At 39.8% G+C, this 60,948-nt stretch overlaps 3 protein-coding genes across 3 annotated transcripts; 1 reads left to right on the plus strand and 2 right to left on the minus strand.

Annotated features, from left to right (window-relative positions):
- Positions 1 to 1,931: 1,931 nt before the first annotated feature.
- On the minus strand, positions 1,932 to 20,189 carry LOC101169626 (SWI/SNF-related matrix-associated actin-dependent regulator of chromatin subfamily B member 1). Its single transcript, XM_004075030.4, has 9 exons — positions 19,989 to 20,189; positions 18,431 to 18,542; positions 17,137 to 17,245; positions 13,497 to 13,634; positions 12,850 to 12,977; positions 12,599 to 12,765; positions 11,871 to 12,061; positions 4,619 to 4,750; positions 1,932 to 3,000 (listed from the first exon to the last, which is right to left on the minus strand). The coding sequence occupies exons 1-9, from the start codon at positions 20,076 to 20,078 to the stop codon at positions 2,961 to 2,963; spliced, it is 1,107 nt and encodes a 368-aa protein (XP_004075078.1). The 5' UTR covers positions 20,079 to 20,189; the 3' UTR covers positions 1,932 to 2,960.
- A 3,178-nt stretch (positions 20,190 to 23,367) lies between these two features.
- On the minus strand, positions 23,368 to 28,836 carry derl2 (derlin 2). Its single transcript, XM_011482013.3, has 7 exons — positions 28,689 to 28,836; positions 25,763 to 25,828; positions 25,584 to 25,657; positions 25,157 to 25,250; positions 24,170 to 24,365; positions 24,003 to 24,093; positions 23,368 to 23,909 (listed from the first exon to the last, which is right to left on the minus strand). The coding sequence occupies exons 1-7, from the start codon at positions 28,779 to 28,781 to the stop codon at positions 23,804 to 23,806; spliced, it is 720 nt and encodes a 239-aa protein (XP_011480315.1). The 5' UTR covers positions 28,782 to 28,836; the 3' UTR covers positions 23,368 to 23,803.
- Positions 28,837 to 32,769: 3,933 nt separating this feature from the next.
- On the plus strand, positions 32,770 to 60,701 carry LOC101170286 (ras-specific guanine nucleotide-releasing factor RalGPS1). The gene is made up of 20 exons (XM_004075033.4): positions 32,770 to 33,058; positions 38,224 to 38,362; positions 39,684 to 39,788; positions 42,140 to 42,190; positions 42,453 to 42,536; positions 43,997 to 44,086; positions 44,913 to 45,005; positions 46,753 to 46,879; positions 47,439 to 47,576; positions 48,364 to 48,457; positions 51,783 to 51,850; positions 52,742 to 52,868; positions 55,138 to 55,289; positions 55,737 to 55,785; positions 57,392 to 57,472; positions 57,909 to 58,014; positions 58,106 to 58,198; positions 58,468 to 58,573; positions 58,660 to 58,751; positions 59,963 to 60,701. The coding sequence occupies exons 2-20, from the start codon at positions 38,306 to 38,308 to the stop codon at positions 59,990 to 59,992; spliced, it is 1,743 nt and encodes a 580-aa protein (XP_004075081.1). The 5' UTR covers positions 32,770 to 33,058; positions 38,224 to 38,305; the 3' UTR covers positions 59,993 to 60,701.
- The last annotated feature ends 247 nt before the right edge of the window (positions 60,702 to 60,948 follow it).

Genomic DNA, 60,948 nt, shown 5'->3' on the forward strand with positions numbered 1-60,948 from the left:
GGCGTCCGGTCTTTGTTTGAATGTGAATGAATGTGAATTAATGGCAATTAAAGAATGTGCTGCTACCACTTTGTATAATCTTCCAGTTAAATCTGAAGTGAAATATTAAGGTATTTTAATAAAAGACCAACATGCAAGAAGCTCCCTAAATTTTAACCCAATAATAGAAAAAACTCAAAGGAAATTGAATCAGTGGCTCTCCAGAGATTTATCTTTGAGAGGAAGGATTTTACTCAGCAAAGCAGAAGGTATTTCCCGCTTAACATACGCAGCTTTGGCTTTACATGTTGATGATAAAATTATCAAAGAAATTGACAAAATGCTTTTTAATTTCATCTGGAAAAACAGAACCCATTACTTAAGAAAAAATGTTCTCATGAACTCCTATGACAAAGGTGGCCTCAATTTTCTCGATTTTTATACCTTAAATAACACATTTAAAATTAATTGGCTGAAACAACTTTTTAGAAATCCCAGCTCCATTTGGAACACTATACCTGTTCATATTTTATCTAAAGTTGGTGGTGTTGATTTCTTTCTCATGTGTAATTATGATGTATGTAAAATCCCACTTAAGTTATCTGCATTTTATCGCCAAGCCTTCCTTTCATGGTCCCTTGTATACAAACACAACTTTTCACCTCACAAATATTCTATCTGGAATAACAGAGGCATTTTATATAAACGTAAATCACTCTTCATAGAACATTGGTTTCGAAATAAGATTATTTTTGTGTTTCAATTATTTAACAACCAGGGCTTACTTTTAACTTATGAGGAATTCCTATCTAAATTTAACTTCCCTGTTCCCCCTTTAGAATATGTTAGAGTGTTTGGAGCGATTCCCTCTGGTGTCTGCATGTTGTTTAAGTTCCAACACAGAGTTCATGTTGAGGAGCCTTTTCTACTCTCTCCCATTAATACTCCTGTGGGGAAACTATGTCTGACTGGTTATCCCAGGAAAAACAACAAAGCCATTAGAACATTATTTCAAACGAATGTTGTTTCACTACCTCGTAGTATGTCTTATTGGAACATGTTTGTATCAGATATTGCATGGAAGGAGGTTTGGCAAATACCCAATAAATTTTTAATCACTAATAAGGTTAAATAAGTTTCTTTTAAGATTATCCATAGAATTTATCCAGCTAAAATGTTTATTCAAAACAGATTTAAGTTAAACACTGAGACATTTTTTAGTTTTGGTTATAATTCCCCTGAAACGGTTATTCATCTTTTCTGGTATTGTCCCAAAGTGAAGGTGTTTTGGCAGAAGTTGTGTGATTTTATTAATGATAAAATTGATTCTTGTTTTGTCTTATTCTGGAAAGATGTCTTGTTGGGTCTAATATCAAAACATATGCAAAAGGACTTACTTTAGGTTTACTTTTAAATCTTTTACTCATTTTGGCTAAATTCCATGTCCATAAATGTAAATTTTCTGGTAGAAAACCCTGTTTCACTGTATTCCTTTCTGATTTAGGTCATTATATTAACAGTATTCGAAATTCAGAGAAGCAAAAAGCAATCAGAACATTGTCTGTATGTGATAGATTCAGTATTTTTTCATAGAGTTTAACCCCCTAGCTTATTTCTATTTCTATTCTTGTTCCTCTGTATAATACAGATGTGTATTTGATATATGCTGTTGTGTTTTTTTTATTGCATACCTAAAAGTACTTTCTTGTAAAATGGCATAATGTGCAATAAAGTTGTTAAAAAAAAAATTTGTCCTGGTGTGTTAAAGGGGGAATTTTTCTTGCATTTTTTAGTTTTAATGAATTTAGATGAGATTTTTTTTAAAAAGCAAATGTTTGTAATAGAGAGTTTTATTGCCAAAAACCTGTTTTTGGAGGCTTTTTTTTTGGATATGTGAGGAAAATATATCAAAAGATTTTGGATTATTTCTATTTTATTAACATAATCAAAACTTCAAAGTTTTTGTGTTTATTCAGTTTTTCCATATGCAATACTGACATCTGGTTTCAAAAACATCATGGCGGAACACGTGACAAATGTTTATAAAAACCAATGAGAAAGAAACGACGGCATCACTACTCTGCAAAGTCAGATTTGGTCCGGATCTTTCCGGAAATCAAACTTCATGCTAAAAATTTGTGAAAAATATAGAGTGGAATAACAGGAATAACAGATTTTCTTCACTAAGCAGTGATGATAGCATGAAATGTTCAACTTGAGGAAAATCACGGAGGAGCTTTAACTTGTGACCAGCACCGGAGTCACATCGACACATAAATCTGACCCAATTTGAGGCTTCTGACATTTCTGCTGTGTGACAGATCACAGAGATGAGCCGCAGCCGGTACAGAGACAACGACCACCCCTCTGACCCGCAGTCACACGCTACCCAGAAAGGCACTAAGCTCCAACGGGGATGACTAAAGTGCCATATAAAGACAAGAACACTTAAGCAGCGTAATACAGAGACCCCGTTATGGGAAAGACTGACGATCTTTAGATACTTTTACCTCTTTAATTTAAAAAAGGAGGAAAACTTTCAAAGTAAGCAATCGTTGCTGTTTTGTTGTACAGCAGATGAATGACTTTAGTGGGACGTGGTGACAGTAAGTCCAAGCGCTGGTAATCAGACTCAGCAACCATCACATTTGCTCTAAATGCTCATCATTAACAACTACAATGAAAACAGCGTTGTTACAACTATAATAATGTGTACCAAAGCAGCCCTGAAATGAATAGCCATAGTGTAATGTCTACTTTGTGTGTGACATCATTTCACGCTAGTAGACATAAGCTGCTGCAGTCGCTGCTGAGCTACAAACGTCCTTCTGTGCAGAGGAATGTCATGTGTTTCGTCGTCCATGTCCATGTTTTTGGACAGTAAATGTCCAACGGTAAGTGACGAATTTGCTAAAACATCATTGATGAGGCAGAGAAGTCTCCAGGGCGGCTTGGATCCTGAAGCATCTTCTGGTTTCCTGCTACCAGGAGGGGGCAGTGTTGGCCAGCCGTCTCATGCGTCTACAGAGAAACGAAAAGCAGATTAGAGGAAAGAACTGCAAAAATGGTCAGCTATTTGTAATACTTAGAAACAGTCATTGACTGAAATGGACGGTCATCAATTTATCCATGTCACAGTAAATAAGAATGATCCTGACTTTAATTGAAGCTATAAAGGTGACCAAACTATTTAAGAATTACACACTAGAATTCAATTTACTGAGAGGTTTAAGTCTGAAGTATTGGAACATGACTTTTATATGCTATTTATCATTTTATTTTGGCTTTTTTGATGAACCTGCTGCAATAATCTGTCATTCTCCCCCAAAATACACCCATGCCCTTCCCCAGGGACTGATTTTGCCTCCATAGATGAGTTTTATGTTACATGCCGTCAGTATCCAGTCTGAATAATCAGGTAGGATAGAAGAGTCAAGATTCTGAACTGCTTTGTGAGATACATCCACCCCGTTTCAGATCCTTTCAATGAAAATAGTGTTTTTAACATGTTCTTGTAGCATTTTTCTGATGATGGAGGACATTTATAGAGAAAATAAAGCTTAAAATGTCATTTATTATTATTATTATTATTCAAAACGTGAATGACGAGCAAAGGTGCAGTTTAAAAGAAGGGCTGTAACAAACTCCCTCTTCCAAAATCTCAGCAACGAGGAGGGGAAAGTGTGTGTGGGGGGGGTCCTGCCCACAACTCACCAGAGGTGAATTTCTAATGAACTTCTGCCACTCTACAGAAACTATGTTCTAGAAAACAACACAGGCTTTTTCATTTTGGCTAAAACTGGCATCATCATATTTAGAAGACCACTGGGAAAGCTTTAAAATAGAGCAACAGATAATCGGGGAGGGACTTTAGGAGGCAGACAGTACAGTGACCATTGGAGGGGTTTTCTTACCATAATACAGACTGACTAATTATGAAAAGAGATGATGATTGTTCCTATGTTTGTGGCATGGACAGAAAAAGGACTGCGTGTAAAGTCCAGCAGCCCCTTGCTGCTCTGTGCTGCTTTAAACGTCTAGGAAAAATGTGTTTGTCAACTTTGTTCTGTTTTCAAATGACCAAAGCTGGAATTTACTGCCAAAAATACTGAATCAATTACATTTCAAGTTCAGTTTGATTTCATTAGTTATTCAATAAGGTTTGATCAAAATGTACTTTTTTGGTCAAGATTCTATTCCAGACTGAATATTTTTGGTTATGACATTTATTTGAACATAATTAGTGACATAAACTTAAATAATGAGTTTTTACTTATGTAATAAAATTCATAGTAAACTGGAAAAAAAAAAGTTCAAAGTAAAATAATTCATAGCTTTTATGAATCTAAGTGAAGATTGAATTTAATATTAATTATTTTTTAAACATAACAGTAGAAATAATCAGACTAAAAATTCTATTTTGTGGTCTGATAGTTAACGGAAAGTACATTGTTAGCTAATTTTAAATCACTGGCTCTCATCTCTGCTTTGCACCTGATTAACAGATTTATACTTTAAATGAAATTATGATGTTTGGTAGATAAATGACTTTCTTAGGTTAAAATTGTTTGTCTGGAACACTACAGTTCTATATCTAGGTTTCATTTTGATGATGTCTCTGGGCGTGTGCTGTTTGGACCTGGTGTTCCTGTCTTGGTCTCGGATCTTCTTCTCCATTTCAGCATCTGTGAGGGTCTCCAGCAGGGGGCACCACTGGTCAGCATCTCCAGTGTTACGGATGGCTATTTCTACAGTAGGAAGAGGGTTCTCACTGGAATAAGGAGAAGAGGAAAGAAATCATAAACAAGTTTAGAGATGTGACAGATTTAAAAAAAATACACAAGGTCGTAAAATGAAGGCAAGACATTAAAAAATGACTAACAGCTGCAAAAACACTTTAGAATTATTTATTATTAAGTTCGGATAAAACTATCAGAACCATGAGTTCATTTTATCACCAGTTCTTTTATTGAAGCATCACTGCAAACACCAAATCAAAGCAAAATCTGCTTACTCTGCTGCGTGAACTATGTGTAGTTCAATACAAAGATGAGATTAATATAATTACATTATACTTAACTTAGAAGTTAAAGTTCAATTAATTCATCCAATCCATTTGCAAATCTTTCTTTAAACCAGCTTCTTATATTTATTGAGACAAAAAACTTCTGTCAGTTTATAATGAATTTTAGATTCAAGATTCAAGATGTTTTTATTGCCATATTCTGTGTAGCTACACAGAGTAGGAATTTGTTTCGGTGCAAATGTGCAACATAAAACAGAAGAACAGTAAACAACAACATTTTTACACAATGGACAGAACAAAAATATAAATAGAGTCAGTAGTGCAAGGAGTGACAAAACAGTGCAAACTGAGAATGTTCAAGGTGCAGGTAGTGGGCTGGTGACTGATTGGACATTGAAGTGAAATTTAGGGGGGGGGGGGGGGGGGGGGGGGTTACAGGGCGTTTAAGAGTCTGACTGCAGAGGGAAAGAAACTGTTCTTGTGTCTGGAGGTTCTGGTCCTGATGAACCTTAGCCTCCTGCCTGAAGGGAGTTGTTTCAGCAGGTAATGTCCAGGGTGAGAAGGGTCGGCAGCTATCCGGCCTGCACGTCCCCGGGTTCTGGAGACATATAGTTCCTGGACAGATGGGAGGCTAAAGCCGATCACCTTCTCTGCTGAGCGCACAATACGCTGTAGCCTGTTAATGTCCCTGGTTGTGGCACTAGTGTACCACACGGTGATGGAGGAGGTGAGGATGGACTCAATGATGGCCGTGTAGAACTGCACCATCATCTGGGCCGGCAGCCGGGCTTTCTTCAACTGCCGCAGGAAGTACATCCTCTGCTGGGCCTTTTTGAGGAGAGAGCAGATGGATGGCTCCCACTTGAGGTCCTGCGTGATGGTGGTGCCGAGGAAACGCACAGAGTCCACTAGGGTGATGGGAGAGTCTGACAGGGTGAGAGGGGGTGAGGGGGCTGTGACTCTCCTGAAGTCCACCATCATCTCCACTGTCTTCTGGGTGTTCAGCTCCAGGTTGTTGATGCTGCACCACGACCCCAGCCGGTCCACCTCCCTCCTGTAGGCAGACTCATCATCATTAGAGATGAGTCCGATGAGGGTGGTGTCATCTGCAAACTTGATCAGTTTGACAGAGTCATGGCTGGAGGTGCAGCAGTTGGTGTACAGGGAGAAGAGCAGAGGGGAAAGTACACAGCCCTGTGGAGTTCCTGTGCTGATGCATTGGGTGGTGGAGACATTCTTCCCCAGCCGCACACACTGCCTCCGGTCCATTAGGAAGTCAGTGATCCACCTGCCGGTTGAGTCAGGCACGTTGAGCTGGAGGAGCTTTTCCTGGAGCAGAGAGGGGAGGATGGTATTGAACGCAGAGCTGAAGTCCACGAACAGGATCCTAGCATAGGTTCCCGGGGAGTCCAGGTGCTGCAGGATGAAGTGTAGGGCCAGGTTGATGGCATCGTCTACAGACCTATTGGCTTTGTAGGCGAACTGCAGAGGGTCCAGGAGGGGGGAGGTGAAGGATTTGAGGTGGGGGAGGACCAGACGCTCGAATGACTTCATGACTACAGACGTGAGTGCCACAGGCCTGTAGTCATTGAGGCCAGTTATGCGGGGCTTCTTGGGGACAGGGACGATGGTGGACAGTTTGAAGCAGGCCGGGACGTGGCAGGACTCCAGGGAGGTGTTGAAAATGTCTGTGAAGACCGCTGCCAGTTCGCCTGCGCAGTGTTTCAGGGTGGCAGGGGAGATGCCGTCCGGGCCCGGGGCCTTCCATGGGTTTTGCTTCCGGAAAAGCTTATGCACCTCTTCTTCTGTCACTGAGAGGACAGTGGTGGGGGAGAGGTGGTCTGGGGGGGTCATACTGTCCTCAGTGATGGTGGTGGTGGAGGAATGTGGCACCAAAGTTGTTGAGGAAACCTGTTAAGTGAGGGGGGAGGAGGAGGTGTGTGGGACCTCAAACCTGGCATAAAAGGTGTTAAGCCTCTCAGCCAGTTGTAGGTCGTCAGCAGCATGTTGGGCTCTGGGCTTGTAGTTCGTGATTTGCCTAAGCCCTCTCCAAACAGAGGTGACGTCGTTGACAGAGAATTGGTCTTCCAGGCGTTAAAGAAAGGATTTGTGATTTTGTACATGAATGTCCCCTCTTTGTCATTTTACACAATATGGTAAACTGTTGATGATAGATATGTCTTTTTGGAATAGAAATTATAATTGGTCTGTAAGAAAAACAATCCCTGTCTTTGTCCTATGATGAGGGAAAATGTTTATAAAAGCTTTGAGTTAAACAGGATTGAGTCATGTATGAGGTCAGAGTTTTGTCAGTGATTCCCAGTCCAAAGACTGATGACCAATGCTGGAACTAGTTCCAGTTTACTCCAATGTTTCCATTTCCAGAATCTCCTCAGCATGTCTTGGGTCTACCAATGGGTCTCCCGCAGTTACATCTGTTCCACCTCTTACTGGCTGATAGCAAAGACCTCAGAGGTGGAGGACACATTCCACAGGGAGCAGATGCTGATGAAGCCGAAAGAACAAACCCCCTGTACGCCAACAACCAGTCTCAGCAACCCAAGTTGCCCACTACAGCAGAGCTATCAGGCACTCACGATGAGCCCCGCCCCAACAGATTGCTGCTTCAGAATAATTTCAATTGCGTAAAAGATTGAAGAACTATGGTTCATAAAGCATCAACACCAGATCTTCAAGGGTTAAAGTTACCAAATGCTGCAGTTTCTCAAACAAACACTGAAGGCTGGTTTCATACATGAGCAACTTTCCTTTGACTCCAATGTTAAAAACAAAACTTCTCACACAATCAGCTGCCGTAAAATGTTTAATATTTATAGCTTAATTTTTATATATTTTATCAATTGTGTTTTTGTACATGATTTTTTAAAATCAGCTGTTTTCATTTTAGTGGAGCTTAAAGCTAAAGTTAGTGGCGTGTTTGCTTTATTGGCATTGGCAGTAATTTAGAACTTGACAACCCCTCCCTCCTCGCGTTCCAAATAGGAAGTACCCGCTGGGGGGCTCTGGGGTATGGGGAGCCGGGCCTCCTGCCTTTGCATGAGCATTCAATGTGATCAAGGTACACTCTAAGGCAGTGGTCCCCAACCACCGGGCCGCGGCCCGGTACCAGTCCGCGGGACACTTGGCACCGGGCCGTGGGAAATTTTGGCACCGTGACGAACAGAAAGAAAATTTTTTTTCCATTTTGTTGTTTTTCTCGAAAAAAACGTTTTATTTTGAAAAGTGACCGGATTCTCTCTGTTACATCCGTCACACTTAGCACACGTCAAAGTCGCGACACACCAAACGTCATGTGGTACACCCCGCTAAAATTAAACCCAAACAACCAAAATGAGCAAAAAACAAACTTCTTTAGAAAGTTGCTTTGACAAGGGGAAACGGTCCAATGAAGGGACAGGAGAGGAACCTGCACCCGCTAAAAAAGGGAAATCTGCCTTTAACAGGCAGCGGTAAACGTGCCTTGCGTTGCACCTCAACCCCCCCAGGTCCGCGGTAAACGTGTCTTGCGTTGTACCGGTCCGCGGTGACAAAAAGGTTGGGGACCACTGCTCTAAGGAGCACATATCCATTCAGCCCACCTGCTTATATATGGCCATGGGTATTGTTTTTACACCTCTCTCCAAGAATGTTGGATATGTAAATCCTTTGAGATGAGTCTATCATTAATGTAGGAATATACTGTAAAATGTTGTGTGCAGACCTTTTGTTAGTCTGTGTATGTGAGAACTAACTCATGCAATTTACTAATGACACTCTGATGTTATGACCCTGTATCATCATTCCCCCCCCCCAATCTTCCCACCTCTTTGTTCCCAACCCATTTGTCCAGACGGATACATTTCATCTGATAAAGTTCACCTTCATGTACAAAAGGGGTTTAAAGCAACTCACTAGAGAAAGTATCACACAACCCCAGTTAAAAAGTAAAACATGTTCATCAGAAGAGGCACTCAGCTAAAATCTGAGGGGAAGAAAGCCAAAATCCCTTTGACTTCTACTGAGAAATAAACAGCTATTACTTAGTCATTAAGTTCATCAGAATACCCATTCTTGCTCTACGACCTTTTCTTTAAACGTTCTTGCTAATTCTATTTTTCTTATGATATTTTTGCTGTACTGCCAGTTATTCAAACTACAAACTGACCAATCAGAAGCCTCAATAAAAGTAGATGGCCACGCGTTTGATTGCCAGATTTTCCCGAGCCTGCTTTAATTGGTAGGGGTGTGGCCTTCTAACATGCTCACTCCTGACTGGATAGAGTGGTTGCCATAGCAATATAGACTGACCAGTCACAGCTTACTGAGGACATCAGGTTCCAACATGGCAACGGACCGAATTACCTTCGTTTGGTTGGACCCGGAAGCAAGGCATTTTCTCCGGGTGACGTCACACGAGCTTCGTCCAGTTATACAGTAAATGGTGGGAACACCCGACAAACCGATATACGTCTACAGTCTAGGGTTGGGCGATGTCCCCTAAATTGGCAGTTGACTATGTTTGCAGTCAACCATCGGGATGGACGATGATATCGTCGGGGGAGGTGTTATTTCTTTGTTATTATATAAATATTATTCATTATTTTAGTTTATTACTTTATTTATTTTATTTCCCTAATAATGACTCATCCGCGATGACTCAGTATAAACTGAGGGAAGTGACTTTAAAAAAATAAAATAAACAAAATAGAAAAGAAGTGGTCCGGTCCTGCGTTTGATTAGACCGGTGGAGCGAGCGACCGTGTCTCTATCAGAGCAGACAGACTTACATTTTTGTGTTTTAGGAGAAGTAAGGATGCTTTGTTACGTGTGGGAGACTTAGGACTGTGATCCGTCCCGCAGCTCTACGTGAACGAGCAACGGGAATTTAGGAGAAGCGGGTCTCCCGGTAAAAGTGTGTGTCGGGGCAGAGCTCGGAGCGCTTGCTCACGCAGTGTGTAAGCTTCGAAGCAGAAATGCCGCTCAGTCCTTAAAAACCGTTCAAACAATCACATGCATTTGTGTTTCCAGTCGTGTCCCGGCTAAATAAAGGCTGATGTTATTCCCACATATTTACGTGCAGCCAAGATGCAGATTGCAGCTTTTCAAGCATGGATTTCATGTTCATGCTAATGTTGTTAGCCCGTGTTGGCATACTGCTAATCCTGGCTTCCGGCTCCGTTTTTCAACAGAAAAAGCACTGACCACACGGATTAAAATTAAAATGATGAGCGAACAGGCGCTTAATAATAACCGTAACATTAATAAAAGCAAGTTTAGGAGATCATCTTGTATAATACTGAGCTGACGTATCTATGTAAGTAGCCGCTCGGCGGAACTACGTTTCTCTTCCGGTTTTTAAAAACACTACTGCGCATGTGCGAATGATTTATTCCGACCGAAAGTGTGACCCATGTGAATGTTTTTTATAATCTGAAAAAGCTTTTCTGGGCCCATCTACACGGTTGGATTCTAATCCGACCAATAATCCTTTTCAAGATATTTTGCACATGTAACCGCGTCTTATGGTGCCGACTCGCAGCGTGGCGGGGGCGTGGCATCACGATGGTGTCTCTCCATCGGGATGTCAGTCACCCATCACGATGGACGATGGTATCGTCCATCGGCACAACCCTACTACAGTCCCACCCAGTCACCCATTTTTAGAAAGACAGAGTTGGACAGAGTAACATGTAGTCAATATGACCGCATCATTTCAGGCTACATTTTGGCCCATCAGTATCCTGATTATGGATTCTAGATGTTGTATTTCTTATGGGGTTCTTGTGAACTGGTCTTTGTCTGGTCTGTCACTCAGGACATCCTTGCCTCGAGAGTCACTATAAGGAGCAAAGTCTTCTCCATCTCAGATAAGGTGAGGATGGTGATTTCAGGGTGGAAGTGTGCTAGGGTTGTGACGATAACTGCATCACTGCACTTTTTTTTTTCCCTCCTTTTTTTTGAAAGTTCTGCATATGGTGCGTGATTGGAACTATAATAAACACATTAAACACATTCATCTTTGCTGATAATTTACCTTTTCTGCTAGTCCTGTGTTCAGAACAAGGGTTTCTGGGGGAAACCTTTTATTACAGTTCTCCTTCACTCCCTGCACCACACCTCTCTCTCCCTCTTGCGCTGAGCGCTCCCTCTACTTACACCCACACAGCGGTTTCAGAAGCACACACACATCCTCATTGTACAACAGAAGTTTCCATCTCCTGAGGAAATACGACAAATTTACTGCGTTCTAATTATTAATTTCCATTGTATTCATTTCCATGACAAGCTGCGTGCGTTTTTGAGGGCGCGACAAAGCCGCCCGCCAGAGAATTTTTTATTACTGTTCTCCTTCACTCCTTAACACCAAACATGAACGCGCACTGTTAGATTTCGGTGAATGTCACTACATGTTTTGTTTGGGAACTATTTTGTACAGCTTAATGTTACGTGTCTGTATAAACAAAGACGGAGCCTCCTGCCCCGCGTTCTTCATGGGTGTCAGGCTTCATGGCTACCGGAAAGTTGACAAAGTGTCTGCAGTCTCGTTTATTACTGGGCAATATATAATATTCTGAGAAGATGTCTGTACCAGAGAGCACAGGTGAAACTCGCGTGCAGCTAGGGAGTGGTCCGCTGCAGAAGAATCAACACGCACCCCAACACACGTGTGCGCGCTCCTTCCTCCTACACACGCAGCGCGCTGACACACATACGCATATTCCCAGGTTAACCGCGACACCGCGCGCCCCCTGCTGGTTCATCACCGCAGTGTTCAAAAATCCCACACTGTCACAGCTCTAAAGTGTACACAGTTTCCCATAAAGATTTTTCCTCATCAAAAGTAAGAGCAAGAAAAACAGTTTACCTGAAGGCATACGTCCTCTGGTGCCAGCTGAGCTGACCGCGAATACTGTAGGCAATGGTGGTGACGAACTCTCCACCGAGGCCCAGCTCGGAGCACAGCTTTAGGGCGAAGGACTCTGGAGAATTCTCCCTTTCAGACATGTCCCACTCAAACTGGTCCACCAGAGAAATGTTCCCCACATGGATGTTCAGCTGAAACATGAAATCATTCCACATGTTACACAGATGGTGTCGAGTCCACTGGGAAAATTTACATTTAGGCCATATTTTTCTGTTTTCACCAAGTTTCTCTTTACAGCCGTTTTCTGAGATAGATTTTAAGCCCTCCGATCTTGGAGGTCTGAGATGTTTTCTCTCTGATGCAATCCTGAGGTTTCCCAAGCAACAGGTGATTTAATACAAAAATGTTTTGCTGAGTTTGACATTCTGGTAACAGAAGAATATGCAGATAATCATTACATCTGTAAGTTAACAGATTTGTTGAGATTTCTTTCAGGTTGAAATCACTTATTAACAAAACAAAAGTTATATTTTACCAAAAGATAAAGTTGATTTTTTAACAATTCTTTTAAAAAATCATTGACATTTTTTCCTGTGTTCATTTATCTTTGGTGGCCTGAAAACAGACTTTTTTAAGCTTCACATCGGAGTGTTTTTCCACCCAGCAGCAGTTTACCTTCATTAAATCTTCTGTTTTTTTAGCTGCTCTGATTGGTTGCAGGGCCTCACCTTGATGATGACCCTCTGATCTGCCTGCTCCTCAAACATGGCCTCCGTGGGGTAGGACTCGATCTGCTGACGGATAGCTGAGGCGATGGCAGGAACAAAAGCCAGCGGATTGAGGTCCAAGTCATCGCACAATATTTCTGCAAACATCTCTGGGGTCATCAGTTTCTCTGAGGAGAACACAGGAGGTTTATGAGAATCAGATAAACTGGAGGCTGCAGATGCTGTCAGGCCCGGGAGCTCAACTAACCTACCATTCATGTTCCACGTGAAGGCATCTCTGAGCTTCTGACCGTCGATCTCCATGTCTAGGCGAATGGGGACCAGCGCCTCCAACTGGGCTGCATTTTCATGGATGACTGCAGGGTCATGATCGTCAAAGCTGAGGGGATTGAAATGATTCTTTTGTTTTCACACCACAACTCTTCAGGATTTTCTACCAATTTCACAAAACGTTCACAGATCTTAAATTCAAACAAACTGAGCTTTTTTCCACAACACCGGTCAGAAATTCAGCCCGCAAAAATTCAGCCTCAATCCGGCTCGGCCCAACAGTTTCCTACAAACCTCATCACAGTTGTGCTATTAAGGCTAAACCTCCAACATTTAAATCAGCAGGAGCTAGGTATGCAAAAAATTCAAAGGCTTGCATTCTATTTTCATACAAGAGATTCGGAGGAATGCTTCACAGATTGGACCACCCACGTCTCCTCCTATTAACCGTAATGTAAAACAGTGTTAAAACATAGCATGTGCTTCCATTAGGGCTAAAAAACAATAAAAACAGGCGAAGTAATCCATCCCACGCGGATCTTTCTGAACCTTAATGTATGGGGAGGCTGCTTTTAATGACATTCATACAAAACAAAAACAAAGAAAGAGTAAAATACACTCTTCCGACCACAGAGGGAAAGTCCTCTTCTTGTCGCGGCCCATTCGATTGCGGTTGATGGCGGTGGAGGAAGGAACAGCATCCAGATGGTGAGAGCTGCTGGGCAACGTGGGAACCCACTGACTGCTTCTCTTTACTTTCTGCTCCCTTAAAAAATAAAGAAAAAAATGCAGAAGCTATAAATGTAAGAACATGGAAAATAGGCTGAATTCAAATAAAAGAAAGACAACACTGAAGCCAGAACGATGACGATAGTCTAAAATCTTGATGTTAAACTTCTTTATTATTAATTTTTTTAATAATAATAAAGCACTGAGTCAGTTATAGCCGTGTTTCTGAAGTAAACTCCGGCCTGTGGTACAGTTGGCACCAGGGGGGTATTCCAGGAAGCATGTTTAAACTAGCCTGACTTTAAGCCTGAACTCTGGCTGAAATCCGCCTGAACTTGCTTACTCTGGGTATGTCGGTTCCAAAAGACCGGATATGAGTTGGCGTAATTACGCTCGACTTGGTAACCCTGGGTTAACGCACGGTACATAAAGACATTCTCAATAGATCGCCGATTTCTGGAGTCACCATGGAAACGCGTGGAGAAAAAAAAAAAAGAAAGCGCGACACTTGAGACGGAAGTGAGACGGAGTCTGAGATTTTAATGACGGCGGATAGAAATAAGTCCATCAAAAAAGTAACACGGCTGAAAAAATAATTTAGTTAAATTTATTCAAACTCAATAATTGTTTATACAACTCAAATTTACGTATTTATCTAACTAAATGTCACATTACTTCATTAATCTTTTTTCCATCTTAATTACTTATATTTCTTGAACTTTCATATGTCTAAGTTTGAGCCGGCAGATATGCTCATTTTTATAACAATAAAAAGAACAGAAAAAAATGCACGGAGTACAAAAATTCATCACAGAATATTCCAGCACTGTCATAACAGATTTGGTTGGTAGAGGTGCTATACAAACTCATCATCCTATCCTTTACTCTCACTCATGATGCAGAGACGTAAGCATAGTAGGACAAAATAGCTCGGCAAAACACGGTGAAACACGGTAAAACAGCTATACAACTAAACACATTTTGAAAAAAACCCACACTTAAACCCAAATCCGTCCAGACAGGCAAAGGGAATGATATCCCACAATCCCTTGCGGTGCCGATCTAACAGCAGCATCAAAGTTACACCTACTTAATTGAATTAATTTGAACGAAAGGAAAATAATTGTCTGAAAACTATGTGTTATTTTTAAGGTGACCTAACAAAAAAATGATTTATCTTAACTGAAGCAAATAATTAAGTTAGATCAAAGTAAAAAGGTTTATCTTTCCAACATCCATATGTGGTCTTATCACCCTCTCATGGTGGAAAAAGTATTATCTGAGCTTTTTCATCCACTAAATCATCTTCAAATGGACACACCATGCTGCTTCACCTCTCTGGAAACAAACTAAGCTTCAACTAAACCTGCTCCAGACCAGGTTATGTTCAGAGCATGAGTTGCCATGGCAACTTGACCTACCCTGAAACATACCTCCATTTCTGGAACCGAAAGCTGAGGTTATCAACTTCCTTAGCCTCAAACTTATCGTGGGAGCTAGCATAACCTGCTTTCTGGAATACCCCCCAGGTCACAGGGGGAAAAAACATGACCTACATTTTTTTCTGTTTTCACAAACTGATTCAGAAAGAAGTTTTACTTTGAAAATCTACTGGATACATTTGGCTCATTTTCGATGTGTAGAGTCGCTCGGTCTAGTGTTGAAAATTCATTCACTACTTTCTTAAAGCAGCTGCACCGACCAATTGAAACCCCCAAGCTAGTAAAGGTAACAAAAACCAAACGCATTTGGAAAGTGTGTTTTTGCAGAAAAGATCTAGTAAAGAAGCAGAAGAAGAGTCTTCATCTTCAAAGAAGAAAGAAATCTGCATCTAACAGACAAAAACCTAGAATCTTTACTCCAAACATGGATTTATTGCAACAGTTGTTCCCACAGAGCATAATAATGCATAATATTTAGCATCCGGTTGTCTAATGTTACCAGGATGATGCTAATAAAGTTGATCAAACAGAAGATTTACATTTACTATTAAATTTAGAAAATACCAGTATTATTTTTTGTATTTGTCTGTTGCACAATAAAAGTTGAATGAGGCTGAGGTTTGTGTCGGATTTTTTTAGCTTCCAGTTTGACAATTATGGATTAAAGGAAAATCCATTTCACATTTTAATGGATTCTAAATGACTTCAAGTTTACATATATAGTTTGAAGCAGATCTTTTACAAAGGATGAAGATAAACTTTACCCTCAAAAGTTAAGTGAAACTGGAGGTTAAAAAAAATAAATGAATAAATAAAATCTAACACCCACTTCAACCTCGTAAAGGAAGACCTGTGAAAATATTGTCCGCCATTAAACCGGTCCGTGGCCTGTAAAAGGTTGGAGACGGCTGTTGTAGTGCAATCACAAATATTGTAAGTTTAAGTCAAGAGGAAAGCAAGACAAAACACACTGTAATCTGTGACACAACTGAGCCATCTATTGTGCTGCAGCAGTTTCAGGGGCTGGCTTTTGATTTTAATCTCAATGTTTAAAACTCGAAAAACTAAATACAAGTTGTCCTAAAGTCTTTATTTTTAATATGTTATATTATTATAAATATGTAAATCTAGGGGTGTCGCGATAACCGCATCACCGAACGTTTTCTTTCTTTTTTTTTTTTTTTAAAGTTCTGCATGTGGTGCGTGATTGGAACTATAATAAACACATTCATCTTTGCTGATAATTTACTTTTTCTGCTAGTCCTGTTTTCAGACTTCAAGGGTTTCTGGGGGAAACCTTTTATTACTGTTCTCCTTCACTCTGTAACACCAAACATAAACGCGCACTGTTAGAGTGCGATGAATTTCACTACATGTTTTGTTTGGAAACTATTTTGTGCAGCGAAAATAAACTAGCAAAAGTTACGTGTCTGTATAAACAAAGGCGGAGCCTCCTGTCCCGCGTTCTCCATGGGTGTCAGGCTTCATGGCTACCGGAAAGGTGACAAAGTGTCTGCAGTCTCGTTTATTACTGGATAATAGATAATATTATGAGAAGATGTCTGTACCAGAGAGCATAGGCAAAGGCTTGCGTGCAGCTAGAGAGCGGTCCGCTGCAGAACACGCACCCCTACACACTTGTTCATTGTACAACACCTATATAGTTAGTTCATTAGTTAGATAGTTAGTAGTTAGTTGTTACTGTTATTTGTTAATAAAGAATACAGCGTTGTAATTGTATTCATTTGCGACGCGGCCGCCGGGGGATTTTGTGTTTGGGGTTAACCACGACACTGCGTCCCGTGCTGGTTCATCACCGCGGTGATCAAAAATCCCACACTGTCACAGCTCTATGTTAATCTACTTAAAAACAAACAAATATAGAAAATGTATTTTCTCTGCAAAAAAATGGACATCAGGCAAATATCTGAGCAACAACAAATCTACCAAAATGCAAATGACCATCAAAGAAAGAAATACTTTTTGTGTTAAGATGGAACAGTCCTACAAAGCCAGCTGTAAAAAGTACAAAACCATAGTACAAAACCCTAACCCTACAGTCAGAGGTGCCAGCGACACCAGAGAAGTGAAAATTACCTGAGGTAAGCTGGGGGTTCGGTGTTGATAGAAACTGCTTTGTATTTCTCATCATTTCCTTCAAAGATTTCCTCACATTCTGACGCCTTCAGTAGAGTCACGCTGGTGGCTGAGCAAGAAGGAAAAAAAAACACACAAACTTTTAATGTATGGATTTAAGAAAAAACTTTTTTCAATTCTTTCAAAGTGGCAAAAGCCTGAATGACTTTTGCTGTGTGTCCATTTCTTTTTATTTGTCCAAATGTTTTCCATTGAATTTCAGAGTTTAAATACCCACTCCAATGAAAAAAAGTGTTTTTAGTGTTTTTAACATGTTCCTTTGGCATTTTTCTAATTGTGAAGGACATATATAAAGAAAACTAATCTTAAAATGGCATTTCAGAGTATTTCATTATTCTAATCATTATGAATCAGGAGCAGACGCAAATTAACATTTGAAAACGCTTGGAGGGGGGGTGTAGAAGGTACTACAGCAGGCCTCAAGCTCCCTGCCCCGCTTCACTCTGATGCATCCACTTGCAGGCAAATAGCTCCATGCACGTCTTTGTTTTCCTCGTCTGAGCTGGAATCTGAATCTAAACTATTCGGCTGGATAGCTCCAGTAATGCTCAACATTTTTGTTGCACAGCTAATGTTAGGTTAAGGGTGGGAGGGGCTTTAAGTTAGTAGGATAGAATGTAAACAAATGGCGGTTACTCCATGCCAACGGTCCTACCCAAAACTAAGAGGCAGAATTTCCATGAACCACTGCTGCTCTGCAGAAACTATGTCCTAGAAAATGACAAAAGCTTTAAGATCATAATGGCTAATGCAAAAAATAATATGTCTTGTTTTTTCAAATAAAACATCTTTGAATTGAAATTCCCCAAATTTAAGTGGAAAATCTAACATTTGGCCCCAGAATACTCACTTACCTTCAAACTTTTAGCATCATTTATATAAAATGGGCTTGAGAAGATCCTAAATTGTGAGAGGCTGTGGTCAAATGTTTAACTCCTCCACTAAACATCCAACCTCTCACATGTCTCCACTGTCTGTTTAATCAGCTTTAGATTTTGAATGAGGTTTTCTTTTCAAAAGTACAATAACAATCTCAAATCTGAACACTCAAAAACAGAAAAATATATATTAAAAATGATACTAAAGTTTTTTTTGTTTAGTATTTTAGCCAGACATGCACACAAATATTGATCAAACTTTGTGGTCCTCAAGAGCTCCTGCTCTGCAAGCAACTCAATATCAGGGTTAAACACCGTGTCCATGTTTGTTCGTGAAAAGAAAATAAAGCACCCACCATGTGAGGAGGCCATAATTTTTTTCCTCTCCTCCACAGAAGCTAGCCTCCTCCATAGCGATGGATATCTTTTATACAGGGAGCCTCTGAACATCCGCAGATAGTTCCCAACCTGGACAACAACAGGACCATCTGATGGTTTTCAAACATTTTCAAGCCTTGAGCAAAAAAAGCTCATTAAAAACACAACACTGAGCTACAAAAGTCGTTTAATTATGTTGTTATTTTACACTTTTAAAATTACTTTAGAATAAAAATAAAATGATTTTTCTAGGGCTGCACGATATGAGGAAAACTCGCGATATGCGATATTGGCAATTAATATTGCGATAACGATATAAATTGCGGTATATAAACAAATAGCAAAAAAAACAAAAACATCATTTCCATTTCACTGCAACAGTTTAAAAATTATACTCTAAATGACCCTTGTCGACGTAGGAGGCAAACATCAAACATAAAAGGGCTCATCTGATTGATCAAAAACGTAAACCGGTCCTTCTGATTGGTTAAATGCATAAAGGGATTTATTTCATTTGTTCAATATTTCAAGCTGCCATGAGTTTGTTTTAGCACATTTAAGGTAACCATTTATTGGGATTTTTGCCGTCTTTTGCGGTATGCATATTGCACAGCTTGATGTCGCGATAACGATAAATTTGCGGTATATTGTGCAGGCCTAATATTTTCCAATATTGATAAAATCAGTTAATTTTATTATGAAACTATTTTTAATGCTATACATCGATTTGATTAACAACTTGTTTCAGACATATTGATCTGATTGATCTTAGGAATTTAAATCAATTCATCAATTAATCGTTACACCCCAAAAAATAAATGGTCCAGTTTCTGTTGCAGATGCATAACCCCACATAACAGTGCTGCCACTTCCATGCTTCCACACTGAGGCCATAAAAACAAAACCCAGGATTACAACTCTGTTTTGTTTTTTGTTTTTTTAAAGAAAGCCTAAAAATATTTTTACAGCCAGAGAGACAATACCTTATTGTGACTAAGCTTTAACGCATAATCCAATTTTTTTAAATCTCATAAGCAGAAATGTTGATATATTTTACTGTAATTCTCCATGTTGAAACCTTAGCTACGGTTTCGATAGATTTATGTACTGCAGTACATAAATCTATTGAAAGGTGACAAACAACATCTAAAGAATTATTTAACCTACTTAATATAAACAATCGTTTGTGTTTTAAAATGATAATGTTTAGGATGAAAATGCTGCTTATTGGCTGTGGAGTGGACTTGTTAATTAACAAACCAGATGATAAGTCAGACAAACTTTGATGAACTGAAGTTTAAAATTGAAAACAGACATTTGTTTGAAAAGTTTAGGAGCAAATAAACTCGTTATTCTCTTTACTGTTGATGGGCGCGTGCTCCACCAATGCTTCCTTAAGAAGCTGGTCACTGCTCAGACTTTTTTTCCCCTTTGTTGTTGAACCCACGCGCGAACCCGTTAGCATGCTAGGGTGGACTAGCCACCAGGATGGATACGTAGGCTCGTTGAGAGGGAGACTCGGGGAACGTGGCATACCTCGGATCCCACCATGTAAAAATCTCCATCTTCTTCAAGCTGGAACTTGACCGGCTTCTGGCCGAACGTTTTACTGAGAGCAAGCTGCATCTTTGGGCTTTGGTTCTGCAGCTAAGAGGGTTCTGCTTTCTGCTGCATTTGAAAGCGCACAAAAACGGTGGGAAATCAGCGCGTCCGCTTCAAAACCTGAAAATACCAACTAAAATGTTTTTTCTCCTTGAGTGTCAAAGATGTAATGTAAAAATAAAATAAAAAATGAAAGGAACTACAACGCAACTCCTTTTTGTTTTACTCGTTTAAGTCTAGTAGTTCGTGCTGAATCGCTTCCATAGTTTCTGACTATAGTAGTCTAAATTCCTAAAGGTTTTGAACGTTGCATTGGACAAAGCTCCTCTACGTCAAAATGGAGACATCAGACATTTTTCCTCAGAGCTCTAGCGCCCCCAAATAAAAAATGAACAATAAGAAGAAACTTTTTTAATTATCAAAGGACAATTGTCTCTCATTGCCAATTTTACAATTTTTTGGCAGCATTTTCATAGATTATAATACAAATAAAATTATAATTGCAACCAGGCTCCTTTTTGAAAGATTTTTTTAAATTTAAACAGTCAATAATCATGATAATCCATAATGATTACTGATATTACAATTAATAAGATATTGATTTTTTTTGGGCTTGATCTGCAATGTGTAGCAAAAATTTCTGGTTAAATGTGATGTGTTCTAATAATAATCAATGATTATTACATGTTGACCTATACTGTTTACTGAAATCATGAATTAATCTTTTCCGAAGATAATCAATCATCAATATGCAATTAATTTGTAATTTTCAGAACCGGATTACGAAAACTATGTAAAACTATAAAATGAATTAACCCAGTGGGGGTTGGATTATATAAACTCGCTTCTTCATTCATACCCAATGCAATAACCCTGTACAACAACACACAATGCAAAAGATATCCTTTGCACATTTTTATTTTATTATCTCTTTATTTAGTTGTTTTCTATTTTACACATTTCTTTTGCACATCTTTTTACTTGCACTGTTCTGTAAATAGCTCTTTAAATTATAATACCTTGATGTCTGTATTTATGCTACATTTTCTTTTTCTTGCTTTTTTTACTTAATTCTAAGTCTTTTTTTTCCCTCTGCTGTCAGTTGCTACAGTGACAAACAAATTTCCCACGAGTGGGATCAATAAAGTATCTCTGATTCTGATTCTGATTCTTCCCACTCCTTTTCAAGCAATAAAACACACTCTGCATGTCTTTACTTAATGAATACATTTGATTAAGCAATTAATTAACTTGTGATTTTAGTGTCTTTCATTGTTTTTGTTTCTTCTGTTTTTTATGCATTTCATCATTTCTGTAATGAGTTTGATAAATCTGTGTGAATTGTTTTGACTACAAAACTTGAAATCTATCAATCAATAATTTGGTCACTAAAAATGTATTAAATCGGGCATTTTACCCCAAATCAAAGAAACCCATTTCAAAATAATTAATGAAATGTATATTGTTGTTGTATTTCTTAAAACAGATTTAAATTTCAGGTTGAACGGACTGAGCCTGACAAACTGGGGGATGACTCTGGGCAAAACCATACTGGACACATGAGGGATGGGGAAACAAACTAATCAAACATTCCAACTCATCTACGACTGCAAAACAGCAAACTAACAACATTTAAAATAATCTCAAAGTAGTCTTCAAAAACAGCACCAACTTTAAAGAAGCAAAAATGAAGTCCATGAGGAGAGTTTTGGAATCCCTGCAGATTCCCCGGTGGAATGTTCTAATCTCTATGTTCTACAGGTGGGCTCACCTGAGATGGAAACTCAAAAGCGAATAAACTAGTTTTTATCACTTAAAACAAATTAATCAAATGTGTGCACCCATTGTTTATTTATGTATTTAATTAAACAAAGTAAAAGTGAAATGTTTTCATTTAAAGAAATAGTAACACCTAAGTGGTGGTTTGAGTATTGTGTCTTTGTAAGGACTATCTAGGAGACTTTTGTAAATGTTATGTTTTCATCCTCTGGAAGAGACTGAACGTTATAGTGTGTTGTGATGTGTTTCACTTTTTCAAACATGTAGGCTAATTACGTTTTTAGCTTTGACAATTAAATGATAGAAAATACTCTTCATTTATTACTTCTTCAAACCAAATTGTATATACATAATGCAGAGTAAAAAGGGTTCTTCTCATTTTTTGGGATTTATTACTAAATTTGATCAAATTTACAACACAATAAAATATTATACTCCCAAAGCGTACAATAACTGTGGAACTTATCTTGTAGAATTTCTCTTAGTTTTTCTTATTGTTCTCTGTTTTGTTACATTTGTTAACATAGCATTTCTTTTTACATGCTCAAAACATTTTGTTTAAAAAAATTGTTTTGGGTGCACTAGTGTATTTGTTCTGCAAATGTGTTTAAGGTCAATAAAGTTTTTTAGCGCCCCCCGCTGATAGAAAGTGGAGTTACGCTCACACGCGCAGTTTGATGCTGTATATTGACTCATAACAAAATTGATCCAATTCGATTTAAAACACAAAATCATCAGAAAATAAAAGAATAAATAGGTGAGGTAATAAGATCAAATGAAACGAAGTGTAAATTCAGTCAAGATAAAACCTCAGAAATACTCATTCAGGACTCAGAAATACTCATTCAATAATAATCATATTAAGTTAGCAATAAAATGAAAACCAATTAAATAAATACACCAAAACCTGTTTTAATTTAATAAAAATCTAAAAGCTGATCTCAAGGTTGTCTATAATTGTAAAGTTGTGTGTCACTGCACTTGTGTGAAGTAAATAATCAAAAATAAGTGTTTTCTCTAAACCATTACTATTATTAGCTGCTGGGACGGATCACCAACTCCTGGTAGCAGCAGGTAAAACACAGACTATTTATCCAAATTTATAGAAAATCTGTTCAAAAAGAACAGAGCTCGACTTCCAGGGCAGAGGAGCAGCAGGATGACTCAGCCAATCTTTATGGTTTACTAAACACATTTCTCGCCCTTCTATAATTGGGGTAGAAAATCCAAGAAAGTGTGAAACTCAAAACATGAACGTCCTTGTCGTTTAATAAAGACTCTATCTAGGATCCTAAATGTGACTTTTTTTTTAGCAGCGTTCTCCTAGGAGCACAGGAGACAACAGGTTTTAGAATCAAATACTTTCATGACAGTAAAGGGAGAAGAGGCAAACCCCAACCAAGATGTTACAAACCTCTCTGACATTTCACAATGCAAGAATTAGGTTAGGAAAGGTTCTTATCTGGTACTATGATTGTACAGAAGTAATTTTAACATTGATTCTTTGGAATAAAGTGCAAAGATGAAACTAAAGCAACATTTGCAACACATTTATTCTTTTAAAAAGTAAAAATAAAAAATGCACTTGCCATCTGAACAAGTTCCTTTTTATATTTGGAGGTTGTCATTTTCTTCTTCTTTTTTTTTTTTTACATATTTGTATGTGCACACTTGTAAGGATCTGAAGACAAACATCACCCGAGGCCAGCAGCTCATTGTCCACAGTTTGTTCAGGGTCCAAAGCTTGTGTTCTTGCAGAAACAAACTTGGAGCGATGACCTGGTACCAAGCAGGGCTTCTCAGGATGATTCATTTCCATTCACACAAACATCAGACCACTAACTTTTGGCTGTTCAGCATTCTTCATCCAGAACTCAAACACATAGCAGAAAAGACCACATTCGCCTCCCATCATATCTGTGAAAGTCCTTTGAAGGTCCCAGGAATTGGGCGTCATTTCAGAGGAGGGGTTATCCTCCGAGGCGCTGTCCTTCTCCCCAGGCGAAACCACCAGGCCGCTCCTCAGGCAGGGGGTTGTAGTTGGCATCTTCTTCTGGGGTGTCAAACAGCATTTTTCTACAGGGGATATGGAACACGCACACAAAAAGGAGGATGGGATGACAAACTTCCACACAAACAACAAACAAAAGAGTAAATAATACAACTCACATGATGGATGGGGTCCGGAGCCACCTTCCACCACCTGGCTGGTTGGGAAAAACATCTTCCAGGAAAAAGTACACATGGCCCACAGCAATCCCTGAAAAAAAAGGTTTAAAATGAAATGAAAAGATCCAACTTTTCTGTTTTCAGTACAGATTAATGACAATATCTACCTAAAAGATCCACAATTATGGAGTTTCCGAGCAGAAGTGAGAATCCCATCAGCACCCAGGGCAAGAACGGAGCCTGGAAGTTGAGCAGGCCAAAGAAGTTCATGCGAACGTTCGGATTCCTCCGACTCCACACGTAAACTAGCATTATGGTGAAGGCTTGTCCCAGGAAGACCAGATTCACAAAGGTGCCAAAAATCTAAACGCTTGTCAAGGAAACCGGGTGATCCTGCTGGTGCAGAGCTGGCATGAACAACACACACTCAACACACAAGATGAGTCACATTACACAACTAATTATTATTTAAACAAAATCAAAAGATTTGAGTTTTCCCCTTAAACTGTCTGCTCAATCAAATGGTAGAGCACATTCAGAAAATGTATATTTTTAAAAAACATTTTGAGTATTATTCCCCTTAGTTCAGGGGTCTGTCACCTGACTTCCTTTTGGTTCATTGGATTTACACATTTCTGGGTGAGACGCACCACAAAAACAAACTATGCTTTTTCTTTCCTTTTATTTTATTATTTTTTTAAATCAATGCTGACATTACACTACCTACTACATTTGCTGCATTGAGAGGATCCTTTGTGACACTGGGTGTGTTTTATTTCAAAAGGAAGTCATGTAAACCTATGTCAAAATGTATCAACTAGTTTATTTTTTGAAAAAGTCTATTTTCTCTTTGCCAAACAACAATTCATGTGCAAGTATCATAACAGAAATACAAATCTATAAGAAGAAATAAAATTTTGTGTCTCCTACAAGGTTTTGGTCAAAGAGAAATCCACCCAAATGGCTCTTTTAAGTGTTGAAGGTTGCAGGCAATATGTAGCAGGAAAAAAAATCATTTTTTATTGATTTTGTCTTGGTGGGTAGCTAATGGGTTAAATACATCAACCATAGCAATCATGTCGGATGGGTTACGTATCATTTTTGGCACCAAGCTTCTGAAATGAGAGCTTCTTCTGCTTTTCCAGGGAGGATACAGTCATCAGAAGGCCCCCAAAGAGGAACATGAAGACAAAGTCAGCCGTTCGTCCCCTGAAGGAGCCTTCCTCCAGCATCCGGCAGTATCTGTAGCTGAGGGCAGACTGTTAAGGAAGCCCGCACACAAAGTCTCCACATTAAGCACATGTTTGGAATGATTGCAAGCAGCAGCATGTTCAGAATATAATTCATCTGAAAGTCATTAAAACATTTACTGTAAAAGGGCTGGCAGAATGAACACACATGACTGCTGCATCAAAATAAGGAAAAGGTTCGTTTTTCACACCCCGAGCGAAAAAAATACAAGATTTCAAGGATCCCTTTAAACTCCAAGTGATCTGATCTCTCTGTCAAACTGGTTCATTAAACACTGGCTGTCTGAAACTGAAACATGCAAAACGTCTTCCGCTCAACCAAGAAGGATACAGAAAAATCATATTAAACAGGAAATTGAAGCCAACTGGACCAAAAAACAGGAAGTTCGTTATTAGCCGCCATACCTAAAAAAAAAAAAGAAAAAAAGAAAAGGACATCCATACGTAAACTGCATGGAACCAAAGAAGCAGACGGCGTGCAGGGAACGCCCTGAGAGTCAGCCGGCTCACCTGGTAATTCCTCAGAATCAAATCTGGATTGAAGTAGAGCTGAAAAGGTGTGATGATCTCCAGTTGCTGCAGCGGGAACAAATAAACATCAAGTCAGGGGAAACATCTCAACTCTTGGATATTTTCGGTTCGATATCAAAAAACAACAACAAATGACTAAAAGTACAGAGAAATCCTTTTAATTTGCTAATAAGCAAATTTGAATGAAGAAAACCCTCTAGTGGTCTCATACCAAGCCTGGTGTAACATAATAAAGCAATATTAAATATATCTAATTTATCATAGCCCATGTTTGACACTTTCAACATAAAAACATGCAAACATACGCAGTAGGGACGTCAGGGATGATTCACTTTCTCCTAAATATGGTTGAAAGGTGTAACACACTGTTTGGTTTCAAACTAAGAATTGTGGCATCCCTACTGTTCCTGCCAATTCATAAGAATCTGTCTACCGGTAGTTGTTTGGTTAAGTGTGTAGCAGTCATTACTGTGGGTGGCATTTTTACCACAGACTGATGTTGTTGAGTGTAGTGGCGGGTGTGACTGCACGTGCAAACCGGTACTTTCCTGAAAACTTGCTTTCGTTTTAAATGTATTCGATTTTGTTTTACATTTATTATAAAGCTCTACTACTAGAAAATTCAAAAATCATCCTACATCAAAGAGGCAGCCAGCAGTGAAACCCTATGACCCTTTGACCTTCTGTCCTGAACCCAGTTATATCTACAAAAGTATAGTTTGTCACTTTGAAATGAGTTCCTCCTTTTAAATAAAACAGAGAATGCAAAGAAGTCTGGACACTGGACATCATTTCTGCAGAGCAGTGGGAGTTCATCAGAAATTCTTCTCCGACGCTTGGCGTAGAGCAACCTCACTTCCCATCATCCATCTGTTTACACGCTGTCCCGCTAGCTTAGAGCCCCTCACAGCCCAAAGCTAACATTAGCGGTGCAAGGAAAATGGCGAGGAAAATTGGAGCTTGCCAGCAGTACAGTTTCGAGGCAGATGCAGCTCAGACGTACACGGATCTATTTGTCTGCAAGTGAATGCATCACAATGGAGCGGAGCAGGGAGCTTGTGGCCCACCCAGCATATTTTCTTTGTCACAAATAAGCTCTTTTTCAAACTGCATTTTTTCATCTGCTTCTGATTCACAACAATTTGAATCAAGAAAAACTCAGAAACGCAAGCCAATCAGCTTTCACTGAGTTGCACAGGTGGTTTGACAGAGAGTTTTATGCTGGATGCCCTTCCCGACACAGGCAGGCGGGCTGGGGACCGACACAGGCAGACCGACACAGGCAGACCTAGGCTCAAGCCCCCTTGTGGGTACATGGTTAGGCAGTAATGTGAAGGGTCTTGCCCAAGGACCCCCTCTAGATGAAGCTCACCATGGCCCCTGGGAAACGAACCCTGGTTTCCCAAGCATCAGTCCTGCATGCAGGCAGCTGAGCCATCCAGCCGCTTACTATTGCAACAGTTAGTGCTGGTAAATGTTAAGAACACATTTTTAGACATAGAGGAGCTGCTTTTTTGACCCAGCTGCAATAAAACAACATTTTTTAATTCCCAACTGGAGAAAAAGGCAAACGGTCACATTCACAATCCCTTTATTTCATTTCAGCTGCACTTTTGCTAATTTCCTTTAACATTTTTCTCTTGTTTCAACACACCATTTCCCGGCAACAAAAACAAAAGTATGTGGAGAGTGTGTGGCTTTTAAACTGAGTAGAAGAGTCCGATTAGTCATTTTCGTGCCTGTTTTGGTGAAAGTGTTGTTGCACAAATGTGTCCAAAGTTTATCGCTATTATAAACGTAGTTTTTCCCATAAACCCCGGTGTCTGTCAGACACCAGCTGTGATCATAGCACAGCAAGAAGTTGTACTTTTCAGTGATTTACAAGCGGAAATAAGATTTATCCAAATCGTTTAATGGAAGCTGTATCAGCCGTATCAGCTGGTGTCAACCCAGAAGTGCGGTTCCCCTGGAGGGATGCCGGTCCATCACAGGCCCCCTGACAGAGAGCTTTCTCATCATGCTGTGTGTGACAGTCCTCCTCCAGCGAACCTGAAGACATTCAATCTGAAGTGGATCAAAAAGCGGCGCCCGCATCCCCCTGCAGTCTAAAGCAGACGGGGAGGAAATCTTTCCCTTCCTTATGCAGAGAAAGTCAGGTTGCTCTGTGTTGCATCACCTGATCGGGACTGATATTTAAAAGAAAAATAATAAGAAAAGCTGGGTTCTCTCTCCTGGCACATGTTTTTCTGTAATTAAACACTTGCTTAACATTTTTCCACATCAATCCATCATCACTGAGGCTCTCTGGGATTTTTGAAGAAGCTCTCCTCATCATTCACACCCTCTGTAATGCTACAGTTTAGAGATCAGCATCACTAATGTGTCCCAATGATGCTGAAACAGAAACATCACCTCAGAGACCAACTTCTGTGACGTGAAGCTGACATGAAGACAAGTTTAAGCCTCGTTTCTAAAAAAAAAAAAAAGATGACGGTCCGCCTCATCCCAGCCTTTATTTTGAAGCTTCGCGTTCGCTTCCTGTCATCCCAGCAGGCCACTAAAGGGAACCAGTAAGTTCCAAATGTTAACTGTTTTGACCTGGTTCGGCAACGAAAGCAGGGGGAGATGGGAAATAACCCAGGTTTTCGGGGCGCCTTGTCACCCAATCCGCGCACTCACTCCCGTACACGAACAGACGTGCTAATGCTACACGTTTGATGATCTGAAAACGACCGTTTTGTCACCTAAACCGCCACCGCAGGATGGCCCCGTTTCCATGTTTCTATACGGGAGCAGAGCTGGGCATCATCATGACAACACGTCACGGCTCCCTGACAGAGCGGTTGGAGCCAAACCAGAACCGTATCCTGGTACCGAGCAACGGAGGTCCCTGAACGGGTCTTACCACTGCAGCAGTCGTGAGGACGCAGGCCGTGGTGTAAGCTCTGGTGACGATAGGAATCTGTAAATACTCCTGCTGCAAGGTCTGGTAAGCCATCTTGGACAGACTGAACGCTTCCGGCACGGCGCTGACACGTCATTCTACACCGTGAGGCGTTCAAAACCGTAGGACAAATGTTCAGACCTCCGTCCCGCTCTTTGGCAGTAACCCCTTACGTCACGTTTCCGCTCTAGAACTTTCCATGTTACTCTCTGAGTTTTGTACATTACCTTTATGGAATTTAATTTTCTTAGTTCTACTTATTATTCTTATTATTATTATTTAGAAAACGTAAACAGTCGGTAAAGAGCAATGAACAATGTAAACACATTGGAACAGAACCAGGGGGAATTACTAACACTCAAACCAACCATGACTTCTAACATGTATTGTACATAAACAGACTATTTTTCATACATTTTTGATAGATGTCTCTCATATATGGTTAATATAGAAAGTGAAATAATTATAAAACTATACTAATCAGATTTCTGGTTACTGTAATTACATTTGTGAATGGGATATTTTGCTGCTATGATAAAAAAAAATTCAGTATGAATTTAGAATCTTCTTTTAACTTCTTTCAAAAGAAACCAAATAAAATGTTTACCCATTTTTCAAAGAAAGGTCCTTATGATGAACTCATTTTTCCAAAAAATTATTGAACGTGAGCCGATCAATGAAGTGATAAATTGTCTCTGGGTGATCTCCAAAATAAGGAACTATTAGTATCAGAGGCGATCCTGGCTACTTTGGCGCCTTGGGTGAAACACTGGACAGTGTCCCCCTTTCCAGCCCCGCCCTCAATGGGGAACAGAGATCAATTCTTTAAAATATAGTGTGCCATAACTATTTTTGTTGCTATATCACTACTGTGGTCTAAAAACATATTTTCCCAACTTCAAATTATACTGGATTATTAAAATAACCAGTTGAGTAAGATATGGAGGCCATCCGCCAGCAGTGGCGTGATAGGCTGATGATGATGATTAAAAGAAAAAAGAACAGGAAGGAATTGTATACACTTTTAAGAAGCATAATGATGCCTGACAGAATGACATAAAGATTATGGCATATTTCTTTGCTGTGACTGCCAGCTGAAAAGGGTTTAGCAAATTGGATAAATATATTAATTGTCCATTTTTTAATAATAAGGGCTGCAGGGTTACAGAACCATAGCATTCTCTTTACTTAGCAGAAAAACAAGCCAAACAAATGCGTTTTAAAGCTCAGTGACACAGTGTCTCTGTTTGGTGTTAAAGGTTCATAAATCTGAGAAATTTAGGAGATGACAGAGGACTTTGGTATGATCCTCTCTGGCTGGGTAATTACAGATTCATAAAATATCAATAAACATTTTCAAAATAAAAGGACCAAGAGCTGTAACCATCACTTTGCTAAACAGGAAGTATGGTCTAAAGTTTGTTTTTAAGCTCTACAGAACATCAGTGTGTGTGTTATATGTAAACATGCAAATAGCTGCATGGGTGTTTCAACAAAAAGATATTAAGACCTCTGGGTGAGTACTTGGTGAAATATTGTTATAGAAAAGCAGTGATGGAGCTAGAACATTTTATGTAGGTGGGGCCGACATGACTTGTTTGTTATCATAAAGCACTGCATGGTAACAGACTCGGCAAGAAAGACACACAGTCACTGGCCACTTTATTAGGTACACCCTGCTAGTACCAGGTTGGACTCCCTTTTGCCTTCAGAACTGCTTAAATCATCGGTGGCATAGATTTAACAAGGTACTGGAAAGATTCTTCAGAGGGTTTGGTCCATATTGACATGACAGCATCATGCTGCAGATTCGTTGGCCGAACATTCATGATGCTAATCTCCCGTTTCCACCACATCCCAAAGGTACTCTGTTGGATTGAGATCTGGTGACAGTGGTGACCATTTGAGTCCAGTGAACTCATTGTCATGTTCAAGAAACCAGCCTGAGATGATTCCAGCTTCATTACATGGCACCTTATCCTGTTGGAAGTAGCCTTCAGAAGATGGTACACTGTGGTCAGAAAGGGATGGACATGGTCAGCAACAATACTCAGGTAGGCTGTGGCATTGGACCCATGCTCAACTGGTACTAAGAGGCCCAAAGTGTGCACAGAATGTCCCCCACACCATTACACCACCACCACCAGCCTGAACCATTGATACAAGGCAGGATTGATCCATAGTGTTGTCGATGCCAAATTCTGACCCTAACATCTGAAGCGAAATGGAGACCCATCAGACCAGACAATGTTTTTATAATCTTCTATTGTCCAGTTTTGGTGAGTCTGTGTGAATTGTAGCCTCAGTTTCCTGTTCTTGGATGACAGGAGTGCCAGGAGTGTTGTGTGTTCAGAGATGCTCTTCTGCAGACCTTGGTTGTGACCAGTGGTCATTTTAATTACTGTTGCCGTTCTATCAACTGAAACCAGTCTGGACATTCTCCTCTGAACTCTGGCATCAACAAGGCATTTCCACCCACAGAACTGCCGCTCACTGGATATTTTGTGTTTTTCTTATCATTCTCTGTAAACCCTAGAGATGGTTGTTGGTGAAAATCCCAGTAGATCAGCAGTTTCTCCACCAGATGCACTGGCTTCCCATAACCTCCAGAATCCAATTCAAACTCCTCCTGTTCACCTTTAAGGCCCTCCAAAACCTGGCCCCTCCTTATCTCTCCGACCTCCTCCATATCAAAACCCCCTCTCATTCTCTTCGGTCCTCCTCCTCTGTTCAGCTTTCTGTCCCTACGGCCCGCCTCGTCACCATGGGAAGCCGAGCCTTCAGCTGCTCGGCTCCCAAACTCTGGAATTCCCTCCTTCCTGATCTCCGTCACATAGACTCTCTACCAACTTTCAGATCGAAACTCAAAACTCATCTGTTTATTTCTGCCTTCCCATCCTGATTCACTTTTGATTTTGTCTATATATTTATTGTGCTTTTAATGTCTATTTTGAACCTTTGTTTTGTAAAGTGTCCTTGAGTTTCTTGAAAGGCGCCTTAAATAAAATGGATTATTATTATTATTACCTCAATCCCCTTTTTTCTCCATTCTGATGCTTAGTTTGAACTGCAGCAGATCGTCTTGACCATGTTTACATGCCTAAACCCATGTATTTAAATTCAGCTGCACTTTAGCTTATTTCCTTAAACCTTTTGCTCTCGTTTCAGCAAGATTTCCATTGTAGTGGGTGTTTAAGTGTTTTTTGAATCCTAGTCTTGAGATCCAAGCCCCCGTCTCTGCCAACACTGTAATTTTCCAGCAGAAACTCAAATGTATAAATTATTTGTTCATAATTTTTTTCTGTAAGGACAATCAGTCAGCAACAGGTCTATCAAGTGTTGGCTGCGAATTAATACCAGTCCGCATTGTTCATGAGTTAGTGGCTGGATGGCTCAGGTGGCTGCATGTAGGACATCGAAAACCAGGGTTCGATTACTAGGGGGCACGATGAGCTTAATCCAGTGTGGCTCCTTAAGAAAGACCCTTTGCGCTACTGCCTAACTATGTAGCTACAAGGGGGCCAGTCCCCAGCTTTGATAAAATACGGGGTTGTGTCAGGAAGATCTTCCTGTGTCAAAATCTCTGTGTGAATCAGTGAAAGCTGATTCGCTGTGGCTGAAAGATGAACAATAACCTCATTACACTTGAGATATGGAAAGCTTGTGTTGCTCTGGACAGCTTGTTTTGCTCTGCAACTTGTTGCATCAGGACCAACAGTCCTCACATTGAGTGATGTGTGTGGCGCATCCTTCTTCCACGCCTCCTGAAGCTTTTTGCTGATTTAACAGTCAGGTTTTATGCTACAAAATGCTCACAGACCAGGGTGTATAGTTTCAGTAAACAAACTGCTTTGATACAGATGATCCTGTATGCGTGGATTCTTCCCCCATCTCCTCTGAACCCCCCTCTAGAGAGGGACTACCAGCTTCGGGTGCACCTGCGTCTGAACTGAGCCGTCTGTAACCCTCCTTTGATTGGCTCTCATTTCGTGGGGGCGCGGCTACCTGAGAAGCCGGACCGATGATTGGACACCTGTGCTGTCTGTCATCAATGCGTCTACCTGCCACTTCCTGCTGGCTGTTGTTATTCAATTTCACTTTTGTTTTTTGAAGGCGTAGCGGAGCTCGTTGACGCGTCGGTGTTGTTGGGCTCACTGGTTCGGTCGGATCGCTCGCCATGATGGCCCGGCTGGATTCCAGATGAGAGACCTGCTTGGGTAACCCCGCCTCGGCTTCATGAGCTTCTGCGTCTGCCGCTGTGTCCCCAGCAGCGATGCTGTCCTCTGGATAGGCAGGACGACGGCGGCCGGGAAGGACTGACCGCAGGAACGGTAAGCAGCCCCCGCGGCGCGAGGGCACGCGGAGTCGCCGAGGCAGCTCAGCTTCATCACTGGGGGGGGGGGGGGGGGACGAATGTCACTAGCGTGTCTGCCGTGGATGCGGTGTGTGCGCAGACGTGCGTGACATTGTTGGTTTTCGAGGTGCGTGCTGTGTTGCGGGGTTCTGCAGGGCTGCTCTGCTGCGGTTGCGCCTGGCTGGGCCAGGAGCGTCCTCCATCCATCCTCTCATCCAGCGTCTGGGGGACGCGGCGTGGCCTTCCAGAGACATCAACAGCAGACTCGATCTGCCAGTGCTGCTAAGGATCGTGACTAATGAATAACAAACAAACAAACAAATAAATGGCGCGTTTAGGAACAAACAGTAGTTTTCCTATATGGATTTTTGCGCTTAAGCTTCATGCTTCAGACATGACAGTCGAGGCTCCTCTGACCTGAAGGCGCACAGACTTCTCCAAAAAGGGGTTCAAACAGCTCAGTCAAAGCTTGGGGCCGCTTCTGCCTCCATGCTGTGCTTTTAAATGTGTTTTTATGCTACTTTTTGCTAATGGACAAACATTGATCCCACTGCATTCATCTACAGACAGAGAGACTTAACACCACATCCATCCACCATTGAACAAAACATTTTAAACTATTGGATTACAATATGAGCCATTATGTTTCATACAGATCTAATTCTATCCAAAAAAAAACTCACTTTGTTTGTAAACAATACGAAATTTGACCAATGAATTGTAATCATTTAATGCCACTAGGCAGGCATGTCCAAAGTATGTGTTGAAATTGTGTCAAAATTCCCTGTGGCCAGCAGGCTTCTTTCATAAAATCAATAATATGCAGCACTTTTTATAAACTGTGTGTATGATGTCTTGATTGTGATTGACTAATTTACATCATTATTGTGGTTTAAAAATTCATTTCACCACCGATTTGATTCATATCATAATCTGTAGTTGCTGATTTATTTCAGTCGATTTTGGTTCATTTTGACCTAAAATGGATGCAGGACATCCTTAGCCAAAAACTTCAACCAGTGTGACTCAGAGGTAAAAACCTGGTTACTGAACAGAGAAGGTGTCGTTTTCCAGAGTTTTTGTATTTCTTTCAAGATAATCAAGTGTAAATAGATATGTGTATAAACAAACAAGTAAACAAGAATTAATGTCAAATCCATTCACATGTTGGTTTCCTAAAGTTCAGCCGACTGTTCTTTTTCCACACCCAAAGAACCCAAAGGGAACATAATTAGAACATTCTAGCACACTGTTTGGTCACATGACTTTGCTCAATTCAACGTGTTTCCACACATCGGACTGGTTGATCATTGGACATGTGTGTTGTCCGCTGTGATGCACTTGGTGGTTTTTATTATAATAAAATAAATCTACTATGTCTCAATCCAAATGGGATGATCCAATATCGATTATCCATTCATCTAATTTTAAAATGTTTTTTTATGGTCTAGGTTGATTTGATTTGATTAACAACTTGCCTCAGACAGATTGATCCGCTTGGATCATAGGAGTAGAAATCAATTCATCAATGAATTGAATAATTATTGCACTCCTTATTATAAGTTATCTTAAACCTGTGGCAACACGACTGCTAAGCCCTTTTTTGAATTCATTTCCAGTTTATTTCTTAGATGCCACCTGTAAATGAAAAAATAGTTGACATTGAAATTGGATAATTGTTTCAGTTAAATACAAAACATCTGTTTCTGCCTAATATGCCAAGGGGACTGACTGTGTTCAAAGAGATTAATATTAAGAGGCACTAAAAGACGAGACACGCCAAGCTAACTGAGAAAGAATGGATCATGGTATTTAAATAGGAAATTCACAGTGAATTTGCTAAACTGTATTCAGCTATTTTTCTCTTCTGCGTCAAAAAAAATAAAAGTATGCCACTTCAACCCCATGACCCCAAAATGGATTTAACAGATTTAGAAAATGAATGAAAGGAACAACCATTTCTAGTTGAGGAAGATATGTTTTTTTTTAAAGTTTAGGGTCAACTAATTTAAAGATTTTATAACATGCACTTTAAGAAAATGGTTTAAAACCCCAGAGTTCTGTTTCTCTTTGTTAATAGTAGAATAATATTACAATTACCCCTATACACTCAATGGATAATTTAACACTTCACTTACATTCAGTTTATTTATAAAGAACTCATTCACAACCAGAGTTGCCTCAGCGCTACACAAAACCAAAAACACGTCACACAAAGCTCAATTTACTACAATTGTTATAATCCAGATAATTAAAATAAAGCCAGATTATTTTAGCCTATAAATGGCAGATTACATCAAAATGTTTTCAGTGTAATCCCTGTGCTGAGCAAGGAAAAGCCTCAGTAGGGAGAAAAGCTCTACAAATAGTAGACTAGGTAGAAACCTCCAGAATCTTTCTGCAACTTTCTGTTCTGAGAAGACAGGAAGGAGAAAAACAAACGCAGTCACTTTTAGCCATATTTTTTTTCTTTTTACATCCAGTTTACTTAGAAAAAAGATTCTATTTACTGCCCTGATTGTTCTAGCTGAAGAGGATCGATGGTCTATTCTATGTTTAAAGTGACAAACTGGGTTTATGGGCAAAATCCTTTTAAACAATGACACCCTTGTGATATCTAAATGTTACACTGAGATGTTCTAAAGCTGCAGCAGCTATGACTGAGACTGGAAGAGTCCAGGGAGGCTTTCAGAGTGTGGGAGGCTCCTTAAACCTGTGCAAAACAGCTCCAGTTGACTGCTGCAATGTAAAGAGAATTTCAATAGGAGGTTTTCGTAGGATTTCAGCATCATAGGTTATTTTTCTCACTTTAAACTGTGACACATCTCTTAATTTCTGATGGCATCTTATGTTAAAAGAACAGAATGTCTACCAACAGAACAGTGTTTTGAAACATTTTTATTCTAGTATATTTTAATGAATAATTAGAATAATTAGAGTAAGAAAAACGCATTTTTAATACCTAAATGTTAGACTATTTTAAGCAAATACATCAAATGATACTTGGGCCTCCCCTTAACACGATTCACTGCAAACATGCAGCGTGGCGTGGAGGTGATCTGTCTGGGTGAAGGCCTCCAAAACCTCCTGGCTGGAGGTCGTGACCTTGATTCAGCCTCTGCGTTTGTCTGAGCGCTGTTCCTGATGTTCTGGCACCAGCGGCAGTCCATCCCCTCAAAATCCCCTCAGAGCTGTTGATTGTGTTCTTTCTGTTCCACCACATTGTATTCTATCATGTCACTCTCCACGAATGTGTTTGGATACAGCCGTCTGTGAACAGACTGCCTGTTTAGCTGTGACTTTTGTGTCTCGCTCTGCTCATGTGGGCTGTCACGGATCCTTTTGTCAAACGTCTGTCAAGTTGTTCTTCCCCATTATTGTGTTGGTAATGATCCAGACTGACTGAGTTTAGAAATAACCAATTGAATGGAGCGTGAGACTGAACTTTCTCGCAGAAGTAATGCTGTAAATTACAGTTATCAGTGGAATAAACACTTGGCAACAGACGGTGAGAAATTAGTCTATGTTATGTAAGTTTCATCTTTTTGAAATTAATATATAATAATGTAGACCTGTGCATCCAAAGATTCATGAAATACTTCACTGTTTTAGTTAAAAACAAAGAAAATATTCAGTCTATCAATCTGTTGTTGGTCCATATTCAGAATTGTTCTAATTGACAGAAGTTTTGCTGCTTTATAGTTACTAATGGGTGCAAGATTTTCTCTGCCAGCAGTGTTAGAGCTCAGCAGTGATCTTTAGCCCTTTAGTTACCCATAATGCCTCTGTGTCCAGGTCATGTCACATCATCTCAAATTCAAAGCTCGACTCAATATATCAGTGCACCGTAGAGCTGATCAAGTTCTTTATATTTAGATAGATAATACTTTAATCATCCCTGTCAAGATACATTCAGTTGTTTAAATTCATTACACAATAAATAAAAAAGTAAAAATGAAAGCAAAACAAAAGAAATACTTGAAATGCTTCATAAAAGATGTAATAAAAACTCCCAAAATGCCATTATAAAATCGTATCAGTATAACTCTTATAGCGGCTGGGATAAAAGATGTACAGACCCTCTCAGTTCTCTGACAGCTTCTTTGAGAATCCAGAGTCTTGTGCAGTGGGTGACCTGTGTTGGTGAGGAGGGTCTGCATCCTGCTTTTTCTTCTTTCCTCCACTGGAGACCCCACAGAGTGAAGCCCCTCGGCAAGCACCGACACACACTGCTTAATCAATTCCAGATGATTTCTGTCCCTCATTGTGATGTTACCCCAACAGACCACACCATAGTAAACAGCACTAGCCATAACTGACAGATGGAAAAAAAGAAAGTGTTTAGTATTATGGTTGTGGTTCGGGTTAAACCACCAAAAAGTTCCTGAGCCCGGCTGTTTCTGCAGCTCACCGCTCCTCCAGGGGACGGATCAAATGATGCGGAAAACACATTTCACACAGACAGAAACTTTAACGTTAAGTTTCATTTTAAAGACGTGCAGCCAAGAACAAAATGCAACCTTGGACGCATTAAAAATCCGTGCAGGCTATACAGCAATGCGCATCTTGGCTCCACAGGTTTGGTTTTTGGTCGGAGTTTTTGGGCATGTCTGTCTGTCGTCATCAGGTGTTTTTTGTATGTTAGCGTTATTATGTCAAATGTTTAATTTCGTTGTTTTGTAGTTATGAGTGTTGTTGAGTGGGGGTTTGGACTTTTATAAGCTTTTGCTTCTTCCATTCCCCTTTCAAATCTTATTTTCCAAGTCATGTATTGACTTATATTTTCTTTTCCAGGTAAATGTTGATTTGATTTGAAATAAACTTGTTACTACTACTTACTACTACTACTACATATTAACAGACATTAATTTCCATCACTTGTAAATACGAGCAAATGACATCAGCCTTAAAAAAACAACCATAAACATGTCATTGCAGACGTTGAAGGACCTTAGTTTTCTCAAAAAGAAAAGTCTGCTCTGATCTTTCTTGTCAGAAGCCTGAGTCTAACGGACCAGTCCAGTTTGCATTCAAGGTGAACTCCAAGATACTTGAAGGATGAATTAATTAAAGCAAAGGAAATGCGGTGTAGAAAAACTACAGAAGGACTCCAAAGAGTAATCACATGTTTTCTCTGTTTAGGCATGGAGTGGAAGTCAATTGTTCCCCAAGCTGAAGGCCTCTGTAGCCCTGACCTGTGCAGTCCACCAGTGCCTTTGTGAGCATGTATCGCAGAAACGGGCTCTTGGATGGCACCAGCGTCAACTCAGTCACCTCGGAGGTAAGAACTCCACTCCAACAGTTACATCTAAACTGGAGAAATATTGTTTGTTCTAAATGAAGCACCACTGCAGGAGAGAAGCTGGCAGATCTAGTTGTTTATATATCTTTCATGTGCTTCACCACCGTTGTGTTGATGTCAACAGTCAACACCACACAAGGCTGCAGTCCACAGGGATGAATGCAAAGTCTTTATATGTGACTGGATTCCTAAAGTTTCTGTCAGCTCCATGCCTGTCGTCAAGTTGACATTATTCTAATCACACGGTTAACACATAAGGGCATCATGTCCCTTCGTGGGCATCTTTTGATCTATTTTCAGTGTTCTCTGTCGTCATTTAATTATTATTATGCTATTTATAGCCAAAATAAACAAAACCTGTGTCGTTTTCTAAGACATAGTTTCTGCAGAGCAGCAGGAGTTGATTACAAATTCACTTGTGGGCGGGACTGATAGCACAGAGCAAGCCTGCCCCCCTTCCCATCACCCCTCTATTAAGACGCTCTCCCGCTGGCTTATAGCCCCTCACACCCCCAACCTAACATCACTGATGCAACAAAAATAGCCGGCCGTGCAGTTTTGATCTAGAATCTACATGGATCCATTTGTCTGCAAGTGGATGCATCAGAATGAAGCGGAGCAGAGAGCTTGTGTCCCGCCCAGTTTATTTTCTACCTAACAAATACAATCTTTTTTTTATTTGCTCCTGATTCACAATGATTTAAATAAAGAAATACTCAGAAATGCATTTTTGGTCCTAATTTTCTTTATATATGACCTCCATCATCAAAAAAATGCTAAGAACAAACCAAAAAAAATGAGAGTGGGTCTTTAAGCATCGACTTTTGCTTATTCTCAGAAAGCACGTGGCCCATTCTTTTATGTTGGCATGACATCCAGGGCATCAGTGTGAGATCCCACCTGCATGTTACTCAGGAAAAAAAAGCTTCCCAGCCTCTCCTGGTGAACTCCGCTCGCCAAACCACAACTTCAGAGGAACTTGGTAGAGTCTGTTCTGTTGGAACGCAAGACAGAGATTAATTCTCATTAGTGTCCTTAAGGTTCATAGATGTTTGCACCGCTGGTCCACGTGTGACAGAGGAGTTCATGTCCTTTGGGTTGTCTTTCAATTAATTTATTAGGGTTGGATAGAATTTACTGTCACAAATCGGTCAAATAACCTTATGAAGAAAAAAATTAAATACACAAGAAGGGAATTTGAGTTTGTCGCAAAACTGCATCCTGACTCAACAAAGTAGTTATTACATTGTCATGTTGAATCTGTTTAAAGTAGTAGTGATGTTACATTTGTGTCTGTCAGGCAAGCAGCAGTTCATGCTCCTTGGATGGACCGTATGTGGACTGCGCCAAGAGCTACGATGCAGTCGTCTTTGACGTGCTTAAGGTGACACCTGAGGAGTTTGCAGTGAGTATGCCATGTTATGTCACTTAAATATACATTATTTGAATTTTTGCACCTAGTTCTCATTTATGCAGTTTTTTTTAATTCTCTCAGTCCACCTAAACAAATAGGATTGATATGGAAATCAGTTGTAGGTTGTTTTTTTTACACAAATTTTGGAGCCTTCAGTAAAAGTATGAAGGCAAATGACTTTTATTGCACACCTTCATAAAAACCGATGCCTATTCTCACTAAAGTTCTCAAACTTTCCCACCACTCCTAACCTGAGGATCTTTTCAGGAAAAAAGATGCACATTCTTTCAAAAAGCTTCTGCAACCGCTGTTGATCTTCTTAGATAATGCTATTTTATTCCAATCTATCAAAGCAAAAATTATTCACTTCAATTTCAAAATAAAATGAAATAATGGCTAAAAATGGAACATGTTCATGAACAGGTTAAGGAAAAGTAGCTTTATTTTCATGTATCAGAATGACAGAGCAGTGATTTCTCACTGGATAACATCTGGTGTTGTATGATAAGATAAGATATTCCTTTATTAGTCCCACGATGGGGAAATGTCCTTGTTGCAGCAGCAGTACAGGTACAAGAGCAAGAAAACTATAAAGTCAATATACACACATATATTTCCAAAAAATTGCACAGGATGACCATATAGTCAGTTATTGCACAGGGTAAAAGAAATATGACAGAGCCGATGATGTTGGTAAACGTGGTTCACTGGGAGCAGCTAAGGTTGTACAGTCTAACGGCAGAAGGTAGAAACGACCTGCGGTGTCGTTCCTTCAGACACTTATGATGTCTCAGTCTGACGCTGAAGGAGCTGCACAGTGAGGACACAGACTCATGCAGGGGGTGGGCGTCGTTCTCCATCATGGATGATAGCTTAGCTACCATCCTCCTCTCTCCCACCTCCTGTATTGAGTCCAAAGGTAGCCCCAGAACGGAGCTGGCCTTCTTCACCAGCCTCTCTAGCCGCCTCCTGTCCACTTCCGAGATGCTGCTACACCAGCAAGCCGCTCCATAAAAAATGGCTGATGCCACCACAGAGTCATAAAAAGTCTTTAGGAGTGATCCCTGCACTCCAAAAGACCTCAGTCTCCTCAACAGATAAAGTCTGCTCTGTCCTTTTTTGTACAGTGCTTCTGTATTGTGTGACCAGTCCAGTTTGTTGTTGAGGTGAACACCCAAGTACTTGTACAAATCTACTCTCTCAATATAAGTTAAGTTAATAAGTTACTATCATCAGCCAACGTTGTAACCACATAGAAAGTTTTGTTTTGTTTTTAATGTTAATTGGAATAAAGCCTGGTAATTACCAGAAAAAAATAGCATTAAATTCAAAGAAACACATAAAGAACTCTTACATAATATTTATTCAACTAATATGCACATAGCCAAATTTTCAAATATTAACTGTAGCTTTCGTAATAACTCTCCTGAATATGTTCTTCACTTTTCTATCACCGGATTTTCTTTTGAACTCTGGAACCAATTTGAACAGTTTATAAGTAAATGGTAAATAAAAAATGAGCAGCATCATAAACTTCAAACATAGAAATGTTAGGATTCTATAGTTTAGTTAGTTTTTTTGGTCGTGTTCTAAGTTGCCCGTTGTCAGTCACGCCACTTTCAGGTTCATCGTGATCCACAGCTGCCTTCATTTCAGTCAATTGCCCTCCGTCTGTTTAAGAGTCTAGCTTTCAGGTCATCTGTTCTGCTTTGCCACCTTTTGTTTTCCTGTTTCATATGGTTTATTAAATGTTTTACTTTCTGCCACTAAACCCAATCTCCGGCATTTTGGGTCCTACACCACCAGCTCCTGACAATAATCCCTTTTTTTGTTTTGACATGGAAAACACTGTTAATTTATTACTTCCTCAAAACAAATTATATACATGAATACAGAGTAAGACTGATATTTTTTCCTAATTTCTTAGGATTTATTACTGAATTTGATCAATTTTTAAAACTCTTAACACTATATATACTCCCAAATAGTTATACTATGGGGGGAACTTTGTGTCCCCCTGTTTGATGAGTGATATTATCTCTAGTTTAGTTTATTCCGTTTACTATTCGTTAACTTGTAATTTCGTATTTACATTATTTATTCTCATTTTATGCTGTGATTATTTTGTGTAAAGTGCTTTGGATGCCCTTGTCTATATGTTCTGTAAGGGTTGTTTTTAATTGCAAATGTACCATAATGACTAAAAAGTCTTTTTTTTTAACCAAATCTCTACAAAAGAAATGATGAGCTGTCATTTTAATATTTCAAAGTTCTATGGCTGTTTTGTTGTTGATATTTTCATGTTTTTAAGATATTTAGTTTAGATTTTTTTTTTATTTCAGAGCCAAATCACTCTGATGGATGCACCAGTTTTCAAAGCTATTCAACCAGAGGTAAGATGAACTATTAAAGGGAGAAGTCATGTGTGCAGGTACCCTTTCTTAACTAAGACTTTTCAATTATTTGTTGCTATTTTGCCACTGTTAAGACTAAATAATCCTGAATAATGTTTTCATGATAAAAGTTAAACAGTAAATCTACTGTTCAGTCCGCTAAACTCAACGTCTGTGTGTTCTTCAGATTCTTTTGTCAGATCAGATTGAAGTGTGCTGCAGGACTGACTGAAGGCTCTTTTTCTGATGTGATTTTTGGCAGGAGCTTGCAAGCTGTGGATGGAATGGAAAGGAGAAGCACAGTTTGGCTCCAAATGTGGTTGCATTTACACGCCGCTTCAATCAGGTACAGTCCACGGGGTTTCTGAAGCAAGCATTTGATGCCTCAGTTACTCTCTCATGTCTCAAATCATTAATATTAGAGGATAAGTGGTAGATATTGCTTTTGATATGTGTGTTTTAAGGGGTTTCAAACGGCTTTGTAAAAAGGGTTTCTAGCAGTCGCTATTTTTGAAGAAAGGAGTTTGTGTGAGAAGGAAAAACTTAGATGTTTAAAAAGGACAGGTATGTTGGGATCAGTGATCCAGACATGTTATTTTCTGCCTGTTGAAGGAGACATTTTTAGGTAAAGGTTTGACCTATTCCTGCCTGAGGAATCGAGAAAACATCTCAGAACAGTGGAAGCAGTTGAGATTGCTCAAATTTGTTGTGTTAACATTCTGAAAACATTGATGGGCTTCATTTGGAGCTATCATGAATTCTACAGAGCAAATGTAGGCATATATTAAGGTGCAGCTATTTGTTAAAATGGAACGCCTGCTCCCCCTCTGCAGCAGGAGAGACGTGAGCCTTGGGAGAATGAGAATGATGATTATGCAGAGTGCAGCCAAAGCTGCTGAACTTTCAAGCTTAAACTGGATTTGAGTAAAAGCTTGTCACTCAAGAAACGGGTGGTTAGCTTTTTTCCACTGCCATCTTCCTGCAGCTCAGAAGCCCAGCAGAGAAAGAGGCAGCAGCGGATGTGGTTGCCGTCAGAGCGAGGAGCTTGACCTTGTTTCTTTTTCTCTAGCAAAGCGCTGCGTTTGCCATCTGCGTTCTTGAAGGTATCTAGACAAAGGGGAGGGTTTTGAGAGGACTCGATGAGAAGCAGAAAGGAGTGAAAAAGTCCTAACTTTCAAACTTGAGCGCATGTTGTGAGATCTAATTTGAGCTTTCTAGGAGCTCCTGAATTGAATACCCTTGAACAGACTTTTGGAAGACTTTGATCACAGAAACATTTGTTATCAGTTTTGTACTCAACACCACACGCTGTTCATTTGACTAATCTATATACCATTTTATAATGCAGGGTTTTTCTTCTTAGTGGTCAAGACCATAAAAAGTCTTAAAGTCACACTCCAATCATTCATCTTTTGATCTATTTTTTAAAGTGTTCCCAGTGGTCTTTCAATTATTTGTGTTTTTGCCAAAATCAAAACCCCTTTTTCATTTTCTAAACCATAGTTTCTCTTCCATCATCAGAAAAATGCCACAAGAACATGTTAAAATCACCAAAAACAGTTTTCATTGAGTGGGTCTTTAAATTATGTTCATTTTTCTAGATTCAGACTAACTGAATAGGATTAACTAGCTGTCTCTCCAAATGGAGCATCTGCTACCTATTGTTCTCCAACACCTTTGAAACAAAAATTTTACTTCATTGTGCTTTTTCTGGTCAAATAAATTCAAGGAAAATGAGTAGAAGTGCAGTACATTCCTAGATATGTACATTTCAGACTTGTGTGTTTGTCTCCCTCCTTGTCCCAGGTGAGCTTTTGGCTGGTTAGAGAAATCTTAACGGTCCAAACGCTGAAAATCCGAGCGGAAATACTGAGCCATTTTATCAAAATAGCTAAGGTGAGTTAAGAACTGCAAACACCGAATATTTTTATTTCTGTCATTCTTGCTAAAGCGTGGGCACATTTGTTATTTCTTAAGGAGGGAGTACATGTTACATCATCTGGGCCATCAGGTCAGAGCGACAAAACAGCAATTTAGTGGTGATGGACTTTTATTCTGACTGAGAAAAAGCTGTTATTCAGCCTTTAATAAACATCCAGATGATTAGAAATGAGTTTTATTTAGATTCGGTATGTGGAAACACAGAATCCCTTCAGCCCGTTACCATGTCAGGTGTCATAGCAACAGTTGCTCTTTTTTTCTTCAAGAATTCCCAGATTTCACTTTTATTCTTCCCTGTCCATCTGTTGCCATGACGAGTGACTATAAAAACTTAAATGTTTAGTTGTTTGCCAAAGCTTTTCAAATGTGTGCTGCTCGGATGTGAAACATCTACCATGTGAAACGAGAAAACGAATCTCCTGAAACAAGCAGGTAAATCAAGCAGGTAAATGCTGCTGAATCCTGCTGTCAGTGAGGCCAGAGACCACAGAGTGAGATGGAAAAAAATACTTCAAGATATCCCTAAAAATTCGATTTTATTCACAGACTTGATTTTATTTTCAATTATTTTAACGCCGTCAAGCTTATGCATCAAATCCCTTTGGCTCCGAACTTTCCCGAATGTACTTCATCGACTTGAAAGCAAAAACACGGGTGAATTTTTTTATTCATAGCTGGAAGTAATTCCAGGTGTCAAGAGGTTCAGTTAGCAGAGTGTGAAACAGCGACGATCAAGGTTTTTTCTGCACCTGTTTACTAAGAGACATGTGTTTGCTTGCAGAAACTGTTGGAGTTGAACAATCTTCATTCTCTGGTGTCCATAGTTTCTGCTCTGCAGAGTGCACCCATCTTTAGACTGGGCAAAACCTGGGCGGTAAGACGGCAGCTTTCTCCTCCGTTGAAACATTTTGAAGGTTTTGTTTTTAAATCAGGGTAACTTTAGGCCAGGGGTGTGCAACCTTTAACGCTAAAAGAGCCTTTTGATCCAGTTTCTAAATGACCAAAACCCAGCGAGAAATCTGAGAATTTTCCACCTCTAACCATTTAGATAAATGCACTTTATGTTTTCGTGGCCAATAAGCTTTTCATTCATTAAATGTAACTTTCAAATATTTACAGTTGTTGAATTGTTACACTTTTTACTTTTCACAGCAGCACATCCAAGTTCCTTTCAAAATAAAATACACTCCGTGTCAAATAAGATCCTCCTGCTGCAGCAGATTTACCTGAATTAAAAATGCAAGAAAGTCAAACAAAACTGTTTCTGTTAATATGACTTCAGTCAGGCGCTGACGACATTGGCGTTGAATCAAATTAAAAAACCATGTTTACATGTGGGCCTACATGCAATCATAAACAAGAAATTTGTCTCAGAACAAAAAGCAAACACTGTTGAGCTGCAGAAGACACGAATGTGTGCTTTTAGTTTATTTTGATTATAAACCACCCTAAAAGTATAGATAAAACCTTTCACCATCATTTTTGATCAGTATCTGACTTGATAAAAATCTAACTTAACTAAAACAAATGAGCCAAAACTACAAACCCATCATTTATTTAAAGTTTTAGCATTTTCTTTCAAAGCCAAAGTGCCATAATGGAGGAATGAAAGAGCAGAACCTTGATTTAGGCAAATATGCATAAAAATATTGAAGTTCTGATAAAAAATAAGGGTAAAAAAACAAAGAAAATCTCTTTATTGCATTTAAATTTGTTTGGTGACATCTACATACTCTGATTTTAAACATTATGATATATAATTTATATAGATAAATACTGTAAAATGTTTTTATCTTTTAACACATGCATTAAGGTTTTTATTCATAATATAAGGAAGGCTTGTCTGCACTAAGTTTCTGTGGAAATCTGTGGAATTTGATGTATTATTATCCTCTCCCTGCACATTCAGGTTCTTATAGAGAGGCCAAATGTAAAATGTCACAACATTTTTATGTGCACGACCACTGCTACAGGAAAAATAGGGAATGACTGATCTGAACTGGAGCAGGAGCGGCAGCGGCGACATTTCTGTTTATGTAACACCGAGTTTTTCCTCCAAATGTATTTTTAGTGGTTTTGCATCAACATCTTCATATATTCATGGATTATTGTAGTGTCATCTCCTAATTATTTAGTTATACAATCCTCATTATTGAGTGAGATGTGCGGTTCATGATCATTTCTGCAGCCATGTATATATAAAGAATTTTACATGTACCTCTCCTCCATTGTAACACCTGCTTTTGATATATTTTTAAGGTGTTTGCATATTTTAAAAAGTGGTGACAGCAGCAGCACAAACAAACCGCTTGTTGAAAATGTTTTTATACTCTTCATTTAAATCTTTCAAATATCCTTTTTTATGAAAAACATGGTTTTATTCCATAGATTACCTTTAGATACTCAGATAAAAATCTATAACAGGAATTTCAGGTAAACTGGAAAATTCTTTCCCCTAATTGCTAAAATAAAACATGTATTCATTTGTACAAAGGTCAGATTGTACTATGAATATTTTTTGCAGATTCTCAGCAGTTAATTTGACTCTACAATGTTTCTGAAGGTTACAATGACATGGATTAGATGATTTATTTCACATTTTATATATTTTTTTACTGTAGTTGATCAGTCGGAAAGACAGAGCCACATACGAGAAGCTGAATTACTTGACTTCAAAGGAAGAGAACTACATTCGTATGCGAGAATACATCTGCTCTCTGAAGATGGTGCCCTGCATACCTTACCTTGGTAAGTTTTTCTTTTGGCTTGTCCCAAAACATGCCTCATTAAACAAAAACATAAAAAATATTTAAATGCTACCTTATTGCTTCTTCTATTAAGCAGAAGCTTTCCAAAGAGGTTCAAGAGAAGCTCTGGACAAATGTTAGACTTAACGCTGTTAGGTAACTGAGGAATAGACGTTTTTTATGACAAAAAAACCCTCCCAAATCATTTTCAAAGAGGATTAATTAGGTAAATAATCCAAACGTCGTCCTTTGTGAGATGTTGAGTTTTCCATCAGAGTTTGGAGCTTCTACCACACAACTGGATGCCTGAAAGCACATCAGGGAATTTCTGGGGTTACAGTTGCAGTCATGTGGAAGAAGACACTGAAAACTAAACTTTTAGGACGTGTTAAAAACAACATAGGGCTAATACAATTTAAAGAAAAGCTAGCAATATAAGTGTTGAATAAAAACAAACTTTGGGGATTTTATTAAAAATAGGACCATGTAGTAATAGTAATCGCTCAATAGTTCTGTTTGAAAAGGTTGATGGATTGTTTGGTGTTTTTGTTTTCATAAAGGGATCTACCTGTTCGATATGATCTACATTGACTCCGCCTACCCCGCGTCAGGCAGCATGATGGAGACAGAGCATCGGACCAATCAGATGAACAACCTCCTGAGAGTCATCTCTGACCTGCAGATGTCATGTAACTATGGTGAGATGTGATGCCATCTATGGCTGGTGTTCTCCTCTCGTGTAAAAAGTATTTTTGTGAAGTCTTCAGTAACAGCACTGAACTGGTGTGTGGGTTTTCAATCGTTTTTGGACTGTGGGAGGAAACTAAAGTGTCTGGAGAAAACACTCAAACTTCACACAAAAGGAACCTAGCTGGGATTTGAACCAGAACCTTTTTGCTGTGAGGCGAGATTGCTGACCACCACACCATCATGCTGGTTGAGTTCAGATCCAAAGCCTAAATGCCTTGATGATTTTGTGAAATAAATGTCTCTCAAAATGACATAACATTTTGTTCCTTTAGAAACAAAACCTCGCTTCCTTTCTAAAATCAGGAGTTTGTTGTGGCGCTGGCTCTGAGTCACAACCTGCAAACAATCCCGTTAAATATGAACAATGAAGCCTCAGCTGCCAAATAGCATAGATCCAGTTTGGCTTTTTGTGCCTCAGTATTCAGAAAGACTTTACATTCAATTTAAAGATTAAAAACAAAATAAAAAGGGCATTCAATTGTATTATTGGCATGTGTTAACGTTCCCGGCCTTAGTCTTTATTAGCTGAAGTCTTGTGTAAAAAAGGCTGTGATATTTGCTGTCCAGGTTTCTTCTAACATCACATTTTTCAACATCTAAAAAGATTAAGTCGAGACGGTGATTTTTTTATTTTAGCAAATTACAGACAAACAATCAGCTTTTTATGTTTTAGTGTTTGGATTGAACTAAGTTTTTTATGAAATGACTGAAGGTTTTCATCTGATCTTCCTGCAGATCACCTGATAACCTTGCCGCACGTCCAGAAGTATCTGATGTCGGTTCGCTACATTGAGGAGCTTCAGAAGTTTGTAGAGGACGACAACTTCAAGTTAGTTTTAATCTATTATACACTATTATACACTCCAATACAAACACACAAACATGCACACACACCCTCACTAACACAAACACACATGCATTTCACAAGGAAGGTGGGACCTCGGACCATCATCCCTGGTAGGGGGTATTTGGCCCTTGGCAACGGCGGCCATGTTCCCTTGGCTTCCTGGGCCCGGCGGCCCTCTTTCCACGTAGGGCGAGGGATCCCTGAGTTCTCTGGCAAGACCAAGAGCCGGGGTTCACATCACACCTGAGCCGGGGGGTGTCCGTGTCCCTGTGGTGGGGGTTCTGGTCCCTGCCCCTGAGCATTGGGCCTTTACCAAAACACAACACTTCCTGTGGACCCCCTCTTCCTCTGGGTATCCTCCCCCTGGCCTGGGATGGCTGGCCCCTGTCTTGCTCTCTCCTGGACCAATCGTGGGCCAGGTGGGTGGCTGCCTGGAGCTTGGGGCATGTCTCCCTTGGGGGCTCCTGGCTCGTACCTGGAGTTTTGGTGGGGGGATGCCCAGAACTCCTGGGTGGTGATGAGGTGCTCATCTGGGGCTGTGGGCGCTCTTCTGGGGCGGGGTGCCAGAGTCCCACGTTGGGCCCTCCCGACACTGCGGGGGGGCCTGCTCTCCTGGTTGGGCTGGAGCTTGCACTCTCTGTCCCCCCCATGGCTCCCTGCTCTCTGGCTTTGGGGGGTCCTGTGGCGGTCCTGTTGGCCCTGGCCTGGGCGGCGGATGTGATGGCGGATGTGGTGGTTGTTCTCTATCTGCTGCCGCTGCTGCTGCGGCGGGGTCTTGGTGTGGGGATGACTGGACACTTTCCCTCCTTGAATTGAATGAAATATTAAAATATAGAATATAGATTGAATGAAATATTTCACACTAGTTGGTTTGAATGCATAAGTATGTGTGTGGGAACATTATTTGTCTCGTGTACATGTTGACATGTGAACATTTTTGGAGCCAACAGGTATGTTTGTGACATTTGAGTGTGTGTGGACAGGCCCCGCCTTTATAGACTTGTAGTACATCTAAACCTCACCGTAATGAGTATAACCATCCAGAAACTTGTTGCTTTATGCTGCTTCATGATTTTACCCCCTACCCCCCCCTTTTCTATAATCACCCTCCTATGCCCCCCCTCTCTAACATCCCTCTCTCTTCCCTTCTTTCGTTTTCCATCCGGTCCAACACAAAAGATTTTCAAATATGATTAAAATTAATAAAGTTTGGCCTCGATTACAAAAGGGGTTTATTCAGACATACCTCTGTCTGAAGATTCATAACCCCTGTTGTTAAAATAAAATATGTCCAACACAGGAGGCCTTCAGCTCTCATCTGTCTGCCCAGCTGTTGGACAGGACAATTAAAACAAATAATAATAAAAAAGTTAGTTTTTATCTGATGACATTTTAAAATTTTTAACAACTTAAAAACAAATAATAAAGTTTACCCAAAAAGATCACTGTGATTTAAAAAGCTTCAAATTAGAAATGTGGTCAGCTAATCCAAGACTGTCTTTTGGGACACAAACCTCCACAGCGATTTCTAATGGAGACACATTTGGATTTATGAATTAGAGGTAAGATCGGGCCTAAAAAATCCAGCCCGACTCGCTACAGACCCGCGGGCGTTAAACCCGAACTCGGCCTGAACCCGACCAATTAAGTTGATTTGCAGGCCCGAGCCGAAGCAAACCCGAAATTTCAATTTATCCCATAGTTTTTTGGCAGAAAAAAACGCCAGATTTCTTAAGGTTAAAATGTCTACATATTCTTATGATCATGATAAATGCATTTGCACAATGAAATAACGCTGGAACAAAGGATAAGAGGCCAGACAAAGAGAGATCTTGATGTGCACTCGCTTAAGTACGCAGAGAAATACTGCAGCCGTGGCGGTGCGTGTTTGCCTTTTCAGTTCCCCTGTCTTAAGTTTATCCTTGACTTCTTGTTGCTCCATATCGGGGATACCTAAACAAAATGGATGCAGACTTGCGGAGGGAAGATTACATTCACGACACGTGCGCAAAGCGTGCCCTGGCTCTGCGTCTGCGCTTCCTGTTAGTAGTTCTATAGCAATTACCTTACAGCGCCTTCTCTGTTTTAACCAAATATTTATTTGTATTCCTTAGTTTAGTTACCCACACATCGTTTTAGTATACATTTTTATAAACATATTGTAAGGACCCAGAGTTTGGACAGAGCTGAGGCTGGCCGGCGCCCCCCTCTTTCTGCCAGTTGCTGGACCACAGTGTATGTCAATCAACGGTGGGCTGGTGACTGGGGGGCGGGGTCTACCTGTGTGTGTGTGTGTGTGTTCGGTGAACGTTCTCCCTCTGAGTAAGAAGAAGCTGACTGTGCCTTTCGGTTCGTGCGGTAACCGTTCTGACGTACAGCATTAAAGAGCTGTTTGACAACCGCCCGCCTTAGGAGCTTCTTTGCAGCCATAAAATATATTTATTAAAAAAGTCAGCGAGACAGAAGCCCGGCCCGGCCTGGCCCGACCCGACCCGACCCGACCCGAACGTAATGATTTCGGGTCGGGTCAGGTTATGACTCTGGCTCTCGCTTAAGATCTTACCTCTAGTATGAATGTAAACCTCAGGAGCAAACAAATAATACAATTTTTCTCCTATTTTCTTTCTCACTCCCAAAGAGAACCTCCAAATCTTCACTTCTGCTACCTGCACCTCTGCCTCCTGTCTTTCCCTCACTTCATCCTAATCAATCTTTGCTACTTCCTGCTCCACAGCAGTCAACTCTTCTCCTCTGTGCTTTCTGTTGACCTTATTCATCATTTCTTCTAAGTGCCCCTTCCATCTGTCCATCACAGTTGTAGCAGGTGGATGTAGTGAAAACTAATAGAATTTCCATCTGTATATTTTTACAAATCAGTTTAAGCCTTTTGTTTCAACTAACTTTATGCCAAATGATTCAAAAGCTAAAGACGTCGGTCAAGTCCGTAAACTCCACAGACCTCCAGCAGACCCTGAACCTGCAGGAGCAGCTTAATCAAGCACATCTAAACATTTTATATTTTCTGAGTATGAACAGAATAAATCTTATATGTTAAAGTAGGCTTGGCCTCAAACACAAAGTTATGTCAATATTTTAAGCTGAATTATCCAGTATACGACAAAGACGGACTTTCAGAAGTCAATGTGGGATAAAAGTGATCCGGTGGAGATAAACAAAACAAACACCAGTAGAAAAAGTTCTTTGGATTGTTCTGCTGTTTTGAGCGACTGTTAATTCTGTAGTCATCGTACAATAAAAGGGATTGATAGTGTTCTATAAATATATGCATATTTGTTCAATTTCTTAGATTATCCCTAAAGATCGAACCTGGCAAAAGGTCCCCACGCATCGCATCCTCTAAAGAAGACCTGGCAGGTAAGACCGTTGAGTTAAGCCGAAATGGTGGTTAACAGCTGGATTCTTGACTGAGCTTTAAGTCATCTGAGCCATCCCTCAGGGGAGCAGTGAGCTGCAGTAACAGCTGAGCTCAGGATCCATTTCAGGGTTTACAACCATTTATAATTCAATTAGCTCCTGGGAGAAACAAGAAATGCACAATTAGCTGAAAGGTAAAAAAGGCAACAAGTACCGTATTGGACAAAGTTATTCCCTTTTTTTAGTTTGGTTAATTTACTTTTAAAGATCAAAATTGCCCTTATCATAGGACTTAAAGTAAAAAAAAACACCCCCTAAATAGAGCCGTAGTCAAATGCCCCCAATCTATACGGATGCTGCACGTTTTTGGGTTGTCCGGGCCATGGAGGGCTGTAGAGAGGATCTTAAGTGGAGTGCAGGTGCGTCTTTCAGTTCCCTTCAGACTCTTGCAGGCCCCTTAAGGGACATCACAAAAATTGGATTTACGATTGTTGTGTGTGTGGTAAGTGTGTCATAAAGTATTTGGACAGATAATGTAATTTACACGCACTTATGACATACAGGTGATGCTTTTGTACGATGCTCTCATGTCCCACCGTAAACTACGAGCACTGGCTCCTCACTGACCGTGCTCACATGCTGCATGAGTGTGATCATTTTCCCCCTACAGGCTCACTGAGCGGTCCACGACTTTGCTATTTTCTGCAAACCACCTGTGTGCTCCGTACAGGTTTGCCCATTCTTTGTCCACAGACAGCCTTTGTCCACTCGTAAAGCCAGTTGTGGCTAAGAATAAGTAGAATTCTTTGTCTCGTCAAACCTGCTCATTTTCACAATAATCACGTGTTTAACTTTGATTAGAATGTAATGATGGGGCTTTCTTTGTTTCAGATCTCTCTGTAGTCTCTGCTACTTTAAGGTATAACCGACGACCGACTTGTCCAGAAGCATCCATGGAGCTGCACATCCACACGCCTCCCCCAGCTCATCACAGGAAGAGTCACAGTTTGGGAAACAAGTGAGTCCAAATGATTGGACGACTTTTTTTTGTTTTTAATTTCAAACATAAAATGAAAATAAACACAAGGGTTCAAAATAGACGGATAAAACAAAAACAGGAGTGTGTAGAAGAAAAATCTTGTCTGGTCCCCACCCCTTTTCACAACCCCCTATGTTTTGCATATTTCTATTTACATTTATTTTTTCCTTAAAACATTCAAATTACATTCTGTATAGCATTATGCAGTAGTAACATTATTTCTTTTCTTGTTTTTATTGATCATTTTTAGCCTTTTAAAGTTTCATCAGTGACGTCTTGTTGGTTTTCTTGAATCCATGTAAACTTTTGCTTCCTTTTAAACCTTCATCCAACCCGTTCCATAAATTCACATCTCAAATTTAAAGGATGTGTGCAGTGGGTCGACAGAGACTGGAACAACCAACTGAATCTACAGAAAAAAATGGAATTAAACTTAAAGTAACATAAACTAAATTTAGAGATGAGCTCAAATGAGTGACTAAAACGGAAACCTACACTGAGGCTGTGCTATTCTAATGGGCAACCTGACGCTGATGGTGATTGAAGGGGCAGAGCAGAAACAGAACCCAAAGAAAGCTTAAATGCAATTTGGAGTAAACATAAAAGCATGTGGTCTGGTCTGCAAGACTGAGCAGAATATTTTATGTCACAGTTGTTTTTCTACTAACAGTTATTTTTTTTAAATATATCTCCCTTAAAACTTTACATGTTAGCAAAGATATTCTCATAGTAACATGCAAGCAAAAAAAATTCCAAATATCTTTTAAAAACCTAAATGGAAAGTAAAAATATCAAACCCATGATTTGGGTCAAAATTCATGATTAAAATAAGTAAACATCTTGAATTTCAGTGGCTCTGCTAACATTGCCCACCAACAGGGTTTGGCTTTTTGGATGAGGTGATCCATCTTCTATTTTTAAAGAGAATTTAAAAAGAGGCAAAAAAATGTGACCAATGCATTAAGCTGAAACTATGAGGATGTCTCATACATGCTTTCCTCTTTGACTGGATGCCATAGTGGATGCCATAGTGCAGACTCATTGACTACTAAAACAGGTAGTCCTCTAGTAAAAACCTCGAGTAGACACAACAGCTTTCAGATAAAAACCCTAAAAAAAGAAGGAAAAGGTCAAATTAAAGATATATTTTTTCTTGGTCAGGAGGAACAGGAGCCAGATTTTCACATTTAAGGGAAGAAAGTGAACTTTAGGATTCAGTTTTAATTTAAGCACAAAAAAAAACAACCCTGGAATGTTGTGCCCATGAGCTGGATAGTTAATCTTGAAATGTCTACACTGCTGAGACTACATTCCCATTCATACAATCACACATCTGCGTTAGAGCTGCATGAGTGATGAGGACAATGAGAGCGTGCTAGAAAAAAACCCACATATCATAAACGAAACTTCTAAAGGCATACACGGTTTGAGAAACGTCCCCTTGGATACATCATCGGGGTTGTTTCCTGTAGTTCTGGGTGGGATCCAGAGGACTGAGCCTGATCTGCCCCCCCTCACCCCCAACCAGAGCCAATATGGAGATTTCTCTGCCACCTCCATGTTGTTGCTAATGGCTCTTTCTCATTTGATACCTGTTATGCCTAGTGTGTGGCGTAGGCCATACTCATGGAGTAGCGGGAAAATCCCTCACCATCGTCTTCCACTGGGATCCATCTGGTCCTCCAACCATTCTCCTGATAAGCCATCACTGGGTCCTCTTCCTCTCCTGTTCCAAAGGAACGGTCAGCTTCAGCAGCATAAACTGTCTTATGGCCTCATAGGTTTAAACAATGTCCGGTCTTAGTATGGACAGGGTGGTGTCATGTGAAATTTTCTGCTGCTTTTCCTCAAATTTTTTTTATTAATTTTGGTATTTATTACTTATTTTTTATTATTACAAAATGAGAGGAAATGGAACACATACATGTAAGAAGGTGTCCAAGCTTGCATCAGCATACAGAATCAAAAGTACAAAAAACTGCTGATTGGCAGAGAAATGAATCATTTCCTGATTCAAAGACCAGTGGAATGCAAACATGCAGAGTTTGAAGCACTTTAAAGCTACTCAGTCTTTACTCAGTTACACTGCCCTGCATTCTCTCTGGTAATCTAAAATATCTGTTGCATCACACACACACACACACACACACGTGAAATACTGTGAATGACATCAAGCTTGTTTGCATACCAGCCTTGTTGTGCTGTAGAAATGAAGCATTCATAAAAACCTGTTTTTGTGTGTCTGCAGCATGATGTGTCAGTATGGCATGTCACAAAGCAGAAGTGTAACATTTACCATAGACAAGGAGCGCCACCTGCTGGACGGCAGCTTTATAGAGTCTCAGAGTCCAGCCAGACGGGATCCATACAGCACCTCTGTGTCCAACAACCTGTCACTGAGTAAGTCTGTGTTTGCCAGGAAGAAGCCATTTGTCACATTCCAACATTTGTTTCTGCTTTTGGAACTAAATCTTTAACTTGGCCAAAATAAAGTCCAAAAGAAACACATCAAAACTCTAAAATATTTGTTTTAGTTGTATTAAATGAAACTTTGGGGGATTCCTTTAGAAGAATTTGTTATCTTTGTGTCTGGTCAGTTGTGCCTTACTGTAAAGAATTACCATTCTTTGACGACATTTTAGCAAAACACTATTTCTGTTTGAAAAACTTTATTTTACAGTTTGGATCAGTTAGTCATGAGATGTTGGAATTTTATCTGTTCTGTTTAAAAAAATGTTTTCAGATTCATCAAAACGGTGACTTTTTGTTTTGCAATGTACTGATATGAATGTGAGGTTGTTAATTGTTATCTTCATCACAAAGTTTTTATGTTTATTTTCTTGATAGGCAGCAGTGCGAGCTCGTTTGGGGAGGAGCTCTCACCTACAATCCAGAGGCGAGTCACACTTCCCACCCTCACCAAATTTTGTTTTTTTGTCAGTGAGAAATCGACCCAAATGTCTCTTAAAGTGTTGAAGTCTGCAGACCTCTGCTTTGGATTCATGCTTAATATTACTGTTTTATGAAATAGTAAGTAAGTAAGTAAGTAATCTTTTTTTATATAGCACTTCTCACAGAGAGCGACTCACAAAGTGCTTCACAAAGTAAAAACAATATAAAATCAGTAGCGATACCCAATGAAACGCACACAGGCATAGAAATAAACAAACAGGCAAAAGTGAACACAAGTAAAAGTCAGCTAAAAGCTTTCCTAAATAAAAAGGTCTTAACTTGAGCTTTAAAACACTCGACTGAGTCAATCTGGCGCAGAGACAGGGGGAGGTCGTTCCAAAGTCGGGGAGCAGCTGCCTGAAAGGTGAGGTCTCCTCTTGTTCTAAAATGAGTTTTTGGAACACATAAAAGATTTTTTTCAGTGGACCTCAAAGAACGTGCAGGAGTGTAGGGAGTTAAAAGGTCAGAAATATAGATCGGGGTTTGTCCGTGCAGGGCTCTAAAAACTAAAATCAGAATCTTAAAATCTATTCTAAATTTAACAGGAAGCCAATGTAGAGATAAAAGCAGAGGGGTGGCATGAGTGCGCTTATTGGTTCCAGTTAAAAGCCTTGCAGCAGAGTTCTGGACCAGTTGGAGACGTTTAAGAGACTATTTGTTAAAAACAAGTAAAAAGAGAATTACAATAGTCTAAACGAGAGGAAATAAAAGCATGGATGATCAGCTCAAGGTCAGACCTGGTCAACATTGTCTTCAGTTTAGTCACATTCCTCAGGTGGTAAAAACAGTTTTTGACCAAGCGCTTCGATGAGAGCCTAGAGACAGCTTTGTCAAACCAGACACCAAGATTCCTGAGACTGGGCTGGACAGAAGAGCTCAGTGAACCAAGGTGTCTTTTGATGGTGGGAATTTTGTCATCAGGAGCAAAAATTATTGTCTCTGTCTTGTTTGGGTTCAGGAGTAAATGGTTGTCATTTAACCAAACTCTAATGCTGGCCAAGCAGTCTAGGAGATTTGATAGATTTGTGTAATTATTTTTACCAAAGAAGCAATAAAGTTGAATGTCATCAGCATAAAGATGATAAGAAATATTTGAAAATTTGCTGATGAGTCTCCCAAGGGGAATCATGTAGAGAGTGAATAGAATGGGTCCCAATACAGAACCTTGGGGAACGCCACAAGACAGGATTTTTGCTTCTGAAGAAAGATAGTCAACACAGACCTTATAAGATCTACCACTGAAATAGGAGACAAACCAGCTTAGGACAGAACCAGATAAACCATAGTCGTTGTGAAGACGTTCGAGCATGATGACATGGTTTACAGTATCAAATGCAGATTTTAGGTCTAAAAGAACGAGAACGGTGAATTGACCAGAACCTGCCGCCATGAGCACATCATTAGAAACTTTTAAAAGAGCTGTTTCAGTTGAGTGGTTCTTTAATAAAGCATGTTCTAATTTTCTGAATGATATACTGTCCACATTGAATAGAGTAACATGTTCTATTTACCACAATGCAAGTCCTTAACTGTGTTAACGTGTGTGACAGGGGCCGCATGTACGCCACTCTGGGGCCAAACTGGAAGGTTCCTCTTCGCCTGTCCCCCCGGAACCGAAGCTACGTTTACAGGTATTCATGTGATGTAGTGCCAAGAAAACTGTTGATTTTCTTTTTCATCAGCAATTTAAAATGTTTTTTTCTCAAATTTTTCTTTTTGTGAGAAACAAATATTCTAACTTCTCAAGCAACACACAAGGATTATGGCAGCCCAGTGCATTGTGGGATAGCAAGGCCTAGATACATCCTTAACCTCTGCTGACTGTGCTAAGTTGGCATGTACAATTTTCTGTATATAATATTTTTCTTGTGACAAAATAAAAGACAAAAAAAAAGGAGAATTTCGTTGACATTTTGTTTGGGTTTGAATGTCTTGGTGATCAACTGGAATCATGGAGCACCACCAGAAGTAGTGATTGATTGATTGATTGATTGATTGATTGATTGATTGATTGATTGATTGATTGATTGATTGATTGATTGATTGATTGATTGATTTCCTCCTCAGCCCCAATGCTGCAGTGTCCTGCCACAGATGCTGTGAGGCTAAAAGCGTGACCTTTGAAGGACCCGTACGACGGAAAACGCTGCTGAAGGAGGGACGGAAGCCCAAGGTGCCGTTACTGGCGATGAGGCCTTGTTTGTCCTTCTTTCAATGTGGTTTTCCGTGTGAAAAGATTTGAAAGAGATTTTGCTGTCTGCCAGCTGTCATCATGGACCAGGTTCTGGATCAGCCTGTCTGGATCAGCACTCATATTCTATAGTGCCAAAGCACTGAGGGCCTCCGAGAGAAAACATGTAAGTCTGATACCCCAAAGGAGAACTTTAACATCCAAACATATTCAGAGATGCAGACGTTTGGGTTGACTGCAGAGCAAATTGCTTGAAATGTATTTTTATGAAATTTTCATAAGACCAGCTCTATAAAACTGTTCATGAACTGCCAACATTTACAACACTTTGTCGCCTCAAAAGCTTAAAAACTGAGAACAAATTGAGACTAATTTTCCATCTTTGAGTCCTTTGCTTTAACGGTTTAAGTTTTTGTTTTCCTTCATTTCTCACAGTACAAGTCAACCCCCTGTAAGAAGGTTTGTGTGACTGGGTGGATGGTAGTGCTGCCAGATGACCCAGCCAGACCCAACATCTTCCAGTTAAATGACCCAGATAGAGGTCAGATTAAAAAAAAAACACAAGACCAGAATCTCTGCTTCTATTTCAGCCAGTTTAGGTTGTCTTACTTGGACTTTGTGTCACAGGAAATGTTTACAAGTTCCAGACGGGATCCCGTTTCTCCGCGATCGTCTGGCACAAAAACCTGGAGGAGGCTTGTAGGAGTTGTAAGTCCCAGGTACGGTCAGCCATCACAGGAAACTGCTTTCAGAACACATTCTGACTTTAATCAAAGTGATACACAGAAACTCTGAACTTGGAACTTGGGCTATTAAACCAGCATTTTTTCCACCACCTTTTTTTTTTGTTTTACCTCGGTCCACTTTTTCTTTGACAAAAATCACAAGACACACCAGTAACCTAACATAAAAAAAGAGAAACTTTATAGGCTCTATTATGGATGTACCAGTCCCTCCAGGATCTGGTGTGTATTTTTTCTAAGAATTGCAGCACAAAAATGTCAAAGTTGCATCTGTTTTTCTTAAAAGATGCAATAGTTTTCAATAATAGGAATTTTTAACTTCACACAGACAAGTTGATTTTCCCTCTAATTTATTAAAATGCAATTTTATGTAAACCTTACAAAGAAACAATGATATTCCTTTTTAAACTGTGATTTACAGTATTTATGAATTTTTTTCATATTTGTGCTAAAGCAACTGTACATTTTGAACAACTATATAATTGCAGCATGCCTTATACATTTTATCCATAAATGACCAACATTAAATTTAAAAATTAATCCTATTTCTTTTATTTTGCTGTCACATTGACCCAGTGAATCATGGGAAATGTAGTGACCAAATTGTGGCATTGATGCCAGACTGACTCACATCTTTATTCAGTTTTTACAGCGGATCCTGTGCGAAGCTGCGATCTTTAGCTGTTATTTTTGTGGTAACTGACAGACTTTGTGAACCAAGTTGAAAAAAGGAAGCGAGGACGCTAACCACGTCTGATTGGTTTATTATAAAACCTCCCAGAATGATTGGTGGAAGAGTTTAAAGGATTAACTTTTTCCAAAACGAGAGCAATTGGACAAAGTTGTGGCATAATTATAATACAGTCATTCCTATCCAAGTGTATTGAGTAAGATTCCAATAAACACAGAGTTTATGTATTTCTAACTACTTAGCGTGAAACCTGGACCTGTTTGGAAGAACACAGAGCTTGTATCCTGATAATGAACAATTAGGTGAAATTGATCAATTTTCCACGGCACACCTGAGCATCTCTCAGCACATTGGTTGAAAAACACGGTTTTAGACCATTTTTTATTGAATCACAATAGACAGACCTTGGGCTCAAATGAAAGCTTTTTTCTTCTGCTTCTTCTCTCTGAGCTGAATTTTTTTCCATTTTTTTAATGAATTCTGTTTCTTTCAACAGATACCAGCAAACCTCATGTCGTTTGAATGAAGGCATGCTTTGCCCAGCAGGACTTTCTAATGCCAATTCCAATCACGTGGGAAGACTTCTATAGTGAAACTTCAGACTTCGATGGCATCTGCCTGATAAAACACCTGGATGCTGAAAGGCTCTGAGACTGTAATGTCTGTAATCCAGACATCTGAAGACTTTGATAAGGTGCTTTCTGTTTATAGCACTCCTCTATCATTTTCATTATCTGCTGTGAATGTGTGAGCAAGCACAAGGAGTTCCCACCTGTGTGGAGTTTGTGATCTGAGCGAGTTTTTGTGCATTTGAGCACAAATGTGGAGAGCAGTTTGAGCACTTTAGGTCGGATCTTTGGCTCCATCACAGTATTCCACAGCCTTTACCCGGGGCTTGAGCTTTGAACACTCAAAGCTTAGAGGGTGCTGAAAAAATGGGACTGCTTTTGCAAGAAAAAAAAAAGCTTCATTTCAACACCATTACAGGAAACTGTTGGCTCTCTGTTCTCTGTTGTCTGGAGATCATCTCTTCATTCTATGTATATGGTTCTGATTACTATGTTGTCAGTGTGTGAAAATCTTTCCGTGACTCACAATATTGGCTTTATGGGCTCCAGACCTGGTTTGTGGCCCTTAGCAGTTGGTTTGTGAAAAGCAGATTTTGGTGTTAATCCAGTAAAATCACAGCCTGATTGTTTCAGGAACAGCATTCCCCTCCCCACCAAGAAAAAAAACACGTGCCAAATCCTTCCTGCTGGATCATTCAGAGCCGGAGGAGGCCGGGATGAGGTGTGCAGAGCTCCACTTTCTCATTTCTCCTGTTGTTGGAAATCCCCCTCCATCGGACTAGAGGGTCTAAGATTTTTCCTCATTTACTGATAAGTGGCTCTTGTTGATGAGTGTCTTATTGCTTTCTCTTAAAGTCCCACTCCAATCCTCTTTTGATGTATTGTAGAAGCTGTTATTTAAAATTACAATTAT

The sequence above is a fragment of the Oryzias latipes genome, chromosome 12 (genome assembly GCF_002234675.1).
Source record: "Oryzias latipes chromosome 12, ASM223467v1".
Classification (NCBI taxonomy): domain Eukaryota; kingdom Metazoa; phylum Chordata; class Actinopteri; order Beloniformes; family Adrianichthyidae; genus Oryzias; species Oryzias latipes.

Excerpts from the sequence above, each read along its gene's own strand:
- LOC101169626 (XM_004075030.4), bottom strand. The coding sequence starts at position 20,078 with ATGCAGCTTGCTCTCAGTAAAACGTTCGGCCAGAAGCCGGTCAAGTTC. Across the intron at positions 13,635-17,136 it reads GAACCCCCAGCTTACCTCAG|GGAGCAGAAAGTAAAGAGAA; the intron begins GTAATTTTCACT and ends TTATTTTTTAAG. Across the intron at positions 4,751-11,870 it reads CAGAGGACGTATGCCTTCAG|TGAGAACCCTCTTCCTACTG; the intron begins GTAAACTGTTTT and ends TCCTTATTCCAG.
- derl2 (XM_011482013.3), bottom strand. The coding sequence starts at position 28,781 with ATGGCTTACCAGACCTTGCAGCAGGAGTATTTACAGATTCCTATCGTC. Across the intron at positions 25,658-25,762 it reads TGATTCTGAGGAATTACCAG|GTATGGCGGCTAATAACGAA; the intron begins GTGAGCCGGCTG and ends TTTTTTTTTTAG. Across the intron at positions 24,366-25,156 it reads TTGGGGGCCTTCTGATGACT|ATTTTTGGCACCTTTGTGAA; the intron begins GTATCCTCCCTG and ends ACAAGCGTTTAG.
- LOC101170286 (XM_004075033.4), top strand. The coding sequence starts at position 38,306 with ATGTATCGCAGAAACGGGCTCTTGGATGGCACCAGCGTCAACTCAGTC. Across the intron at positions 38,363-39,683 it reads TCAACTCAGTCACCTCGGAG|GCAAGCAGCAGTTCATGCTC; the intron begins GTAAGAACTCCA and ends TGTGTCTGTCAG. Across the intron at positions 52,869-55,137 it reads AGTCACAGTTTGGGAAACAA|CATGATGTGTCAGTATGGCA; the intron begins GTGAGTCCAAAT and ends GTGTGTCTGCAG.